This window comes from Thamnophis elegans, chromosome 5 (genome assembly GCF_009769535.1).
Source record: "Thamnophis elegans isolate rThaEle1 chromosome 5, rThaEle1.pri, whole genome shotgun sequence".
NCBI lineage: Eukaryota > Metazoa > Chordata > Lepidosauria > Squamata > Colubridae > Thamnophis > Thamnophis elegans.
This window is the reverse complement of record NC_045545.1, coordinates 25056883-25128971: the sequence shown is the minus strand read 5'-3', so window position 1 is coordinate 25128971 and position 72089 is coordinate 25056883. Positions and strand designations below refer to the sequence as shown.

Here is a 72089-nt window from a genome sequence, read left to right as displayed (position 1 = left end):
ATAACAGGTATAAGTAGGAAGATGGACATGAACAAAGGAAATGAATATGAATAAATGGGGACAGTAGGACAGGGATGGTAGGCAAGCTGGTGCACTTATGCACGCCCCCTACACACCTCTTAGGTAAGGGGTGAGGTCCACGCTGGACAGTTTAAGGTTAAAGTTGCGGTGGTTTGAAGATGTAACAAAAGAGTCGGGTAATGCATTCCAGGAATTGACCACTCTGTTGCTGAAGTCATATTTTCTGCAATCAAGTTTGTATCTATTGTTTGCTCGCGTATTATTGCGGTTGAAGCTGAAGTAGTCATTGACAGGTAGGAAGTTGTAGCAGACAATTTTGTGTACTACGCTTAAGTCAGATCACAGGCAGCGTAGTTCTAATTTCTGCTTCTTTCCTGAAGGCCTGAATAAAACAAACAGGAAGGAAATTCGCCACACTTGATGCCTCGCCATTATCTTCTGGGGTCCATCACATAATTACTGGGGTGTCAAACTGGCCCATAGGCTGGATGCGTCACATGCAGGCCACGCCTCCTCCCCAGCTCCGCAAAGGGGAAAAATTACTTCTTCAGCTTCAACCACAATAATACACAGGCAAACAATCGATACAAACTCAAGGTAAACCACTTCAAACTCGATTGCAGAAAATACGAATTCAGCAACAGAGTGGTCAACGCCTGGAATGCTCCGTGACCCATCAAAACCGCGGTCCACTAAAGCGCGCCCGATTAAAGCGCGTACCTGATGTCATCAACAGCGCGACAAATAAAATTAAAAATAAATTAAATTAAAATTAAAATAAAATTAAAGCAAGCCGATTCACATAAAGGTAAGGGTTAGGTTTAGGGTTAGGCTTAGGTTAAGGGTTAGGGTTAGGGTTACGTTAAGCGTTAGGGTTAGGTTTAGGGTTAGGTTAAGGGTTAGCGTTAGGTTTAGCGTTAGGTTAAGGGTTAGGTTTAGGGTTAGGTTTAGGGTTAGGTTAAGGGTTAGGCTTAGGGTTAGGTTTGGGGGGGTTAGGTTTATATTTACGTGTTAATTTTAAGTTTACCGCTCACAGCGTGCTGTTTTCGTCGCGCTGTGATGATGTCACATACGCGCTTTCATCAAGCGCGCTTTATTCTACCGCGGTTTTGTGGTGGAACCGGAATGCTCTACCCGACTCCGTTGTTACAGCCATAAATTCTCACAGCTTCAACCTCAAACTGTCTATCATGGACCTCACCCCATTCTTAAGAGTTCCGTACAGGGGGCATGCATAAGCGCGCCAGCATGCCTATCGTCTCTGTCTTACTGTCCTCATTTATTTGTATTTACTTCCTTTGTTCATGTTTATGTTCATACCAATATTTGTTATCTTGTACATGTTTGACAAACAAATAAAATAAATAAATAAGTTACAAAATGTCAGGTGATGGCAAGGTGATGCTATGAGTTTGACACCTGTGACATAGTAGAACTGTCGTTCCACTACCCAGTTTTGTATTTTAAGAAATGTCTCCTTTTTTCCCGTGCCAATTTTATATTTAAAGGAATGAAACTCTTTTGCAGCATTCCTGTACAAATAAAGCAAGAAATACAGCATATCTGTTATGCTGATGACTGGCAATCGGTGTTTCTGTCCTTTATTTTGCTGAGACAGAAATAAGTTACTTCACCCTGCAGGGGAAAAAATCTGCTCTTAATGTCATTTCTTCCTTGGACATTCACCGATAATAGAAAATGCTGACTCATATTGTGGAATTTATAGGGAACTTTGTAGCTTGATGCAATGTCTATCATAAGCCGGATCTACCTGGAATGTCAGTTGAGCAAACAGTCAATATCCAGAGCTAAATCTATATGCAGACAAAGGCTCCTCGCAAATGTTTGGGGGTTTGTTTAGTTTAGTTGTTGTATCTTCACACTTACTCCAATTGATGAAGGGATAAGGGGTTAAGAAAAACCCCACAAAAGTCACAAATCTCTTCCTCCTAAGAAAATTGCACATAACATGTAAAGACTGGGTTCAACCATGGTTTATGCCAGGAGTCTCCAACCTTGGTCACTTGAAGACTTGTGGACTTCAACTCCCAGAATTCCTCAGCCAACTGGCTGAGGAATTCTGGGAGTTAAAATCTTCAAGTGGCCAAGGTAGGAGACCCCTGGTTTACACAATTGGCCGAGTTCACACATTATATTAAGGTAGAGTCTGGCAACCTTTAAGACTGCCTTGAACTTTTGGAGCAGGCAGACAGACAGACAGAATTGAACAGGGCAACATCACATATTTGGGAGATTTATGTGAGGAACTTAAGAAAGTCTTTATGTACATAGTTCAAACTCTGATACAATTATGCATTTCAAAGCTCCCATCATAATTTCAATCTCTTTCCCACCTAAATTTAGAAAGGAACTGTGCAGGTGGTTTTTGCCACTCAAAAGTCAGAGTGAACTATGAGGGTCCTGAAAATGGAAGGGGCACATTATGGCACTCAGGCTGTTTAATTGCCCATCCCTCCATTAGGGTACAAAGGCTGATTTCCAACCACAATGTTTGGCTCGCACAACACTCCAAAGCAAACCAAGCCACAGCACAATGGATTCGGAATCTGTGAACTTAAGCAAAATGCAGGTCGTCCTCAACTTATGATCACAACTGAGCCCAACATTTGTGTTGTTAAATGAGACACCTGTCAAATGAGTTTTGCTCCCATTTTATGATCTCTCTTGCCATCATTGTTAAGGAAATCACTGCACTTGATAAGTTAGTAACATGGCTGTTAAGTGAATCTGGCTTCCCCATTGATTTTACTTGTCAAAAGGTTGCAAATGGGGATCACATGACCCTGGGACACAGCAACGGTCATACCTATGAAACAATTGCCAAGCGTTTGAATTTAGATTACATGTTCATGGGGCTGCTACAAAGGTCATAAGTGTGAAAAATCATCATACGTCACTTTTTTCAGTGCCATTGTAACTTTAAACGGTCACTAAATGAACTGTTGTAAGTCAAGGACTAGTTGTGTGCCTTCGCACACTTTTAAGGTTAAACTTTTGGAGATCTAAAAACTGGACTAAAATGTAATCTATTTTCCCCTTCATTGAAGAACTGAACTAATCAAAATTTGCAAGTGGCTAATATTGCTCTGTCCTTATCTCCAGCAGCCTTTTTTTTTCAATGTGAGAAAACGGACCTTGCTTTTCAAGACAGCTTTGGTGACATCAACAGCTCTATGGCTTCTCCCTTCCTGTTGCAACACAAGTACAAAGTTTCTCATCATAGCTTTCGCCTGAGTCTTTACATCAATTTACGAGAATACTAGAAATTCAGGATGTGACTCTGTAAAAAACAAAACACCCAAAATGGTGCTAAAAGACATCTGAGCCATTCTCATAAATTGGCCTCTCAGATTTGGGTTGTAAAAATAATCTGGTTAACTACGATCAGACGATTCTAATTTCCACCCTAAATCTGGTGATCATCTGGAGTTTTGAGAACCCAATTCTGATAGACCCATGATGGCGATTCTATGGCATGAGTGCCAGAAGTAGCACACAGAGCCATCTCTCCAGGCACTCTAGCCGTCGCCCATTGCTCTTCTGGGTGCTCTTCCAGCTGGACTTCGCAGGAGCACCGGAAACTGGAAGAGTAGCTCCCTAGCGGATATGTGCGCACCAGGAAGCTGAGCTTCCGGTTTCCAGCACACACATGCACACTGGCCAGCTGGTCTTTGTGTGCACATGCATGCCAGAAACCGGAAGGCCAGGTGACTGGTGCACATGTGCACGCTGGAAACTGGAAGCTCAGCGCTGCGGAACTGCTCTTCTGGTTTCTGGTGCTCCCGCACATGCGCGCCCCATTTTGGCACTCGGTGCCGAAAAGGTTCACCAATACTGTGTAAGACCTACCAAAGAGTAAATTAAAGGAATTTGGGATCAGTTGGCCAGGGCTCACCTAAAATTGGGAAAGCTTAAAAAGAAATCTGTCTCTCCATCATCTTATTCCTTATTGTAATGTTGGCATTTATCCTTGCTTCAATAAGGAAAGCTTTGAAGTGATGAGGATGAGCCTCTTCCTAATTATAGTTTACAGAAGAATGTGAAGAGCAGGAGAGCGAGAAACAAAGTCTTTCCTTTTTGTGTTTTCTCAACATTCCTCATCTTTTTTCTCACCACTAAAAGAAGTAAGATGGAACTGCTGCATGGCACAGCATCTTTTGATGCGTGATATTGGGATTCTTCTCTCTGGACCATTTGACATCTCCAAAGGCTCATACAAAAATTATTCAGATGTAGGAAATCTGCTGGCAACATTTTTTTGAGTTGTGCTGTCTAGCAGCTGAAGATTTTTCTCCCAGAAATGAATCTATCTTTGGTAACTCTCAGAAAAAGAAGTTTTCATGCCATATTCCTTCTTGTACATCCAAAGATGTGAACCTACACACAAAGCAGTAGACTGCAGCAACTTGGAGATAAACTGTAAGCATCTTTCACTGCTGTTGGCCATAAAAAAGGCGAAACTCTACATGCAATATGTGGTGTTCTCATCTAGCTGATGAATGGATGGTCGTAACAAACAATACCATCCATGTGATCTATTTACTTGTTTGACAAGTTACACAAAGTCACTGAAGTTGTTATAATAGGGGGAAATTACCATGACACCATCCTCTTGCTCATAACTGAATGGAATAGTGAATAATAAAATATGAAGATGCCATCATAACAAAAACTCTCAAGGCGGGAAGGTTCTCACCAGTGGAAGAACACTTTCCTAAGCCCTATGGAGCTCCAGCATTTCACATGGGAATCTAGACTTACAATAATGATTGAGGACTGGGTCCAAGATGGACATAAACCAGACACATTAACATACAGTGTACTAGAGCACTGTTTTCCGAGGAGCATAAAAACTATCCCTTTAAGTGTCTTAATCTTAGCTGACAATACAATAATGAAAACAAATGAATTGATTTTATCTTTTTTTTTTTGTTCTGGAAAAGTTTGAAACTGAGGGTTGTAGCCCCTTCAGATAAATACAATACTTGTGAAAGAAAGGATTGCAGCTAAAAAAATTATAAATGGATCCACTTATAGTAAGCATTCTTTGAAATATTGAAAAATATGGCTGCTGATTCTTTAAAATTCCATCTTAGAGATGCTATCCTCTCAAAAAGTTGAAATATCAACTTTTCAGGGAACATATCCTCAAAAAGGCAATGCGTAAAGAGATCAGGAGTTCTCCATCTGAAATCCCAGGGGCAAGTTCAGCCCTTAGTCTCCTTCTATGTAGCTGGTGGTCCACCCTGCTGAAAATGGATGATGTGATTCCAGCTATGTTGGTGAGAAACAATAAAACCATATAATGTATGCTTTAAAATAAGCTTTAACATCGTTCAGAAAATAAAGTAAGATCCATAATTCCCTCCAAAATCAGCTTCTGCTAGAAAATCTCCTATTTTGCATCACTCACCACTCATAAAAGGTTAGGTGTAATTCCTGCTATCAACATTTGCCCAATCTTGGTTTAAATGCTGGTTCAAGCAAATTAAAAATTTTGGTCATTATAAGCATGTAGTGAAATACTAGACAAAAGATATCTTGCGATCACTGCAATCTTAAATCTGAAAAAAATATTTTAAATAATTGATAATGTTCCTTATGTGAAATCAAATCTAAAAATACCCTAGGAAATCAACTACAACCTAAGTGTATATGCTTAAATTTGTCACATTCAGTGATGAGTTATATAGAGGACTGCTCGCCGCTCAGTGACATGCGGTGAGGTTTATGGCTGGTGAGGCACTGACACAGTGGTGGGTTTCACATTTTTTTAAACTTATGGACTTCAACTCCCAGAATTCCACAGCCAGGCATGTTAAGTTCCGATTTAAAGCGACAGCATTTGTTTTTCTCCTTTGCAAAAAAGTTTCCTTCATTCTTTTTCTTCTCCCTCCCCCTTCCTCCCTCCCTCCCTCCCCCCTCTCTCAAACAGACACATGCACACACAGAGAAATTGGATTGCACTATCTCTCCTACCCCCCTCCCTCTCTCACTCACTCTCTCTCAAACAAATACAAACACTGAAGTTGGATTGGAGCCGATCTGAACCTTTGATTGCAGGCGGAGCCACGTTGCCTTTTCAAACTTGTAATCAGTGAAGCTGGGCTTATATAGTTTTATCCAGCTGTGTGTGTGTGTGTGTGTGTGTGTGTGTGTGTGTGTTCGAAAGGGCAACATGGCTCTGCCTGCAATCAAACTACACTTGGGGAGGGATCTACACTTGAGGATGAAGTTTGAATAAACACGACGTGCCTCATCTACGCCAGGAATTTTTAGGCTTTTAACCCTTGCTTAACTCCACTCGAGTGATCATAAAATGCCTAAAGTCAGACTAGATGAGGCACGTCGTTCTCCTGCCTCCTCCTGTAGAGGGCGTTTTTAGAGGCTTTTTTAAACAGTTAAGCAGTGTCATCTACGGTGAATCTGGCAGCAACTAGTTCAGCCTGACCTCAGCTCTTGCTTTTTTCTTTTTACATTTTTTTCTTTTCATGATGACAGTGGTGAGGCTCTGCCTCCCCTGCCTCCCCTGACTGCATGTCCCCGTCACCGCTATCTCTAATTTGAAAATTAAATAGTCAGAAGTATTCAAATACCATACAGTATTTTCTAAATTTAGAAATAAAGGGGCATTAAGAGATTGAAGTAGCCTTATTTTGTAATTTGTTTGCTTACATGGTTTCTAGTCTGTCCTAATATTAAACTTTTGCAGAATTAAAAAAAATTATAATTCCCCCAAGTTTAAAAATCCCTGAAATTGTGACCATATAAATTTGTGCTATAAAACTAACATTACTTTTGACAACAATAAAAACTTAATCCTCTAACTATTCCTGTATTCCAAAATCTATTTTTTCTCTATTTTTAAGGAAAAGTCCCGAGATTATACAGTATATAATTGAATTCATAATTCTTGATTGATTTTTGGAAACCTGTGACATACTCCTTTCTAAAGTTAGGTGTGTTTGGTTACTATATTCTTTTTAACCCGCACCTTTAACGAGGTATTAATATAGTCACATTGGCCCCCACTGCAATAGTATTGAGCTTTAACACTCACCAATATTTTATCATTCTCCAAACTTTTTCTGAATTTTCATATGCCCTCGTTCCTTCTCTTTAACCAGGATTCTTAGAAGCAGCAGAACATTTGGCTCCTGCCAGTGCAATTATGAAACTGGAAAACACAATGAAGACGCCATATGAGGTCCAAAAGGGAAGGAACGGATTTAATTAGAAGGCGTTTTTTTTTCAAATGTTGAATAGTATGAATGAGGCTCATATTTCACCACAGCAACACATTTTTTTAAAAATATGTGAAATTGATGCCTCAGATTTCTGTAGTAATTCAGACAAAACTGTATACCTTTACTTAGAAGTAAGTTTCACTGTGCAGGATTTATTTCTGAATAAACTTGTGTACGGTTGCAGTCTTCATTTGCAGTTCTGGGCATAGCTATCTAGTGGAGAAAGCTCCACAGAATGTATGAGTCATACTTTTGAAGAAGTCTGTCTGGCTTTGAAGTATAAAGATGTGAACATGTAACAGATAGACAGAAAAGACAGAATAACAGAGTTGGAAGGGATCTTGGGGGTCTTCTAGTCCAACCTCCTGCTCAGGCAAGAAACCCTATAACATTTCAAATAAATGATTGTCCAAACTCTTCTTAAAAACCTTCAGTGTTGGAACATTCACAACTTCTGGAGGCAAGTTTAGATTATATTTGGGAGTAGTTTATGTAATTTAGACTACATTTGGGAACACACTTAAATGATTGAATACATATAATTTTAGTTAAAAACCAGACAGGCTCAAATGAAATACAGCTTTTTAAGACATTCAATAAATTCTCCAAGACATGCAGCTTGTACATCCAAGAAAGAAATCAAAATATTCCAGAAGACGTGAGCACGGCGATGATTTCTATTTGTTGAATGTTGACATGGAAGGAGAAATGGAATGGGAGAGTTGTTTACTTTAAGAGCTAACATCTTCTAGAAGGATCTTCAGCCTTTTGGAATCAGTGAACACACATCGAATATTGAAAGCACGTGATGGGTCTGTTATAAGCACAGGGCTGCAGCCATATTTCTTTGCGTATTAATTATCTTTTAAATGACCTAGCAATATTTTTGGAAATACATTTATGCTTCAGACTGATGCTTTGCTTTGCAGTAAGCTGTCTCCTAGTAACTTTGTTTTGATTGGTAAAATTTGGTAAGCAATGTTTGATAGGCAATAGCCAACCTATCATCAGCTTTTGCATACATAGCAACCCAGAATTTTCACTCTTTACCCATCAGAAGTTACCAGAGGTGGAGAGCCAAGGATTCCCATAATTTGCGCTCTCTTTGACTTTAAACAGAGACAACGATGGTAGAGGTGCCATGCAGAGCAAATCACATGGGCTATATTTGAGATACAAACCAGGCTGTGGGAAGTGACTAGGTGTAGAGGCAGCATTCATTAAAGTCCATGTGGCAGTCATAGCAATTCAAGCCCCAACCCTTTTGTATGTGCATGCCTGCAAAGCAGAGGGACTTTGATTATCTGCCATCTTGACTTCGTTTGCTCACAGGTCAGATATCCCACCAGAGGCAGCTTCAAGCCTCTTATCGTGTGGGGGCTCCCACTTGTTTGAGGCAAATAACCGCAGCAAAAGGGGTGCTACTTGTGCCTTGCACAATGTTCACATCCTCAATTGATTGCAATTTTTATTTATTAAACTGTTATGCCACCCATTCACTGGTACAGTGACTCTGGGTGGCTTACAATACGATAAAAAGTACAGAAGGTTAATGCAAGGCAATTAAAATGTACCACCCAAATTCTGTGAGAAAAGTGGTAAAAAATGAAATCATACCATATCCCAACCTTTGTTTTAGCTGTCCACATGATGGTTGTATCTAATATTGGGGAATACTGCATGGATATAGTATTAGGTGGATGGGAGGGAGGGGAGAGGGGGAAGGAGGGGGGAGAGAGAGAGAGAAAGAGAGACAGGCAGAGACAGACACATCCCTTAACGCACACTTTCTCTGCCATTCAGAATTATTCTTTAAAAAGAAAACACAATGTCAGTTATAAAGAAACAGGAATCTCAGCATCATGTTCCTTCATTGTTGTTTTGGATTGTGAAATAAACTCAAACTTCACTCTGTCATGGATTTAAACCAATAGATTTGCAAGGATTGGCAGAGAATATGCCTTTTTGTTATGAAACCTAAAATCTGTAATGTTGGCCTTTGAAGTGGACCGAGGAAGAACGAGGCAGGAGGCTCCTGAGGTAAGCTAACAGTGTTTATTCAAACTGAACCGAACAGTAGACAGGCTAGCGGTAGATCGGGACTCCGCCCTGCTTGACAGCTATTTATACGGAGCTGTCAAGCAGGAAGGCCAATAGGCGCGCGTCTGACAGCCTGCGCTCAGCCAGCTGCGCCTTAGCCAATCAGGCACAGCCTAGCTGTTGCTGGCTGTCAGTCGTACGCGCGAGGACTAACAGCCTTGTCTCATAAAAGCAGATTTAAACTAATTTGCAGGCAATTTTGTAGGTGTACATTCATACAACAGCTCTCCACCAGCTCCTAGCCTACATTTATTTGACACAGACCATTGCCTTCCTTTTTCCAATCCAGAAGTGATGGGTTGTCATAATTGTTTTCCTTTGTTCAGCTCTACATTGTGACTCTAGATAACTGTCATATATACCAATTAACTTCCATGTAACTGACACATTCAGTACAAAATTTATACTAAACTAACAATACAGTCTTCTGGCTTTCCATTCTGCTTCAGAAGTAGCTATTTTCTTTTCTATTCTATTTGATACCCCGAAATGCGTCCAAAATATCAACATTTGATTCTCAAGATAAGGTACCCTGGCCTTCACAGAAATGGCTGCTTACAGCCAGGTAATCATTAGATCCACTTGTCCTGTGTTTAGACCCTGATAGTGTTCTTATTTGCACGGATCAGAGGTGGTATTCAGCCAGTTCTGACAGGTTCTGGAGAACCGGTAGAGGAAATTTTGAGTAGTTTGGAGAACCGGCAAATAGGCTGCCTCCCAGCCTGCCAGCTGATCTTCTTTTGTTGCCCTGAACAGGAGAACGGAGCTGGAAAGCAAGTTAGTGGGTGGGGAGGGAATGGGGATTTTGCAGTAACCTTCTTCGGGCACAGCCACAAAGTCATGCCATAGCCACAATGCATTGCCCACAGAACCATACCACCACTGGTATGGATATGAGTGACATTATTTAACCCCTGTGAACCAGCTTTCCCTTTAGTGATGCACTAAAATTATGATAAAACTGCAGTTTCCAGAAATCCTAAGAAGCTTGGCCTTCACAACTGGGAATTTTTGGAGTTGCATAACACATTTTCAGAGTCCCTGCTGAAAACTGATGCATGCAACAGCAATGTGGACATCATACTGAACCAGCAGCAGATAAACAAGAATGTGAATGTAATTTATCAGCTTTTGGTTGGTGTGTTATGTGAACTTAGCCACTTTGCTTTGGAAATCAGAGCTCGCACAAAAAATTGTGATGACACAAACTATAACTTGGTGTCATGTACACAAAAACAACCAATATCCAACAACTGAAAGTATGCATTGATTGGGTTGACACAGCCATGCTAGTTATTATAGTGGAGGTAATTTAAAAATTGAATCTGCAGCACTTAGCTCTGGATGACAAATTTTTACACCTACAAGTCATTGCTTGATATTGTTCTCATATATGAGGAATGTGCATGCATAAAACAAAAACCCAATTAACATGGCATGATTGGACCCACCCTTTTTCTTCAGAATTCTTGTCCTTGGATTCAACTTGCCAGAGTCATAAAGGTGACTTGCACCAGACTTATTTACGTAAATAAAAATAGCTGAAGAAAAAAAAGGGGTTGTTAGGGGTAGCCTTAGCCTCTTGAAAGAGTAGGAGAAAAATATGTGGAAACAATAAAAGGTATTATTGAGTTTGAACATGCTAGACTAAAATGTGGATGACTTTCTGGTTCGGTATAGATAAGAACATAGGCAATTAGTTAAGGTCCAGCAAGTTTTAGTTAACTGTGAAACTGACACATCACACAAGTACAGCCACTGTAGCTACATGAAAATTGGGTAATCCATGGCAAAGCACCACTGATCCTGTTCTGCCATTGATCCAGGCATTCCTCCAGAGAATCCCTAATGTTCTTGCCCAATAGGGATTCTTTTGAGGCATTCTTTCCCGTCAAGGACTGAACAGGTTATTAACTCCCCCAAATTAAAATAATGGTTTTCTTCAATGGATTTAAGGTACACAGCTAGCCTAAAGGTAGACAATGAAGCAAGTTGCTTGAGATATCAAATGGTTGTCTTCTAAGCTTCCAGACAACTGGAAGGGACACGGTGGCTCAGTGGCTAAGACGCTGAGCTTGTCAATCAGAAAGGTCGACAGTTTAGTGGTTCAAATCTCTAGTGCCGCGTAATGGAGTGAGCTCCTGTTACTTGTCCCAGTTTCTGCCAACTTAGCAGTTTGAAAGCATGTAAAAATGCAAGTAGAAAAATAGGGACCACTTGTCAGCGTTCCAAATATCATGTAGAATTAAATCAGACTCCAAGGCAAAACGATCCTTAAAATTCCAATTTAATAAATCAGACATCTTGGCATTGTGCTATGAAATCCCAATACTGGAAATGACATCAGAATTCCACCCAATTAAAAGTTCATGATCTTGTCCCCATACCCACAATCCATCACATGGTCCAATCTTCTTCTTCCATGTTGAAATCCACACCCAGCTGCTTCCGGTCAGGTGTCAAAGTACGGAGACAAAGGATGACCTTGGCTTCTAGTAAAGAATGAAAACAATACATTCCATAATCCTACTCCTTCTATTCCCCCCTCCCATCGACTATACTAATGAAACAGCATAATGAAATAAGAGAAAGTGTGGCAGGCCAAAATTCTAAAAGGAATATAATTGCTGGCCTGACACCACCTTTGGTGGGAAGGTAAGAGCATTCCATGAGCCTTCGGCGTTTAGTCAGGCCGGCCACATGACCACGGAGATGTCTTCGGATAGCGCTGGCTCTTTGGCTTTGAAACGAAGATGAGCACCCACCGTAGAGTCAGGAACAACTAGCACTTATGTGTGAGGAGAACCTCTACCTTTACGTAAACTTCCAGAAGGTCAAGCCAATCATGCATTCTAGGAGGTACAGGAATGCCACATCAGTTTGAAGACAGGGCTGGCTGCCATTAAAAGGTTACAGAATCAGCAGCACAGGCCTTATAGAAATTTTGAACCTTTTGAAAAAAATCCAATCAGGTTTTCTAAGAGGTCTGATTTCTAGTAGTGTTTCTAACACAGCCTTGAGATCTGCAAGTGATCTAATTAGAATCGAAGTGAGAATCTGGCAAGCTATTTTATTAGCTTGACTGAGGATCCATCTGGCTCCAACCGGACTGCTTTTCTTTCTAATAACTGACAATCCTAGGCTGCAATGGTGGAACACCATTACAAACATGTTGACATCATTTGGCCTCACTCCAGGATATGAGCTATTTTCAGGGTTTGGTATTGCCAAAAAGGTAAACAAGCAGTGACTAGCAAAACAATTTAAGCCATTTTTTACTAGTTGCCAAAGACAGAGAATCATTTACTTGGCCGCCACAAATTATGCTTTTTTTGCAGCTGGAACCTGGCATACTCCTGCAATTGCCATAAGAGTAGATATTTAATTATGTAGTCTAAGAGCCTGCAGTTGCCCTTTATTAATTTTATTATATGCAATTGTTCTGACCTAAGATCACATTAATGTTGTTTTGGCTTTGGTCATTGGCATTAATAATCTTGGCATGTATGCTATCTAATCTATGATGTCTTTAGGAGCTCAATAGCAAGGGTAACAATAAACAAAATAAACTGCAACAACAAGAAGTGGCATCTTTAATTCAGTGGGTGTCTTTGAACATGACAATTGAACAAGGGAGACTGAGCTCACTCAACAGCCTGGATTCACACAGCCGAATGAATCACAGGTAAACCGCAAGGGCTGGGGTTGGCGCAACCCACGAGACCAAAACATGGTTGGGTAGTTTGTGGTTGGGTAGATCTTAAGCCACTAAGTAAAAACACTCAGGTTGAGTTCTGCTCTGCACCTGGTGTTTCCCCAAACACAAACATATACCAGAAGACATCTGCCTCTGCCTTCCAGAACTTTTTGACTTCCCTCTTCCGTCCACTGCATTAACCAAGTCCAATCCTGATTACTTCGCGAGTCTAGGCAAAAGCAGCCAGCTGTTGCCAGCTGTTTCGCCTAGTGCTGCGGGGACTCCACCATTAGGCAGACAGCCCAGCAGCGTCACCTACTCCCCGAGGGAGATAAACTTCTCCGCAGCCGATGGGCTTCCCCTCTGACTTGTAGAGCTTGCTTATTACCAATTATTTATTGTAAACGATTATCTGCAGAGCATTTGGCTGCAAAGAGAAGCTTACCGTCAATCCCTCCCTTTCGATCGCTCCCCCCCCCCGCCACCTTTTCAAAACAAAGCGGGGAGGGGGAACGCGCACCAACAGGAAAAACAGCTGAAGCAGGCAGGCGGGAAGGAGGAGGGGAACCAGCCGCCCGCCGCTCTCCCACAGCAAAGCGCCGCCCCTTTGCAACCGCAACGCCCAATCAGCATTAAGCGAAGGCAGAGAAAGTTACTGACAGCTCTCTTGCCTTTCTCTCGACTGGAAATCGCGGGCGAGTGGGAGGGGGGGGTCAAGCGGAGGAGCACGCGCCACCACCTTATTTGCATGGCCCAATAGAGCGGCGGTATGCAAATGAAGCGCCAGACGGTTGGCTAGGGGTTGGCAGGATAACTCCGGCCCAAGGGATCCTTTGTCCCTCATTCCAGCTGGGCGGTGGAGAGCAACCGAAGGCGGCCGGCGTCGCGGGACTAGATCGAGAGAGGCGCCAGGCTGCAAGCGGCTTGGAGCGAAGGAGGCTCGGGCAAAAGTGCAGAGGGGCGTGCGGCACAGTATAGGGAGAGCGGCGGCAGCCGAAAGCCGAGGATTGGCTTGCGGGAGAGAGAGGGAGAGACAGGTCCGTCGCTTTGCGGGAAAGCAGACGGAGAAGAGGCGCCCTCCAGGACGTCTACAAGGCGAGAGGAGGAGGAGGAACGGGGCAGAACGCCCGATCCCCGCGACCTCTTCCCGTCCTTCTCTACTGGAACCTGCAGCTGCAACATGACCCTGGAAGATCTGGCTGGGGAGCATCAGGCTTTTGGAAGGTACGTGAAGGATGAGCGGCCGGTGCCCTTTGGCCGTCCGAAAGGAAGGCTGCTCTCCTGCAGAGGCGTTCAGTTGCACGGTGGAAAATCGAGACGGGGGGTGGGGGACGCGGAGCTGCAGCGGAGATCGCCCCGCTCCCGTTGCTCCGCCGGCCGGCGACCGCGGCTGCCACCTCACAGCTGGGCAGGGATGGGGGGGGGAGGGGGAAGCCGGACAGGCGCGGTGGGGACGCTTGGAGGCGATCGGGGAAGAGGCGGTGCGGGGAAAGGGAGATTTGCGCCTGTGTGGGAATAGAAACTAGTGGAGACAGCGTTTGTGTGTGTGTGAGGAGAGGGCGGCATGGCCTTTTCTGACAGGACCCAGGAATAAGGCGAACAAGTTTAGACAGCGGCCGCTCCAATAGGCAGAAATGATCACACACACGCCTTGATCTCCTCCCTGCTTTTTAGGAGCGGTTCGGTTCCACTTGACGGGACTTTTCTGATGGATCTTGAGTTGTGCACCATAGGCTGGGGGGGTGAGGGGCTGGAAAGAAGTGGCCCCCTTACGCGTCTTGTTATGGCGATCTTGGATGACATTTTGGCTGGAGTTTGAGTTTTGAAACTTTTTTTTTTATTCCTTTCCTTGGGCTGCCAGCATGGAGAAGGTGGGGGATGCCCTGGAAGAAGTCCTGAGCAAAGCCCTGACTCAGAGAAGCATCACCGTTGGGGTGTATGAGGCTGCCAAACTACTCAATGTGTAAGTGGAGATTGAGGTGCTGGTGCCTGACTGTCTTGATTGGGAGCCACAACTACTCCCAGGTCCTCCCTTCATGGTGCTACTGGTTGATTGATCTACCTCAGGAAACATCAGGGCGGGGATGATGATCTGTCGGAAGCAAGCTCCTGAGCATGCATTATGCAGGCAGGGGAAAAAATAATCCTGAGTTTCTTGCCAAACACAAATGTGCTGATCATATTTAAGCTCCGCACTTGCAATTATTTTATTCCTCTCCCCTATTTACCCACAGTGCAAGAGTTCTAAAGCCAAGTGACAGTTAAGCTGATGGAAACTGCTGACAGGGGTTTTGCTTATGTGCCCTTTGCTTTGATGCTAAAGTCACTAGACTGCCTTTTTCCCCACTCTAAGCTGGAACTGTGGATGCTGAGCATTTAAAAATGCAGTTCCTGTCATCTGAAGTTCAAGTCCATATAAGACAATGTCTCAGCTTCTGCTTATACCCAGACAGAATTATTTCCCATGTTTGTAATATGCTCCGTGACTTCAGTTCCTGTTTTGTCTCAGTTCCTCATTATAAAATGCACCTATTATTGTTTGTCAGGCTGTGAATAATGCAATCTGTATTGTTTTACCCCTGCAGGGATCCAGATAATGTGGTGCTTTGCCTGTTAGCAGCAGATGAGGAAGACAACCAGGATGTTGCTTTACAAATTCACTTCACTCTGATTCAAGCTTTTTGTTGTGAAAATGACATCAATATACTTCGAGTGAGCAATCCAAGCCGCCTTGGAGAGCTTCTGCTCTTAGGGGCAAGTGGAGGGCTTGAACAGCCTGCAGACTTGCACTGTGTGCTAGTAACCGTAAGTTTTGTTTTTCTTAAGAGATGGGAGTATAAAATCTACTGGGACAGGATAATCTCTGTTGCTTCTTCATAGCCTGCCACTTAGCTATAATTGTAGTCAAAGTAAAAGCCTGAATTTCCAGCATTCTTACCTTACTGCATCTGGTTGTAAGTGAGAATTTGCATGGGCCTTTGTTTTAATTAGCCTTTTCCTCTGCACAAATTGTATCACCTCTTTCTTTGCTTATTGAGCACTTGAAAGCAAAGACCTGTACAAACATGTTTCATCCTGTTGACAACAGGATTGTACAACCTTATGAGTCACCTTCCTACAGTAACTCCCTGCCTATATTTGTCTTTCCTCATTACTAATTAGCTGAGAGGTCATTATTAGATAATTCACTTGGCTGTGATTAAAAGACTGGTCACTGTTACTTAGCAGTAATTTGTTTGTGGCCTTGATGTAATTTGGAGACTGCTAAATTATTCATAACTTCAGAAGTCATACTTTAAGAAGTAGGTTTACAATATTTATTTATTTATTTATTTTTACATTCAAGTTACAATAATAGCAATAGCAATAGCAATAGCAGTAGACTTATATACCGCTTCATAGGCCTTTCAGGCCTCTCTAAGCGGTTTACAGAGAGTCAGCATATTGCCCCCAACAATCTGGGTCCTCATTTTACCCACCTCGGAAGGATGGAAGGCTGAGTCAACCCTGAGCCGGTGAGATTTGAACCGCTGACCTGCTGATCTAGCAGTAGCCTGCAGTGCTGCATTTAACCACTGCGCCACCTTGGCTCTAAGGGAATAAGGGAATATAATATAAGGGAATTCAGTCAATATTTCTGTTGGTCAATCCATTATTTAACATGAACTGCAAATATAGTTTATACAGTTACTTGGCTGTTCATGCAAAGACAAATGATTTTTCGTCATTGTGAAGTGTGTGCATAATGCTTAGCTTGTGAATAAAATATTGATTGCTTATTTTTTTATCCAAACTATACTGCAGACAGTTTTTTTTTAAATCTACTTTTTATATTAGAGAGCTCTTTTGCTAGTTATTGGAGCGGGGGGGGGGACTCTATTAAGGTGAACTCGTGGATATTTTAAATAAAAATTGAAAACAGCTGTTTTTATACAAATCAGTTGAAAGTATTAAACTGAACTTACCCCCAGTAATAAATGTTGCATTGCAATCTTATCTAGAGCATTTTGTCTCTTTTATATATAGGTCCTTTTATTGTCAGCAGCATTTTACTTTGTGCTGACAGTGAACATTTTCTGTCTCATTTTCTCTTGCAGAATCCACATGCTTCTCAATGGAAGGATCCAGCCCTAAGTCAGCTGATCTGCTTTTGCCGTGAAAGCCGCTACATGGATCAGTGGGTCCCCGTTATTAATCTGCCTGAACGGTGACAGCAGGCAAATAAAGCTGAACTGAATAGAGAAAAATTTGCACTGAAGTTTCAAGATACTTTAGTTATTTGCTCAGGAAGTAATTTCCCAGCCTGACACAAGGATTACAGTAATTGAGGTCAAGTCAGCGGGCTGAGGTTGAACTGCACATTGTGTGAAACTGAAGGATATTTGACAGCACTGTTGGCCAATGATGGACGCAAAGCAGAAGCCATGTTGAGGGAGCAATAGAAACTCCAGAGGAAGTTAAGAGTTCTGCAAGACGGTTGTGAAATCAAGTGTGGCAGAGTTCCTTTCAGAAGCCACCAAGTGGGCTTAGTTGGCATTGTCAGAAAGGAAACTCCTAGTTTCTGTTTTAAATACCTTTCACGTTTGAGACCAAAAAGGGTTCGTTTACTCTAGCAACTATTCTCTTTGGTTTCAAAATGCCCATTGTTTTTCTTTTAAGAAATATTAAATTATTTTGCGAGACCAGTGAAAGATTTATTTATGCACCACTTGTATTAAAATGGTTGAACTGCTGCCTTTTAATGTTTGAAATTGGACTGTGTTCACTAAAATAAAACATTTAAAAACCACCAGGAAATAATTGTTTTTTGCATTTTGGCTAGAGGCAATACAAAGCATTAGTGTTGGTGAAACAATTCCTGGATCACGATTGTGACTGTCATACAGCATGGCATTCAGAAGGGCCCTAACTTTTAAAGTTTTTTCACAATACTTCGGAAGTTGTAGCAGCATAACATCTCTGAATATGAGAACATGCTGTGATTTATAAACCACTCTTATAAAATAGAACAGAATTTCTCCCCCCAAACTTAATAATAATAAAAATAGGCAAATGGTGAATTGTGGTTTGTCTTGTGGTTTGCATTCAAAAGATGGAGCAGGTAACATGGGAAAACTTAACAAAAATAATAATTAAAAGTGTTGTGGTTCTGCAAAGGTATTAGCATTAAACACCTGAAAGTAAGAATAGCTAAGCTACTCTTCTCACCCACATGCTTGCCAGCCAAACATGCACTCTCTTGAGGAAGGATGGGTTCTACTAAATGACACTTTTGCCCTGAATATCTGGGTAAAAAGGCAAATGAATCATCAGTAGAAGAAAGATGTATGGCAGTAAATGCATCTGCCCTAGAAAAGGTCTAAAAAAACAGCTGAATTGTAATTGAAACAAAAAAATGTTCTGCAAATGCCTCTTACTTTGTCTCATTACAAAGTATTGCAAGCGAAATGCTCCGAGTGCAGGGGGACTTGAAATCCCTCCAGACTGTATTGCTATTATTCTTTAAAGACCCTTGGAGTATATTTTATAATTGGACATAACAGGTATTAATTTTTACCTCGCCTTTATTTTATAAGTAACCCAAGGTGACAAACATAGTACTCGTTTTTCCTATTTTTCTCAAGAAAATCATTGGCCAAAGATCACCCAGCTAACTTTCATGCCACGGTGGGAGTAGAACTCACAATCTCGTTTCTAGCCTGGTGCCTTAACCACTACATAAAATTGGCTCATTGAACAATTCTCATTAAAGCATGGAACTATTCACAGAAACAAATGTCATGGGTTAGGCATATCTGTTCTATTAGGTAAGAGGCAGCTTGTGATAAGGTAGAAAGTTCCCCAATAGCAATTTATAGTGAACTATTTCATAATCTGTTATTTTTCTAGATCAGAGGCTGCCTAACGGCTGGATCAATTAACTAATATATGCCTCTTGTAAGAAAATGCATTAGTCTCTTCTTTATAGAATTCTTCATAATGAAATGTGCTTCAGAAATAATGTTTAATATATCAACAATAGTGAGGCCATGTTGTGTTTTAGGATCCCCAGCACCAGTAGCCACTCCCATTCTAATATTTTGAAATGTGTTGGACCTCAATTTCAAAGAATAGCTGTGCCACAGCAGGAGATTCAGGAAATCCAGGTAAAGACACCTTGAGACATCCAGAAGCAGCTGAATTGTTCCATTCTATTCTCAAGCTGTAAGACTAGGGAATCTCACTCATAAATTGCTTAATTATTTGTCTAGCCCAGGTCCCAGTGCTACACCATGCAAAAAAGCAAAGCTGCATAAACATCTGAAGTAGGTAAAAGGAAAATAATTATGAATTAGTTTGGGATGCAGGGCATCATTTGTAGCATAATTGTTCAGTAAATAGAAACAAGTCCAAAAAAAATCCACAATACAGGAAAATAGATAATGGGAAATAAAAGCATATCACACCTCAGTGATGAGTGGCATCCGCTAATCCGCTTTCTTAGAGAGCAAGAAATTAAAAACACCAAATATGAAGCAAATAACAAAGTGTTAATAAGAAATGAAAGCATACTATTACTTGAAATATGACACTGTCCCTTGAAACCTCAAATAGCTGCTTTGCCGGCAATTTTAAGTGTCAGCCATACAAAATAATACCTACAATTATGACTGACTTGGCTTTAAAAATATTTTCCGCTTTCCTTTTAAAATACATAGAAAGAAGTTATTAAAACATGTAAGTTTTTTTAAAGTTGTTTTTGAAAAGATGAGAGTAAGGGAAAGCATTATTGCCTAAAAAGTGTTGCTATGGGAGCTTGCACCTGACTGAATGAAATAAACGGAGACTATTCAGCAGCAAAACCAGATGGCTGAAACCAGATGGGCCAGTAACCTGCACAAAGTTAAAGATCTATGATTAACCACAGTTTCATCAGCAATTAATGTGTGTATACAGCAACAAAACTTGAAAGTAGGTTGCTAAATCATCACTTGATATTGTTGGAATGAAAATCTGAAAAAATATCAGTCCTTACCATCTTGTGCTGCCTGTACAATTCTATATAAATTAGATATTTGGGAGGAAAGAGCGCCTTTGTTTACTGACGTCTTAAGTGTGTGATGTGGTATTGATCCACAAGATTTCAAGACTGTATTTACTTGGTCAGTCTTTCTCAATTTGGTACTTTTCTGCTGTATTGGACTACAGCTACCATCTTGATATTAAAAGGTAATGGGAGCTGTTATACGACCCATGTGTGACGTGACGGTTGTGGAGGTTGCATTGCAGACAAACAAAACCATCAGAGAAAACAAACTGCAATTTTCCCAACTGGATGCCCTGAAAGGATCCATCATCCCCAGCCACTATAATTACTTTATGGACCCTTCCTCATGTAGGAATATTGAGCAGAAATTCTATTCCAGTGGTGTAACAGGTTAGTGGGGCATAAGCTCACTCTTACTCAGCAGCCTATGTCAGCACACCCACACAGAAATTATCACAGGCAGGAAGATGCCATTGCTCAACACAGACAAGCTTCCAAAATGTACCATTTAGGGCAATGAAAACTTTCTTTAGTGAATATCTGGTATTCCATTCTAAAATGGCCCAACTATAAATCATGTCTTTCTTAGTGGTCCAACCTTACATTATAGAGTTCAGTAGCCTCAGATAAGTGCATGAAATTGGATGGAAGGTAATATTTAAAGGAGCTGCCAAGAACAGCAATCAACAGAATTGGGTGTCTGAAATGAGAAGTGAGACTAATCCTTGTTCACTGATCTCTAAGCAGAATCTAGTCAAAGGAAGAATTTGTTGGATCTCATGTTTTGACAGGGCAGGTGAACATCTAACATGCAGTTTACCCCAGTCACAGATCCACAGCAAAAACTACCTACCAAATAGAAAGGCAGATATTCTGAGCGGTGGAGGGCTATATGGATCTTATCCTGTCCTTTATTTTTTCTTTCCTCGTAAGTATAGCAAACCTCAGCATACCAAATGCAACATCGCCTAGCAAGGAGGGCAGGGAGTGGAGATTTGCTACCAGTCCTATGATATTATGAGGATTATCACCACATTGTTGAATAGAATCTGACTATGGCAAAAGCTATTCTTGCTATTCATAATTATCTTTTCAGGATAGAGCATGCAGAATCAAAGGTGAAATATGTTCACTATTCTTGAAGCTAAAAGGTCGACATGCTTTGCAAACCATTTGCAAAGAAAGAATGTGCAGATGTCTTTGCAGTTCAGTGTTCCTCCGAAACGGTTCAGTGAAGTCAGGCTGTAAAAGTAGAGGTCACCCGTTGGCTTTCCAACTGATGCCTTAAAACAATATCAATAGCAGCAGAATGTGATTGCAGTTACATGCCTGGCTCAAATCGATTTGTCATGTCTTTATTAACTGATGCAACTAATGTGATGTATTATTTCTAACACACTTAAATTCAGTGCACTGCAATGATAGGCAGAAAACAATATGAAAAGAAATGATATTTAATTAAAGTATTTTATATCCATGATACTAAATATATTAGCTGTGAAAAGGAATCTTTACAGTTTTTAATCTTTCTAATGTTTGCAAGAAACCACCTTCCAAGAGCAATCACATTGTATAGAGAGGTACAATGAAAGCAAACAATTACAGATTGTTTATGAAAGATAAAACAAAACTATTAAAGTAATTTCATGCATTCTTTTTTACTTCAAAGGCAAATCATGGTATTATTCTTTTCAATGCAACATTACAGTAATGTGAGAGCAAGAAAAAAACAGAGAAGATTGTCTGTAAGAAATAAAGTTGTTTACTATTATATTTAAAAGGGATAAATAAAAACACAGCATGTTTCTAGACAGTATTATTTTTCTGCCGTGATGTTTCAAAGAAAACACCAAGGTGGAGGTTAGTGGTACAATGACTAAAAACTCCTTATTAAGTTTCATACTCTTAATTTCAAACTTCACAATAGTGTAGAAGTTATTATTTTAAATTAAGTGTTCATTTCCCCCCTATTCTGTTAATCACATTAACCTAAGCACCACTGCAGCAAGTCCCATTGAAGTGAATCCAAGGCAATAGATATAAAGGCAATGTTCTCAATTTTTTGTTGAGGTATCACCATTGCACACATGCAATGTGTGTATGTTTCAACTCTCAATATATTAAAAAAAAAGTTATGAAAAGCTGGTGAGGGGTGAGGAGGCATCTAGCAACAACTTAAACTTGGAGAGAAATAACTCAAAGCAGCTCGTTACATTTTGGTTCTGAATTTATTGTTGCTTTGATTGAAAACTGCTACATCTCAATCAATACAAGAAACCGAACAAGGGTGAGGTTGACAGCCCATGAGCCTTTCAAGGGGAAGTCAAAATGCATTCGTAAATGGAAGTTGGCACAACATTTTACTTGGCTCAAATGAAAACATCTGCAGTTTACAACACCGTGTTTTCAATAATTATCTCCGGTTTGTAAAATACACATGAATGATAAAAATTTAAAGCACTGCTGGTGAAAATATTGGTTTGGATCCAAAGCACCACAACATAAACCAAATTGCTGCTTGCATCGCTCTGCAAATACAAGGAAAGCAGTTTCTAGACTACTTTAAGATGCAAGTTCATAGCATTTCCTATGCTTCTCTGGCACATGTAGAGAACGGTCTTTGCTTATATCGTACAAGACTATACATGCTTACTCAGAAATAAGCCCCATTATAATGAATAGTGGTTTACCCTTAATAAACCATGAGAGACTGTAGCCTCTGAATGGTCTCTTATGTATGTCCCGTCAGCACGGCTCACTTGTGAAAGGGGGCTTTCTCCCTTGCAAGCATGTATTGGATTCTTGGATTCTTGCTTTTCCTTTTTCCTGGGAATATATTAGGGTAAGGCTAAAACATTGCTTTTTGGGATATAGTATATCTTATCCCACATATGGAAGGGCATATTTGGATCCAACCTATTTTGGCCTGGTGCTATAACACTACAACAAGGCGAATACATAAGTACTGTCAGATTTTAACAACAAAAGATCACATTCTAGAAGAAGGCAATGGCAAACCATTTCTATATTGCTGCTCCAAAGCTAGATGGATGTGTCTGTGAAGTTATCAAGAGCTGAGGCCAACTTGAAAAAGACTAAAGTAGCATGATTAGCAATGCAAAAAGAACAAAAAGTCCAGAAAGCAGGCCCAATATTAAGGTGTCAAAACTCAAGGCTTAATTTGGAAAAATGTGAACTGAGAGATGAGTAGAAGAAATTAGAAAAAAAACTAATGGCACCCATCAATTGCAAGGCAACATCTAAAGATGTCCTTCTTTCTTTTGGTAATGCCTCCTCTATCCAGTTTATGTTCAGTCAAGTCAGGCAAGAGGACTATTAAGCAGGATGCTTTTTCAAATGCCTGATCACTAAGTGCTAATCTTAGTTTTGACTCAACGTGTAACAAGTCAAACATCATTTATTAGATACTCAATCACTGAGGGTATTTAAGTAAGTTACAGAGGTTCATCTATCATAAATCTGATTTTAAAATTTAAGGATATGGACCTTTTAATCTTACATGAAGTAGAACTTAAATGAGAAGCAGGGAACAATCATAATCAGTTTAAAATGCCTCGCTAGCAAGAGTAACTGAATGTGTCCAAATTCATTCATTAAAGCATATGGAGCAGCATTTGCTGGTGATAGTGTAGTGTTTGCAACATGGAAAATGCTTTTGTTTGCATATCAGTATATATATATATCAGCACAAATACAACTATATATATGAAAATATAAAATTGGTGAATGTGCTGAGAATTTTTAAAATTGCATTCATCTGATGAGTAGAATAGGTCTAAAAAGAGCAGCATTCTAATTGTTTAAAAAAATACTGATATTTGGGATAGGATTTGTAGGAAACAGGTTGGGTTGGTGATGGGTGAGAAAACGTCCAGCATTAACTTCTGCTTTTACAAGTAATATAATGTTCAGGTGCCCATTTACCAGTGGCAATACCAATTTATTCATTACAAATAATTATATCGACTCTCTTAGAGTTGACAGGCCTGCCAATGCAGTCTCTCCTCATTTATAGGCTTATTGCAATGAGCATCAACTCTGACAATTGAGAGCTTCAATACTTTATGGCCATCATGCATGAGCTTAGGTACATGATCTGTACATTCTTAACTCACCAGAGGACCATCTACCGGTGCGAATTAACCACTTCCATATAGCAAAGTCAAACGTAGGTTGACCTTTTCCTCTGGATTTTACTTCCTATGTTAAGATCATAACACAAGCCTAACTACTGTCTGGTTCACTTCATTTAACAGAAATGCAAGTTAACCCATGTTGTTGCCATGGACTAACGTTGCAAGAATCATCCTTTATAAAGAAGATTTATATAGCTGACAAATCAACTGCTGCCCAATTATCTTAAAACAAACCAAAAAATAGGTCATCTGTGTTAATTTGGGGACACGGACTTAAGACTTGATATCAGAAAAGACACTGTTTAAAATTATGATAGCAACTATGATGGCACCAAATTCCAGGTAATCTAATTTAATGAATTGTACGTTGATTATGTGATGGCCAGAGTGATATAAAATAAGCAAAATCAATGCAAAATTGTGGATATGTTATCAGTTCCGTACTATTTTTAGGAAGTTATTTTAGTTTTTAAAATGTGTTAAATTTATGTTTTGGGAACATGAAGGCGAAAAGAAACACAATATCAACACAGCAGCATGCAGAATTAATACAGTTCTCCACAAGAGCTTGATTATAATGCAGTGAAAAGCACCAGTAAATTGGGTGGGGGACTTTGGCTTACCAGCTCTGCAGCTAGCTTCTCAATACAGTTACGGTGAAACCAAGTATGCGTTAAGCTGTCACCAAGCAGATACAAACACTATGGAAGTCTAGGTCTTAACAAGAAGAAATATTTGAGGGGCTGTCCCTTGGCTGGTTGAAAATGAATGTTTGGGGTTGGCTTTGCATTCTATGCTGAAGTTTCTATGAGGGAAATCTAATCATGCATCCGAGGGCCTCTACCTATGGAACAACAACAAAAAGCTACAAGTAATCCACCTTCGAAACACAGAGCTATGGCAGATCACAATAATACTATAAAAATTAAAAGGCCAAACAAATAGAATACAGATACATACCCCTGGCTTAAAATGTATCAGTGTTGCTTCTTTCTATTCAGTATCTCATTATCGCATGAATGGTACCCAAATTCTTTAATAATGTTAACATATACAAGGGATTAGCTGCTGCCGCTGAGAATTGCTATAATCCTTCAAGCATTTATTTAGCACAACCATTGATTTTAATAGGTCTTGTGCAGAAGCAGTAGCACCATAGATTTCACTCAGAGTCTCTCTTCCTACTTAGTGATTGTTTGATATTTATGAAATGTAAATTGGGGGATCAAACTGAAAAAAGGCTGAAAGCTTCCAAAAACCAGTTCATTAGAAACTGTGTAGGAAAGGCAAAGGACAGAACTCCTCTTAAAAGACAAAAAGAAAAGGAGGATAAATTTTTAGACACCATTATCGCAATCAATCTGAATGTAGTGTAGTCTACATTTCAGCGGAAATAAAAGATAACTTAAAGGCGACAGGCGTCACTTTTCAAAGCTATGTTGAGAACCAGAATGTACAAATGTGTAGGTTTTTAAGACATTGTTGAAAGCTTAAGATATACTAAATAGTGAAAGCATTAAGTGCAGAAATTCTATCAATAAATGCAGCAATGAACTCTGAAGAGTGCACTTAAAGAATGCACTTTGGAATGTGTCTATACATCTAAACGAACATATGCATACACCCTAGATATAGACTCCATTTACATATACAAGGTACACACTGGTATCAAATCAAATGCAAAAGAAAGCTTGATTAGCATTCTAGGCTTGTCTACCTCACTACTCTGTAAATGAAGCTCAGGCAACTTTGGTCTTGATAGTTCAATCCTTGGATCTGTGAACACTCACTACATTTTAAAATCAAGCCCAGCCCAGCCCAGCCCAGCCCAGCCCAGCCCGGCAAAGCCAAGAGAATCCATGCCTAACAACATTTGTAGAACCCTTCCATTTTTGCAAGAAGTAACTTTTAGAACCGTGTGCCTGGCATTGAGGATGGGAGAAACAAACATTCAAGGAAACTTAAAAGTTCATTCATACACAAGGTGGAAATAAGTTGCTGTTTTATGCAATGGCTACCAGGTGACCTTCAGGTTACTTCTCTAAAATTGGCTAGGTTGGTTTTGCAGGGGAAGGTTTAGAAGGCATTTTGCTGCTTTGCCTATAGAATAATGCAGGTTTTTTTATCCTTGAAGGGATTTTCTGAAGCAGGTATGCCCATTAGTAAAGGATCCTTCCTGGCATGTTCCTCACAATAGCACATTAGATCTGCTGATGCCTTTGACACCTGCAGAGGAAAAAAGAGGCAGAATTATAAATTTTCCAAAAAGCTTCTTTTAATAAAGTGAATTTTAAGATACACTCATTGAATATGTGCAAGTGTACACAAAAAACACTTTGCAGTCTTTTAGCTTTTGTTTATGAAGGAGGCTTTAGTGGTAAATAAACAAATTGCAAAATGAGAAGCCGAATGTATGTAAACCTTTAGGTTTATGCTTTTTTTATTTGTCATCATGTCCCACGGGGTGGTTGTAGGATTAAATTGTTAAGAAGCTTGATATGAGATTAAAAGTAGATATGCATAACTTTTCATTTTCTGTTCTTCACATATGCATCTTAAAAAGTCTGGGAATGCCTATGGCACTCTTATCTTCTACAAAGAAAGCACAGCACTGGTGCTTTATGCGACCATGCTGATCAAGATACAACAGAGACAGAATCTAGTACATCTTGACAGCGGCTTTCTACAAATGGCTAGAGAATCACAGAACAAGAATTGGACGAGTCTATTCAGACCTTTGGATCAACCTCTTCCTCAATGCAGAAATCACAATTAAAGCATCCCAGGTAGAGGGTTGTCCTTCTCCTTCAACATTCAAAACAAGGGAGCCTATTACCTCTTTGAATAACTGGTTCCACTGTCAAACTGCTTACAATTTGAACACCCTTGCTAACATTCAATCAGAATCTATCTTTCTAGGATTTAAATCTATATTTCCATGGCTGCACTCTGGGATAGGGATGGACAGGCCTTGACCTTCTATGTGACCTCCCTTCAGGAATTTGAAGAATGCTATTATAGGTTCTCTCAAGCATTGTTTCTGAAGGTTAAACGTCTCCGGCCCCTTCAAACTCTCTTCTTGAGATTTGGTTTCCTGTTCTCTGAAATCATTCTTGGTTCTCTAAACCCAAATCTGTAAGACATGGGGACCAACTTAAAATTGGATCTGAGCAAAGCAAAACAATGATTACTACTTTCTGTAATTTATAAATTATACTTTTATTAACTGTATTTGCCTGTTTTCGTAGCATGCTGACTTGTTTTTAATTTGTAACCAACTACTATTCCATTTTCTTTACAAATACAGATAGTCCTTGACTTATGACCATAATGGAACTTGCCCATTATGGTGGTAAGTCATGAAAGTAGTAAAGCAGGTCATTTCAGTTAAGCAAACATTACAGTCATAAAGCGAGTTCATTGGTTGCTATGGGCTGTTTTTGTCAAAAATCATAAGTAAAACCCGGTTATCTGACTGCAAGTCACTGCAAACGACTGCAAGTGTGGGCCAGTTAGAGAACTCCCAACATATGGTCACATGATCATTGGGATGTGTTTGTGTGGCCACTGACACTTTGGAATTGTGCTGTAAGTACCTTTGAAGGAATCTATCAGAATTTTGAATGGTTGCTAAGTGATGTGCATAATTTGAGGACTACGTTTACTTTTACTAAGCCAAGTATCCCACAGCCTATACCTTTATGCAATTTATATGTGTTTACTAAATTATTGTTCCTTCAATTTTTGGTCACCTGCAGATTTGTTAAGTATGCCCTTTACGTTTTCACCCATGTCATTACTGAAAATACCGAAGAATAGAAGATCCAGGATTGATTCCTTCCTCTAATTGGATCAGGAACAAACAATAAACATGCCTGCAAAATTGTGTTTTGAACCAGTTATGTATCGATTTAATTATCATGCCATCCAACCTATACTTAACCAGCTTGCTAATCAGCTTGCCAAATGCTTTTAATGATGTCAAAATATATTACAGCTATAATTATAAACTGGACCAGAATTTCCATCACTAAGTAATGCAGATGTAAAGTGCAAGATCACAAGGTCATACTATTTAGCAGTGGCAATCCCATTGCCATTATTAAGGGGAAATGTGAGTTGTTAAGTGAGGCCCTCTTTGCAATTTCCTAACAAACCAAGTCAATTGGGCAGCTAGCAGGAAGTTGCTAGTCTCAGATGGCTTGCAAGCAGGCAGGGAAACAGGTAAATGGCTGATGTTGGGTGGGAGAGAGAGTGAGGGGGGTGCATGGATGGTCAGGGAGAGGCAGCTGAAGCATGTCAAGTTTTGGGAGTTGCTGCTTTTGAGGGGGAGGGAGAGGCTGCATGAGAGTTTGCGAATGGTCGAGGCACCATGCAAATGCAGTGAGACTTGGGAAGGATGTGTGGGAGGGAGAGACTTACCAGAGCAACTTGTGACTTGCTGGCTTCCCTATTGACTTTGTTTGTGGGAAGCTGCCAGGAAAGGATGGTGATCACATAAGCATAGGACACTGTAACTTTTGTAAGTACAAGTCAGTTCCCAAGTGTCCAATTGTGATTATGTGACTGTATGGGTGGGGGGACAATTGGAACTTAAAAGGACTGGTTGTTACCATCACTCATTCAGGCAGTGTTCACAACTTCAAAAGTTCACTAAATTAGTGATCATTAAGCAAGAACTACCTGTATGTCTACACAGTGGTGGGTTTCAAATAATTTAGCAACTGGTTCTCTGCCCTAATGATTTCTTCCAACAACCAGTTCACCAAAGTGCTCAGAAAGTTAACAACCGGTTTTCCCGAAGTGGTGCGAACTGGTTGAATCCCACCACTGTGTTTATAGGAAGAATATGCAGTATCTTCCATGCATGAACTGTTTCCTGCATAGGGCAGCTGGCTCTCAATGGTCTGTACTCAAACCAACCCATGCATGCTTCACATGTTTTGATGTATACAAAAGGGCCTCAAAAGATCAAAAGGCAGACAGGCCAGCACACAAGCCATGCAGAGGAAGTACAAATGTATCAACATTTCCCAATTTGTCTTATAAAAGTCACTCTGTGATCCCTCCTACTTTTGTTTTGGTTGAAACCCAACGATCAAAGTATTCTGGATGTTGTTTTTGCCAAAGCATGGCTCACCGAACCAGTTTGGCACAACTTCCATAATGGAAGAGTGTATATCAGGTTTACAAACTATATTTTTCATTTCATGCACATCCTTAGCCTACAGCATTCCCACAATCTATTATGGAATTTGCTTGATCAAAAAAGAGATTATCCTCTGTCTACAAAGACTCACTCTTGACAAATCCCTGCTGATTTTTTTTTAATTGTTGTTTTCAAGGTGCTGACAAGTGCTTATAATTATTCTAGAATCTCTGCAGGCAGACTGATTGGTATATAATTTGCTGGACTTTTTGCTTTCTGTGTTTTCTGATTTCTGATTTTGAAAAATGTGTGAGAATTTTGACTATATCATCAGTTAGTTCCTCTCTACCTTGCAATTAATCTGATATTAGAGATTTAAACTTATTAAATATGAATTCTCTGATAACGTTTTTTTTAAATTTAAGGTTCATTTATGCCGCCTGCTCTTCACAATTCCAAGTGGACCACATACACATATATACATATATATGTGTATGTATATGTGTGCATACTGTATGTGTAATATGTATGTACACACTCGTCACACGTATACTGGAGAAGACTGCATCAAAATAGAATTTGAGTAATTAACTTTTTCTCAGCATTCTGCTGACACTGAATATATACTAATATTTTTCTTTTTCTTTTGAATATACCTAATAGGCCTTTTTGTTCTTCTTGGGATTCTTTCCTTTGATTTCTTATTCTAACATTTCACTTTCCTGATACTAGCTCTACAATTCCAATTCACTGTCTGTATTATTCCTTTGTATTTATCCTTTTTATTCTTTCCCAATCCAAAAACAGGTTGGAGAGAAATTGTGTAAGAGTCTTGGGACTCTGTTTCTCTGGAAGTCAGCAGGATAACTTTTTGAAAGCTGAACAGAACAAGATCAAAATTACATTATGTCTTATGTGACTGACCAACATAATCTCCAAATGTGTGTCTATTACATGTATCTAACTGTATTGGGCCTTGAAGTTTCATTAAACAAAAGATATTAGACTCCCAATGCCATATTCCAATCACTTCAAGGCAATTCTTAAACTTATTTGATTTTTTTAAAAAGCATTTGAAAACATAAGAGGAGAGACAGAGAACACACTTTAAATAATAAACACATAGTTCATAGCAAGAAAATATATTATGCTTAACCTTTATCCTTTCTATAGATGCTTCTATTCTCAACTGCTGAACAGTTCTTCTTGCTTGAGCTATGTTGTTTGTGGTGCCAGACGTTTTGCCAGACATTCTCGGTGAACTCTTCCAAGCACTGTTAAGAAAAGACAATGGGTTGCTTTGCTGGCAAAAAAAATCATAATTAATCAACAACAGGAACAAAGGTTCAGAATATTCCATGTCTTCCAATGTAACAGTAACTAAGCTTTCACAACAGAAGAAGAAAATAACTTTGCAATAGTAAAGTTGATAAAATATTGGGAGCAATGAGTTTATAAATGTAGAATTTTATTTTATTTTAAAGCATACTAAGACTGCCAGTTCGTAACCATGAATCAACTTTTTCCCCAAACGTTTTATACATGGAAACAAGCAGTAGAATTATTGTTTTCAAAAGACATTATGTGTATTCACAAAAAAAGTAATAAGATACACGAAAATGTATTTTTCTTATTGAATGTTATATAGTCTGCAACACCTTTGATGTTCAAAGCACTTGTCTAGTCTTCTGCAGCTGGTCCCTTTAGAATTTGGGTTCTAAGTATTCAAGGTTTATGCCCATCAGATCACCTGCTAAATATATTTGGTCTACCATAGGTAGATAAGTGTGTGTGTGTGTGTTTGTGTGTGCGTTTGTGCATGCATGAGGGAGGGAGAAGGAGATAGAGAAACCTACCTCACAGAGTTGTTATGAGGAAAATAGGAGGAGTAGAGGTAGTCTTTGCCTTACAACAATTTGTTTAGTGACTGTTCAAAGTTACAACGACACTTAAACAAGTGACTTATGACCATTTTTCAGTTATGACCTTTCTTGCATCCCCATGATCATGTGATCAAAATTCAGATGCTTGGCAACTAGTTCATATTTAAAACCATTGTGTGTCCCAAAATCATGTGATTTTGTGACCTTCTGGCAAGCAAAGTCAATGCGGAAGCCAGATTCATTTAACAACCGGGTTATTAACTTATCAACTGCAGTGAGTCACATTACAACTGAGGCAAGAAAGGTCGTAAAATGGCACAAGACTCACTTAACAAATATCTCACTTAACAACAAAAATTTTGGGGTTAACTGTGGTCGTAAGTTGAGGACTACCTATATTATGTAGGTTTGACACAAACACACACACACACACATACACACACACACACACACATACACCAAGTACACAACTATGAAGAGGAATGGATCAAAATCACCACAGGCTTTTAATCCATAGTGGCCTGTGAGATACAGCAACTCTGTCTGCTAAGAGGCAGACAATCTGCAGTGTCCCAAATGTATCCTCTAGAGTAGGGCGGCTCGCAGGGCGGATGCATCATGTGCAGGCCTCGCCCATTCCAGTTCTGTGAATGGGGAAACATTGCAAAACGTCACATGACGACAACATGACGTGGTAAGTTTGACACCCGTGCTCTAGAGCTAAAACATTTAGCAGGCTTATGCACTTTTCTTCTTTCTCACATACTTGGGATGAAGGTGGCCTATTATACTCCTCTTCCCCACCCACCCCCGCCAAATCTTCCTAAACTAGTCAACTTTCAGTACTTCAACGTTAGTAATTCTTACTGAAGTTTTTTCAAAGTTAAGGTGATAATTCATGAAAGTTAATTCTCTGGACTCCCAAAAGAGACCTTTATTCAAATTGCATAGGGCAATAATGTGCTTCAATATATTACCTGTATCTTATTTCTTCTAAAAATGTGTACCTCCAAAATGTGAAATAATGCAAGGTTATAAACCCAGATCTTCTTGAAATTACCCAATCAAAGCAACATCGAGCATATTTAAGAAGATCATGTTCACTTTCTTTTCCTGATCCAAATGACATTGCTTATCATGCTTGGCACTGATTGCCTTCTACATCCAGGCATGAGTGTTCAGAGCTGAGTCACAGGCCGTAATATCCTATTGTTGGATCCCTTCCAATGATCTGCAGACTCTGATCATCATGTTCAGCCAACGAATGACCCTTGTAGCACAAGATGGTTTCGCTGGAACGGCTTTTTAACCTCTGGGAAGCCACGTGAGTTACTGAAATACCACTCCTGACTAGTTTTCAAGATTATGCCTGAATACTGCCAAAACTGGAATGCTTTGCTCATAGTTTTGAGAATAGGCATTCTATTGCAGCCAATTCTGTAAAAGAGAACTACGACCATTATGTATAAATTAGCAGAAAAAAACAGAATGAAACTATAATATAATCTGATTCTGGTCATAAAAACACCAGTACGATAGCAATACTGTAGACAATGCTGCTAAAGCATAAAACAAAACAATTAAATCATCAGTCTGAACTTCAGATCCAACTACTGGATATATTAATGATTTTCAAAAATGCCTGCTCTCAAAAGTCCTTGATGCCCTATTTAAAATAGTGCAATCTACAACACATATACCTTAAAAATTACAAAGCAGCCTTCAGAGATAGAGACTTCCAAAGCTACATCTATCTATAGAGTCAGTTCATACTATCATTAATGAGTTTAATAAACTGACAAGTAAAGCCCAATAAAATTACTAACACAAACAATATTGATTGGTACACACAGCAATCAATTTGAGTTCTATGAAAAACATTGCTTTTAATAAAAGAAAAACAAACTCAAAGCTAAATATTAATAGAGAAGCCAGTTGATAACAATGTCCCTGCATGAGCAAACCAAAATCAATTCCTTCTGTATTTAATTCTAAGGTCTCAATCTTTCAATAGCTAGTGGGTTAAATCAGAGATCCCCAACCCTCAGTCCGTAGACTGACACCAGTCCACAGCATGTCAGAAACCAGTCCATGCGAACAAGCAAAGCCCCAATCATGGGATGCAGGCAGCATGCAAAACCACGCCTCGTCCAGTCTGCAGAAAATCCTCTCTCCACAGAACCGGTCCCCAGTGCCCAAAAGATTAGAGGCCACTGGGTTAAATAAGTGCTCCTTCTTTCTTCCCCCTTGATAGAAGGGGTCACATGTTGTCCTGGGCTTCAGTACTATCGCAGTTGTTCAGCCATTCAGGGCCTACATTAATCAATATATTAATATATTTAAAAACAAGTTTGAATATAGTGGTTAAGATACCAGGTTAGAAACTGGGAGACTATGAGTTCCACTACCCATTTACAGTAATTTTTAATAGTTTCTAGTTCTCACAGCTCAGAACCTATATAGACAATAATCCAAACAAATTAAACTCCCATTTTCAATCAGCAAGTTGAATAAGGTTGGGTTCCAATTTACATTTTATTTTTTTAAAATGCCATATGATTCCTAAGCCTATGAGCAAGATTTTAGAGGATGGTTAGAAATCTAAATATCAGCTACATTAACATCAGGCTTCCTCACTGGCTATAAAATAACTTTATTAATTTATTGCTTCTACTGGTTCATCTCTGGTCAGTGATTTTGGTAGCATTAAAGTCACTGTATCCATAATATTCACTAAAAATGTGAACAAAAGCAAAAATATTTCAGGTAAGTAGACTGCCAGTGAAATTTATCAAAAGAGAATCTAGTCTGAAGTCACCCTAAGCTGGGAGTAAAAAAACAAAACAAAACAGCCTTCTGCAATGTAGGTACATATCCAGTGATTCAGATCCCAGGAAAATGTGTGCCAATTGTAGATTACATCATCAGTCAAGCATCCTGCCAGGCATTTCGGTTCTTTGTCTAGCAAATAAATCTTTGGTGGTATGATATGATAGAAGCAGAAATGCAACAAATGACAGGAATTTATTTCCAGGGCAAGACTGACTTTCAATCCCTTTTTCTTTTTTTGGTTAGGGAGCAAAGCATAAAATCTTAGTCACTTAACATGCTTATTTTAGAGAAACAATAAAGGTACTTCTTGCCTCAAAGGACAAAATCAACATCTTAATGAAACTGCCCTGGCAACAACAATGCAAGCAGGAGCATTAGGCTAGTCATAGACTGACACAGACCAGGGATGGTGCTTATCATGCTTGTAGGACAAGCAATTACCTGGTCTTCAGAAAGAACCTTTCTGCAGGTTAAATTTCATATCCTTTTACAAAAACAGGCTAAAACGGGTTGACAGTGCAGCTGAGATTCTTATGATAAATAATACTAGCTATACACGCATGGGGATGGTTGGCCATTTTTGTTCTTGTACGTATTACTTGTGAAGATATCAGAATGATGTATAGATTTGATGTAGAAATCTTTGTTTAATCACTACTTGGTGTATCAGAAAATTTGCTTGAGAATCATTTTACAAGGGTAATTTGCTGGCAAATTTGGTGAGTTAAAAAACACACTACAGCTAGTTCTCGACTTACAACTACAATCGAGCCAGGAATCTTGGTCATGGAGCAAAGTGGTCGTTAAGTGAGATGTCAAGTGACTTTGCTCAACAGCTACAATCCTGGCATTCCTAGTAGTGCTCATTAAGCTACTGTGTAGGTCGTTGAACAGATAAAAGTCCCAAAGTAAGGAACACAGGATTCCTTAGGGTAACTGGGCGGGTCCACTCAGGAGCTGAAAATCCTCCCTGCTGAAATCCAAACAAGATTTTCAGCTCTTGAGGGAGGGACCCTCGTGTGCAGCCTGCGCCAGGTGTTCCTCACTCTCCTGAAGCACCTCGGGCTCCTTAACCTTTTTCCCATGTTTTATTTATTTTATTTATATAACACATAAAAATTCAATTTCCATCAAACTTTGTTGTCTGGGTACAACTGTTTTTATGCAATTATAATCAAAATGTTTATAATAGTATTCATCACAATAACATTAATACTATAATAACAATAATATTTAACTTATCTACTTTAACAAATCTCCATTTTAACATTTATCCTTTTTATGTCCTCACATTTCTAACTTTTGTTTCTGGGCTCTTTAACTTATCGTGCTGCCTCTCTGCTCTCTGCTGGGATTTCAGGTTTCTCTCATCTATAAAGACTGGCTGAAGGTGCTGCCTGCCAAAGGATGTCCGTTCCCCTACAGCAGGTATACTAATGGAGCTCAAATCATCAGGATCTGAACTCAATTTCTCCGCCTCACTAAAGCAGCTTAACTTCTCTTTACAGGCAGATCTTTTAGCCGACCCCTAGAGGCAAGATGGAGTCCTCTCAGCAGATGGCAGCAGGTTGTCATCTTCCCTGCTGGCCTCCCCATTGACTTTCTGGGGAAGTGGCAGAGAAGATTGCAAATAGCAATCACATGATGGTGGGTGGTCAGTAACCGGTCATAAGTGAAAATAGGTTGCCAAGTACCCAGACCATGATCACATGACCATAGGGGGACAGCACGGCATTTTATGACAACCAGAAGTGTTATACAGGCCGTAAAGCACCCTTTTTGAGGGCATTGCAATACGCAATCACTTCTAAGTTTATGTTTTATTGCATTTATAGTAAATGTCTTCTGGAATAAAGGCAGGGTACAAAATAACTGCCTCTCCATTTTTATACTCCCAGTAACCTTGAGACTTATATCAGATTGAGAAACAGCAATTGCTTAAAAGTCATTTAGGGAGCTTCCTGTTGAATAATTATTGAAACTTCTAATTTCTCCAACCGAGCACAACTACTCTTGTAAAAGGTGCCAGATTGCTTAAGATCTACAGCAAGTGACACAAAATAGGCTAATATATGATGCATTAATGCAAATCTGTAATATAAATAAACGAATGAAGCACTGAATGGCTTGTTTGCGGTAGGGAGACAGATCCTTATTGGCCAAAGAGAGCTTGCCGGGCTTGGCAGTGGGAAGGAACTGGCAGTTCACAAAGGGCAGGAGAAGGTCCTTGCCTAACAATGATATGATCCTTACCTAATGCAGAGGTTCCCTACCTCTGGGCTTCTATCGTTTTGTGGCCTGTTAGGAACTGGGCCACACAAGTGGTGGGTGAGCAAGCAAAGCTTCATCTAGGCATGCACAGAATTAAATTGCGCATGAAACCCCTCTGCCCAGTCCATGCAAGAATTGTCTTCCATGAAACTGGTCCCTGGTGCCAGAAAGATTGGGGACCACTGACCTAACAAACACAAACTGGATCTACTGGAACTGCTGTTAATAACCAATGTGGCCACATGCTATTTCATTTAACATCCGCATTTTGCACCAGTTGAAGCTTCTGAATGTTTTTCAAGGGGAGCCCAAGTAGAGCACATTGCAGTTATCCAAATGAAAGATCAGGAGGGCACAAGTAGAACTTATGGTTCCACCACAAATCCGCGAAGCCCTTCTGCGCGGAGACATAAGCGCGAAGACTAAATCGCGCCGTTCTAAGCGCTAGGGAAAAACGCGACCCTACCGCGATGACATAATCGCGGAGGGCAAAATCGCGCATTCCCAAGTACTCACTACCCTAACCCTAAACCTAACCCTAAACCTAACCCTAACGCTAAACCTAACGCTAAACCTAACCCTAACCCTAACCCTAAACCTAACCCTAACCCTAAAACAAACCCCTAAACCTAATCCTAATGCTTACCTTAAATGAAGTCGGCTTTCTGCCGCGGCGCCGTTTTAAAGCGCCCTTATGTTGCCGCGCTGTTGTCACGGTGGTGATGACGCGCGGTGATGACGTTGCGGCTTTAGCGCCACAATTTTATCGCCGCGATTTTGACCAGCACGGTTTTGCCGTGCCACAGAACTTATGAGTAAAATTTACAAACAGAACTTTCTAGTCCAGGCATGTGTGCAGCAGGTGCACAACCAAAAAGTGTGCAAAGGCCCTCATAGCCATGGCTGCCATTTCCAGCAGAAGCCATTGAGTCCAGATTGTGTACTGGATTCATGTAGGACAGTGCCATTCCATCCAGGAAGCACCTTGTCACCAAAAGGCCCAAATACTCAAGAGCCACTCAGTCTAGCATAGTTATTGAACAACATATGATATATTCTCTACAAAATACAAAAAAGAGGAAAGTATTAAAATGTATAAGTTTGAGATGTACTGAAGTAAAGTCTTCATAATTTCCAAGAAGTATGGATAACAATCAGGAATTATGGGAGCTGAAGGCTATCACATTGCTTAGCTTGAATGCTTCTGTGCATGCCAAATCTTTGATTACCTCAGAATCAGAATTGCAGACAGTTTACAGAGTTAACAAAATCCCCAACAAGCTATAATAGGATCGCATTTCCTATTGTGAATTCAATAAATACAACTCTGGCTACCGGATAGCTTATTCAAGAACATATGCATGATCACTATGGTCTTCAAAAGACTGTTTACCAGAATTTACGCTGCCCACTGCCAGAATCCTCCTTGATTCCTCAAGGGCAGCCTCTAAATTGACATATTTACAGCTCTACCAGTAACTCTACAAGGCCTGCAATAGGTAGGAGCATGATCAACATAACCAGACAATGACAACAGCTGTTTTTTTCAAAAGGTAAGTAGGAAATAAGTCAGAAAATTAAGACATATTCTCTTTTGGGGTGGGGGAGAGATTTGCGGGGAGGGGGGGGAGAAAGGGAAAAGGGTGATTGGCTTTCCCATCCACAATGATGACTTCTGCACTTGATCCAAACAAGACGGAGCACTTTTAAATTCAATGCATGCCCTTCTCGCTGAACAAAAGCTAATTCAGCAGTGGTTAATTTTAGCTCCATCGTGACCCTTGTGTTTTTGTCTTTGTGTGATGGAAACAATGGGACCTATTGCTGGGACTACTTTTTTCCCCGTAATTGTAGCATCAGCCTTTCCATAAAAGGCAACTGACAAGGCCTTTCTCATCTTGCATGACTCAGCAGGATTTGGTGATTTCAAACTTACTCACTGCTGTGATACTGATCTACTGTAATGAAATCACACAGCCAAAGTGATTCTTTCTCTAGAGCAGTGTTTCTCAACCTTGGCAACTTGAAGATGTCTGGACTTCAACTCCCAGAATTCCCCAGCCAGCGAATGCTGGCTGGGGAATTCTGGGAGTTGAAGTCCGGACATCTTCAAGTTGCCAAGGTTGAGAAACACTGCTCTAGAGAAATGTTACCCCTGCTTATAGCATATTTTTTGAAAATTACATCACTCTTTCTATTAGCTGTAGTTAAACCTGGACCAACTTTCCACACTTAGGCATCAAAGGCGGCAAGCTACTTCTCACTCACTTGCTAATATATTTTCTCTCAGCTTTAAAAAAAATCTTGAAGCTTTTGCTAAAATAGGCATTCTGCAGCTCTTATATAGTATTTGTAAAAGTTGTCTCTGAAAAGGTTTATTAAGATAGAAGGCGGAACATGCCAGTTTTTTATTGGAAGTAATATTAATTATATTTAATGTAAATAGTGCTACTTGGGCTCTTTTCCAATTAGCTGCATGAGGGAGACATATTACCAAGGTAATTTTTCATAACATTTACCAGATGGAGAAATTGTCAATATGTTTTGGTATAGAATTTTATTCCACATTTCAACAAGATGGAGGGAGGGGGGAGATCATTCATGTAAAAAAGGTTTTCCTCAACCTGAAAATTATACATCCTGATTTTAAAAGCACTAGCTCCAGTTTGAAGTTAAGAAGGGTTGAGAATGTTAACAACAATATATGGAGCTGGTGTTTGATTGTTCTTGGTTATTTCAAGTCAAGGACTCCCAGTCCCACCCAATTAGGTCAGGAAGATCATCTTGTTCAAAAAAGAAATCCACAATACTTTCAAAGCTTTCCAGAATTAACTCTTGTAAACTTGTGACAAGCAAACAGGGACCATTCTAAAAAAAAAATCCGGGGAATTATTTTATCCCACGGAAACCTCTGAAGTCAAGAATAAATTTGGGAACTCCTACTGAATCCTTCTAGTTTATAATTCACAAGATGGCCTTCCTCCCCAACTATGAATTAAATAAAAACAAACGGAAGAGAAGTGGAAACAATCAGTTACCCAAATGTGAAGGAAAACAGTGTTGTTGAATTCATGCTGTTCATAAACCATAGCAATTGCAGACTTTAAAAAAGACTATTACATTCCAAAACAAAACTCTGTACCTGCCAAAGTGTTAAGTTCTATTTGAGATCCATGACTCTTATATTTTCTTACCCCTTATTTATCTTGACAAAAAAAGGAAAGCCCGTGTCTAGTTATAGTCATATCATCTCTCATTTTTGTGAATTCCACCTTACAATTTAAGTTCACAAAAAAGTTGCTTTTGGAAAGGATTACTAAAATGACATAAAGCAGTGATTTCGAACTTGAGCCTGTTTGCATTGTATATAATATAGATATGCATTTTGCAAACTATACTAATTCAACTTCTTAATTGCTTGAAAAAGTAATACGGTGGATTCCGTCTTGCTGAAGGCTTTCAAATGATATCAAGGAAAGTTCAGAGGATTCCTATACTGAATGGGAAGTTGGGATATATAATTCCTACAGTATCTTTTATCTAACACATTCTGTGATGCAATGTTGTTTATTTAGTTAGTCATTTGCTTACTTTATTTGAGTTTGGTGTTGTTTGATTCGAAACAGTCTCTGGGCAGCTCACGGTATATAAAAGTAGAAATACAATAACATAAATAAAAGTGCAGCAATGGAAATAAACAAAATGGCAAATCTGGGCAACTAACATCAAGAGATGTGCAGTTTAAGACAAAGCAGTGGTGAAATTCAATTGTTTTAATGCCAGTTCTGTGGGAGTGACAGGGGAAAGAATGCTGCAAAATCTCCATTCCCAACCACTTCATGGGAAGGATACTGCAAAATCAGCATCCTCTCCCCACTCTTGGGGGAAGGATATTGCAAAATCTCCATTACCACCACACTCTGGAGCTAGCCAGAGGTGGTATTTGCCGGTTCTCCAAGCTACTCAAAATTTCCGCTACCGGTTTTCCAGAACCTGTCAGACACCTGCTGAATTTCACCCCTGAGACAAAGGTATCTAACAAGGGGTTTCATCCACCTTAGCCTAAGCTCTGGAAGAACAGCCAGGCATTTAAGGCTTTCCAGAATGTCATCCAAGGGGGAGCCATCCAGACTGCCTGAAAGATCAATGTAATTTGCTGGTACTTGCAACCAACTTGACTATTCTTATGTAATGTCTGAAACAGTCCTTCTCTTATTAAAATCAATTCACTATGTATCCCATCTAATTTCAATTTAACCTGAAATGTTGGAAATGCTGTTATGAACATGGTTTTAAATCTGAATATAGTATTTTAAAACACTATAGAATAGGTGGAAATATTGTCTTAAGTGAAAGGTCCCTTCAGCTAAACATGGTATTTATTGTTAATTTTTTAAAGCTCTTTCTGACTTCATTAAAAGTTTCTGCACTACTTGATCTGACCGTTAAATCTTCTCTTTCCAGTCTTGGTTCCAAATGTACCTTTGAGCCAGAGTTAATAGTCCAATAGCAGTGCCCAGTTCACATTCTTCTGCAAATGGATTTTAATAAACAGTTTTCACCAAGAGTGGAATGTAGATTGAAACCTTAATTTATGGTTGACTATTTTTACTAGTAGATTAATATATAACTTATTTCTCTTAAGCACCAAATACCAGGGATATGATGGCTTAATTCAGGTAGAAATTGGTTCATCTGCCAAATCATCTTTGTATTTTAAAGTGGATGCTGCTTTTATATATAAAATATATATATATCATAATTTTAATATGTAAAAACACAACAGGAAATTTATTTTTTATGAAAGTTGTGTTTATTGTAAAATTACCAACAAACATAATAATAAAGGAATTAGCTATACTTCAGCAACAAAAATATTTAAGAAAAGCACTGACCATAATCAAAATTATGAGATTCTTGGTGCTTTCTGAGCTTGGCTGTTTTCTTGCAGACGTTTCATTACCAAAATAGGTAATATCATCAGTGCTAAAAGGAAGTGGGGCTTGCTCTCATTTATACACTAGTGCCGTGATGGCAAACCGTGATGCCACAGGTCGCACACAGAGCCCTCTCTGCCGGCACGTGAGCCGTCGCCCCAGCTCAGTTCCACCACGCATGTTTGTGCGCCTCCACCAGACAGCTGATTTTCAGGTCTCCTGGTCCCAGGAGGCCGCAGGAAGTACTAGGCCCAAAATGGAACGTGGGGGCTTGTGGTGCATGCCCCCACCCGCGGCCCATTTTTGCTCCCAGGTGGCTGCAGGGAAGACTACTAGACCCAAAATAAGGTGGGGGTGTTGTATGTGTGGGGAGCATGCACATTGCATTATGGGTGCGGGCATATGTACACACTGGTGCGCACACTTTCAACACACAACAACAAACAGGTTAGCCATCACTGCACTAGTGTCTTGCCCTATCAGTGTTGGTGGGAGTAGTTTTCCTTGATTAGGCTGTTGTTTATTGTTAGCTTGTTTGTCTGAGTTGGTAGTTCCTTGTTTTGGGTATTGTTGATTTTGTGATTATTGTCCTAGTGTAAATCTTGGTGTTAATCTCTGCTCATCTGGGTGTTGATTGCCGGTGAGGAGATGTTTTGCTTTTTTTGTTTTGGCTTTTTGATTCTCTCTTTTGAATGGTATCTAGATGCTGTTTATCTCTATGTGTCTTTTGATCACTGATTTGTCTGAATGCTAGACTTCCAGGAATTCTCTATAGTGTTTTTGGACTTGGCTTAGTCTAGGATGCTCACAGTTGAAACTATGGTTAAGCCTGTTCGTGTGTTGTGAAATTAAGGAATTTTCATCATGTCTTCTGACTGCTAGGTGGTGTTCATGGATCTCTTCTGCTAGTCTGCTGCCTGTTTGTCCTACATAATGGTAGTTACAGTCCTTATTCTGTATGTTATAGATGACTTGTTTTTTTTCTTCTGGGGCTGCTGGGTCTTCTGGTTTACCTAGGATGTTTTGAAAGCTTTTGTTGGCTTGTGTGCTATGGTGACGGCATGCGGTTGCAATAATTGTTTGGTAGTTTTTGAGATTTTTTAATATATAGCAGTACTATCCTTTTCAATGGTTGGGTTGGTTGTGTTACATTGGGTTGAGTGCTCAGGCACTTTTTGATAAAGTTGCATGGATATTAATTGTGTTGGAAGATGTTATATAGACGATGTGTTTCCTTTTTCTAATGTTCAGGGATGCTGCACTGAGTTTGTACAGGTCTAAAAAATGTTCTCACACATTTTTTGTTGTTGTAGGAGATTGGGTTGTTATTTGGTAGGGAAGCACTTGGTTGGTGTGGGTGGTTTTATGATAGACTTATGTTTTTAATTTGCCAACAATACCTGAAGATATCCAGGAAAGGTAAGGTGTTATTGTTTTCTTCTTCCCTTGTGATTTTATTCCTTTGAAGATGTTGTTGATAGTTTTGTATGTGTTCTCTAGTTGTTCCTTTTTTTATTATGACAAAGGTATCCTTCAAGTACCAGATCCATGAGAGTACTATAGATTCTAGGTGTTGCATTATGGTCTGAGTCCTGAAAGCAAGGATCCCATGGGTATTCTTTTGATTTGTTGAAATATTTGTCTATCAAACTGAAAATATGTGATCAGACAATGCTTGATGAGACCCATGATTCTGGGCATTTCAGTCTTAGTGTATTTGATTAGGTCGGTTGTGCTGTGTAGTAGTGCTGTCACAGATTCTTTGCTGATTGTGGTTCTACGGATGTAAAGACATCAAATAAGACTATGGTTTCATTTCCATCTATTGTCAGGACTTTGATTCTTTGTAGTGGGGATTTGATGGAATATTTGATACCAACTGTGAGGTGTCCAAACTTTTTTTGTCATATTTCTTTAGAAATAGTGTAGGTTGGGTCTCCTGGTAGCGATACGATTGCATGGAGAGATATATCTGGTTGGCTTGTTTGGGGGCATCCATAGAAGCATGGGGGACAGGTCCACAGCTCAAAGAGCACCAAGGGACCCCACAGTTCAACCCTAAGGTACAAACATTTTCTCCTACTGATAATCAGTTTTTTTGTCCAGAAAAGCTACTCTTCTTAAATGGTCTACTAATAAGTCAAGGCATGGAAAAAAAACCCTCAAAGACAGAACAAAGCAGTTCTTCTGGTGAAAGGCATTTGTGAAAGGCATTTTACTCTTTAACTGGCAACATATTTAAAAAGATGCTGCCTTTGCTATTCCTGCTTAATATTCGATCAATGAAGAATGTGGAACATCAGGTAGTAAAAGCAATATATCGGGCAGGGGAGAGTACATACCACTGAGAGAGGATGAGTGGTGAGCTATCTTCTCTTTTATGACCTGAGATGGGGGGGGAGGTTAGTTGCATTTTTATTATATTTACTACTTTGGCCCAGAAAGCTAGAAAAAACTGTATTTTTATAAACAGGAGAGTTATTTGGTTACGAAGTTCCAAGATATTTTAGTCAAATTAAATGTAATAGGCAACACTTTGTATGGAGATAGAAATAAATAGTGACTATTTCAATTATTTTTTTTAAAAAACCCACCTTGTTCAATCAAATTAGCCTTAGGCAACTTTGGACCAAAATTTCAAGACACATTCAAGGTCAGCATCATATATAAACTATCTTCTGAAATTCAGTCTAGTAAAGCACAAATGGACAAGACACAGCTGGCAGCCCAACAGGAGCTAATGGAATACAGCATGTCAGCATTCAAAAATAAGAAATAAAAATCAATGACAGATCAAACAGCATGTCCGGATTGCAAAACTGCATTTTAAGAATAATTGCAAACCATCCAATACAGCTGATCCACTACCCATAGCTAGGCAACCAGAAGCCCTCTGCTGATTTACAGATTCAGTTTGCACAATACATCAATCTATGATGTAGTCTGATTTAGTTGAATTCTGAATCCGGGCCATGACCACGCTGTAGTTATAGTAGAAATGTATTAGCTATAATCTGGAGGTTGGGTTCAGTTAACTGATTGTACCATTTGACCTCTCATTCAAACCAGACTAATAGCTAGCTTATTCAACAGAATGTAAGAACAGCTGTAGCAAAGCCATAGTTGCAGCCTTGTTGCTCTCACTTTTAACCCTAACTCTAATCTTAACCCCTAACATTAATCCTAATTCTCATCCTAAGGGTTGCACAAATTATGATTTGGTAATACAACTAGATGAGAGTTTCATTCGTGTGTGTGTGAGCGCGCGCGTGTGCGTGCATGTGCACACACCCCTTCCAGATGCAACTCTTGGGAGCGAAATTATTTTTCTCTTTCTTGTGACTTCTCTAAGTTGGCTTTTTCTTTCTCTTTGTCTTTGTAACCATATGGCTTTCCTGAAACAGTTCAAGAAGCTCGAGAGATTCTCATTTTGCACAGATAGTAGCAAAAAAAGGATAAGCAAGGCATGAAAACATTGCTTCTATTCTCCATTTCAATTTTCAGACCCTTAGGAGTGTTTCCTTGTGCAAAAAGCAAGCCTAGTTCCAACTTGTAAAAAGATTATAAGGCTCCAATATTCTCCAAATGTCTTCTAGCAAAGCTGAATGCTGAGTTTAATCAAAATATAAAGCTGTAACTTCTAATATTTCTGCTTTCTTGCTCATAAGCAGTTGCTGGTTCAAATTGTTCAATCACTATCAATTGGCTCTCCCTGAAAAAGCCATATTTTGTAACAAGAATTTAATGTATGGATTGAGACTTATACAATCATGACATTGTACCATCATAATACAATCCTTATTAATTATTGGTTAGTCTAGAGGTTTTCTTGCAAAAACAGCAAAAGAGATATAAACGAGACCAGCATTAATGGCTGGTCAATAAGCAGCAGGATTTTGTTGTTTAAGTTCTTAGCTAAATGACTGACCTTTCAAAACTTTGTTTTTAACCACTACTTGAAAACAACTTTAAAAACTTCACCAATAAGCTTATTGTTTTAGGTATATTCTTCAAGTTTAATTGCTAACCAGTCTTATTCATGATCAAATAGTGTTTATACTTTCCAAGTTGCTGTTTATTGTTCTCAAAAGTTGTTGATTTCCTCCCTGAGCTCGTGATCTCTGACTAACTGGAGTTGGAGCCAAAATAACATATAATTGGGCCCTGCAATGAACTAATTTTTTGAATCCATCTTCATTGGTGGATTCAGTATTTCCTGCAGCATTTTCACAGCCTGGTGAACTCTTTAAGCAATTCCCCCTGAAGCTTTGAGTCTGAAAATCTACAGACTAGACTAGACTAGACTAGGGAATGCTCTTGTCTTTAACAAATTTAGCAATGTTATTTAGAATGTTAATTGCCACAAATAGAAAACAAATGAGATGCAACTATAGGTAGTCCTTGACTTACAATCATGATTGAATTCAAAATTTCCATTGCTAAGTAAGAGAGTTAAGTGAGTTTTGCCTCGTTTTACAACCTTTCTTGCCCTAGTTGTTAAGTGAATTATTGAAGTTGTTGAGTTAATAACATGGTTGTTAAGTAAATCTGGCATCCCATTGACTCTGCTTGTCAGAAGATTGCAAAAGGCAATCATATCATCCTGGGATACTGCAATCTTCATAAATATATGCCAGTTGTCCAGCATCCAAATTTTAATCACCTGACCATGGGGATGCTGCAATGGTCATTAAGTGTGAAAAATGGTCATAAGTCACTTTTTTCAGTGCCTATAACTTCAAACAGTCACTAAATGAACTGTTGTAATTTGAAGACTAACTGTATCAGATGTACCTAAATAGCTCAATGGCAGTGAACAAAGCCACTATCACGAAAGAAAAAATGGCTTCCAAGTTCCAGTGGGACGTTTTCAGATCATTGCCACAGCAAACACATTTTGATGGCATGAAATTCCAGCCCAACTCTATTATGTTGACATAACTGATCCACCATTTGTCCACTTTCCATGTTGAACGCTAGCTAATTTAATTTATTTATTGAATGTTTAGACTATCTCAACCATCCAATCAACTCCAGGCAACAGTCTGTTGAAAAAGGCTGTTTTAAATGTTTTCTTAAATGAGAACAAAACTCAGAGCTGTCCAAAGCTCAAGGGGGAATATTATCCCACAAGGCAAGAATAGCCAAAACAACATAATTTTAATAGTGGAATATGGAACGTGCCTATTCTACTAGATGTAATAAATAAGACGGCGTAAGTGGAGAGATGTGGCCCTGCAGATAACCAGTCCTTGAGCTATGAAGGTTTTACAGATGATAACCTGCACTTTGAATTCCATCCAGGAGCCAAGTGGGAGCTAGTACAGCACTTGAAGCAGGAATTCCCCAAGTGAATTGAGATGCAATTGCACTACATATAGTCCTTGATCTACAACTATAATGGAACCCAGTTGCAAGTCAAGGACTAACAGTAATGTATTCTGAATCAGCTGTAGCCTCCTAGCCTATTGTGCAAAGACAAACTGATGTGGACCCACGCTGCATGAGTGATTGTAAATAGGGCCTTCAATCCTACACCACTTCCTCAAGGATCTTTGAAGGTGCAGCTCCACCACCACCTCTGCAATCGTCCCTAAAAATGAGAGGTTAGAAATTATCCAACACTGCTTTCAACAGTGGCTTCTTGAAGAGGAGGCCCCATCTCTTAGATGAATTCATCATCTCTTCCCAAGAAGCTTCAACCACCAGGAAGGATCTAATACACATCCTGTGCACTTCTGAGACTCACAAACTGAAATTCCCCCAGTAGCAGAAAAGTCCCTGGCTCAGACGAGTCAAACCTGAGTCAAAATTGGAATGACTCTGAGTCACTTAATTTATGCCTGGATTTTCCCTTCTTCCCTCCCATGCAAATGTAATGAAGAGTGTAAATCTGCAAAAAGATTTGTACTATTGTTCTATACTGTTTTTGAACAATGACTAGAAAAAGTCAGGTGATTATAAATATGTTTTTCATATTATTTTCCAGAGTTTTTCATTTTGCTGTAATTGATTTGCCTGATGAATGAGCTTTACCTAATGATGTAATGTAGGAGGAAGGAAGAGAAATACAGTTCTGAGGCTTTCTTTCAAAGCGGAAATGATGAAATAATCTGGTTGGAACAGTAAATTATTTGCTCTAATCAGTGATAACAATCTGTGTGAAATTCATCTACTTTTTAAATTGAAGGCCTAAAGGAAGCCAATGATTAAACACAGGAAAGACTTGGTGTACCTTCCTTTTATCTTGGATCCCTTCTTCGTACTTCAGTCCAAATTAAAATATTTTATAATATCCAGTTTTGCAACTTAGGAAAGATATTGATACCATTACAAACTGCTACCCCTCACCTAACAATTAGCATTTAAAATATCACGCAGAAGCAGAAATTATCTTTTCCTCTGCATCTCCTGGAGGTATAATTATGGATTCTTACAGAAGCAGTAGCTATGAGGCCTATTATGACAAGAATGTCAAGAATATGCTACTACACTATCACTGTTATTGAAGCCTTTAGTTCAGAATGAATAATTAATGGCTCAGAGCAGAGATATGGTAAAATCCTGTAAATAAATGAACATATTGCAATAAGTGCAATGAACCATTGCAAGCAGGCTAACCAAGTGTTGCTACATTTCAAGAAGAAAATGTTCTAGAGAACAAATCTGTGTCAATTCTACTAGATGCATCATTGCTATCTCCTATTTCTATATTTTACTTCTACCATCTTTTTAAAATGCATTTATGAAGTGCGGCTATGCTATTCAAGATATGTCAAAAGCAGAAATCCTAGAGTCCCCTGGAATTGGGCAACCAATAAAAGTAAAATAATTTTATTTATTTGTTGGCTTGTTAAATGTATATGCCACTCATCTCAATATTACAATGACTGGGTGGTTTACAGAATGATAGAAAGGTAAAAATAATAATAATACAAAATGATTAAAATTAACATGATTAAATAAGAAACTAAAAACCAAGACAAAGTGGCCTCGGGTTGGGGATCTTTTCTACCCTCTCAGCCACCTCCAATATAGCAGGGCCCAACTGGGACCCAGGTCAGTGACAGTCCCATGTTTTCAGGCCATTTCATAAGCCCAAGAATGTCTCTTACTTTCAATGGGAGAATATTCCAAAGGATGGGGTCCAGCAGAAAAGGCTCTTCTCCTGGACTCCGCCAGCTGGAATTCTTTGAAGAAATTCTTCGGTTGATAGGATTTGAAGTACAGGTAGTCCTTGACTTACAACCACAATTGAGCCCCTAATTTTTGTTGAAACATTTGTTAAGTGCTCCATTTTACAACCTTTCTGGCCCTAGTTAAGTGGAACACTACAGTTGTTAAATTAATAACACAATTGTTAAGCGAATCTAGCTTTCCCACTGCCTTTGCTTGTCAAAAGGTGATCACATGACCCCTGGACACTGCAACCATCATAAATGCAAGTGCAGTTCCCAAGCATCAGAATTTTGATCATGTGACCAGGGGGGTGCTGCAACGGTCCTAAGTGTAAAAAAATAGGTCATAAGTCACTTCTTCAGTGCTGTTGTAACTTCAAACAGTCACTAAATGAGCTGTTGTAAGTCAAAGACTTCCTGTAGGACTGTTCCACTCAAGTGAGTGGAATAAGCCAACATGGCAAAAGCCTGGACCTTTAAAAAACTTTAAAGATAATGACCAACACCTTGAATTAGACCCGGAAGCAAACTGGCAATCAGTCTAGCTCACACAACAGCGGTGTTACATGTGCCTCCCAAGGGGTCTCCAGAACTGTCCACACCTCTGCGTTCTGTACCAGGTGTAATTTCTGAATATCTTGCAAAAGTAGCTCCATGTAGAACGTGTTACAGTAAAATAACCAAGGGATGACCAGGGTTTGAGTGATAACACGCAGGGCCTCACGATCCTGGAAATTTACATTTAATCAATTAATCGAAAGGCACTGTCTTGTCATCTCCTTCTTGTCTTGGAAATGCTTTAACTCATAGAAGGAACGCATCCCCATCACCTTGAGAGCCCAGAAACAGTTATGCAATTGTGAACAGGTTCACTGAACAGCGCAAATGTACCTCATTAAGAATGAAGCTCATTTATTCAACAGCACAGGATAATTTATTCATAATCTAACACACACAAACTATCAGTTTAAGATAAAACAAACAAACAAATAAATAAGCAAACCACACCAGCTTTAGTGGACAGACTAATTTCCTTCACGCTATCCTGTGTTTTTAAGTCCCCTTTATTCTTTCATCAGCAGCCTGCAGCTTTCCACAGATGCCTCTGCAATGCCATAACTGAATTCCAGGGATGGATAAACAGTGACAGTAGCAGAACACGCTATGGGATCAAGTTCAGTCTGCTCTACAGTTATCCCAACTATGTAAATGTGGCACATTTGGTCCTTAAAGTACTCTAGATAGTTAGCAGTATTGTAGATATGAAAATGCTAAATATAATTATCCACACCACCACCAAAAAAAAAAAAAGATTTGGTAAATACTGACTGACAAATCCGATGTATTTTCTTCACCCTTCCTGATCCCTTTCTCTCCTATCCTTTCTTTATAAGAACAGGTTTTTTTATTTTTAATTACCGTATTTTTCAGAGTATAAGACACACCTTGTTCCACCCAAAGAGGGTGAATGTCTGGGTGCATCTTATACACTGAATACAGCATTTTTGGCCTACTGAAACCCCGCCCCCTTTGCAAAAATGGATGTGCAGGGGGTTTGGGACCCTTGTGAAGTGCTCCTGGAGGCTGGGGAGGGCAATAATGAGCAAAAAGTGGGTTGATTTTGCTCATCCCCCTCCCGCCCCCAGGAGCACTCAACAAGCCTCCCAAAGCCTCTGCATGTCCTGGGTTTTTTTTGCAAGAAAACAAGATGTGCAGAGGGTTTGGGAGGTCTGCAGAGTGCAATTTTTTTTTTAAAAAAAAAGCCTCTTCAAAATCATGGTGCGTCTTATACTCCGGTGCATCTTATAGTCCGAAAAATACGGTATTTCTGAAGACCACTGGGCCAATGTCCAGTGTTTCTAAGAGTTGCCAACACAACTTTAAATTGATTCCATTAGGTCAAATGTTTTTATAATGTTCTGAATACTGTTGTACAACTGCTTGTATGTATGTATGCATTTATTTATTTATGTTTATAGGGCTTATAAGTCATTCCAATTCTTTCAAGGCAAACAATTATCCAAGCTCTTAATTTTGGATTAAAAGAGACAGATAAGTAATCACATTTAAAAATTAAACATATATATTATAAGCAAACATATAAAAAGCATCAACTAGCACTTGGAATGTAATAAACTTAATTCATTGTCCAAAGCAAAATCCCTAGATTCTGGATCAAAATCACTAGATATAGTATGAGATTCACAATGTGAATTCATCTATCTTGCTAAGTTTGTTTCATCGGTTTATGAACTAAACCACAATAGGCCAGGTGCTACAGTAAGTTAAGATACAACGTTATTTACAAACCACACTACTTGGGTTAACATAACATCGAACAACTTTCCATATAGTTAATATACTGATGAACCAAACCAATCTGGATTCAGCGCAAGAATAATTTTCTGGGGTTTTAGAAACAAATTATATATCTTCCTTTAATAAGAATACTGAATTATTTGTATCAGATAGTTTAAATACCAATAAATGCAATTCCTATATGATCAGAAACATTACAGTCCAACACAACAATGTATTGGCTTTCTGGTTATTATCCAACACTTAAATATTCCCTCGGATTACAAAAGCACAGTATTCCTCGACTTACGATAACAATTGATCCCAACATTTCTGTTGCCAAGCGAGACAGTTGTTAAATGAATTCCTGCAGTTGTTAAGTTAGTAACATGATGGAAAAGTGAATCTGACTTCCCCATCGACTTTGCTTATCAAAAGGTCGAAAGGTAATCACATGACCTAGGACACTGCAGCCATCATAAATATGAACCAGTTGTCAAGCATCAAGATTTTTGATTATGTGACCATAGGGATGCCGCAACAGTGTGAAGTGTGAAAAATGATCATTAAGTTCCTTTTTTCAGTGCCATCATAACTTCTATTGGTCACTAAATGAACTGCTGTAAGTCAGGAACTACCTGTATGAACACTTCTAGCTGGCCCCTTTAAAAAATGTTACCATCACTAAAGAGAGGGACAGGTATATAAATACTACAGTGGTTATGATTTTTTCAGTACTGGAACGTAAACTACATTGTAGTATATTATTTATTTAAGCACAGTTATGCTGTTTCAGGTGTCAAATTCTCTAATTTCAAAATGATGAATATAACTTTTCCTGTTAAGACCATTTGTAAAACTCCCTTGACTTATAGTTAACAACAGAATCTAAGCAGAGGCGTTTTTGTTTTTATAGGGTTTTTTATATGCACAGCTCTGTGAAACCACAAAAATTTATCCAGTCCTACAGCAAACATTGCAAAGGTATAATTTACGTCTTCTGAGCTTTGAGATGAAGATAGCAACACATTTTTGGAAGAATGTGCAGTTATATTCTATACTAGTTCTTAAAAGCTCTGAAAAGACAGGCTTTACAGAGGCTCAAGAGAAAAGTGATTAAAAAGGCAGAAAAAGCAGCTATTGGCTTACATAGATGTTAAAAAGATAAGACCATAGAAAGTTATCTGGATTTGAAATAAATTATGACACAAGCTTTCTGTGTTTACAGAACAATCCTTGACTTGAAAGGCACACAAAGATGTCACAATAATATTGTAGGATTTTGTAATTTTCTGGTGAGACTAGTAGTTTTGAAATTCTACTCAAGAATTTGAACAGGAAATACCGTATTTTTCAGAGTATAAGATGCACCGGAGTATAAGACACACCAAGGTTTTGAAGAGGCAAATTTAAAAAAGAAGTAGGTAGGTATGTAGGTAGACAGAGGGATAGAGAGGGAGAGAAAGAGAGAGAAATACAGTAGGTAGGTAGGGAGAGAGAGAGAGAGTAGTTATGTAGGTAGGTAAGTAGGTAGATAAAGGGATAGATAGAGAGAGATAGAGAAAATACAGTAGGTAGGTAGGGGAGAGACAGTGTGTGTAGGTAGAGAGAAATACAGTAGATAGGTAGGGAGAGTGAGAGAGTAGGTTGGTTGGTAGGTAGAGGGATAGAGAAAGAGAAACAGAGAGAGAGACAGAAATACAGTATGTAGATAGGGAGGGAGGGAGAGTAGGTAGTACGTAGGTAGATAGAGGGGGGGAGAAATACAGTAGATAGGTAGGGAGAGAGAGAGTAGGGAGGGAGGGAGAGAGGGAGAGAGGGAGAGAGAGAGAGAGAAATACAGTAGGTAGGTAGGGAGAGAGAGAGAGTAGGTAGGTTGGTAGATGTTTTCAGGTGTATTTATCCATGTGCTGGAGAAGGAAATCGCTGACAATCTGCAACACCTAAGACTTTGTTTCTGCTGGCCCAGCACTTGATCAATGTAATTCTCATCAATCAGTTAAAGAGCTTTCCAAAAGAGAAAAAAGTTTTTGCACTCTGCAAACTTTCCAAAAATGGACCGTCCCCCCCCCCTTGCAGGGGCTTGCAGAGTGCTCCTGAGGGAGGGCAAAAACGAGCAAAAAAACGGCCTGTTTTTTTTCAAAAACGGGCCCTTTCCCCCCCCAAAAAAATTGCATGCATAGCCTTATGGAGGCTTATAGAGTGCTGCTGGGAGCTGTGGGGGGGGGAATGGCCTATTTTTGCTCATTTCTGCCTTCCCAGCCCCCAGGAGCTCTCTGAAAGCCTCCATAAAGGTATACACAGCCATTTTGGTGAAGGGGCAGGGCTTTGGGAGGCAAAAAATGGTGAATTCAGTGTATAAGACGCACCCAGATTTTCTACCTCTTTTTTGAGCAAAAAAGGTGTGTCTGATACTCCGAAAAATAGGGTAATACAAATGATTCTGTACTGATCCCACAGAGTACTCACTCACAAACTGACGATAGATCAGAAGGTAAATAAAGGCTAGGTTCATGTACTGCATTAAACTCTGGCTTGTTTAAATCATGATTTGTGGAATAAGCGATACTAACCCTGTTAAAAAATGAACATACCCATAGTTGCTTGATTCACAGGTCATGCTAATTCAAAAGCTAAGAAACTGTGTAATGGTATAGTGTCAAATATGAATCTGACCACCTTCTTGTTTTTGCTATTCACCCAGGGATCAAGAGCTGCTGGAAATGTGCGAGCATCACTTCTCAGGATAAGCACCAAGCAAGAGGAACAATAACCTGCTCCCTTTTGTCATCTGAACAAGGAACTGCTGCAAGAAGCTGACTTCCCCCTTTCCTGACAGAAAGCATATCCTCTGTTTCAGTTACTAGTATACTATGGGAGTGAAGAAAAGATTGGAAGTAAACCCAGGCTTTGCCAGAAGAACAAGAAGGTAAGCCTAGACTTCATGTGGGATGTGAATAATAATAATAATAATAATAATAATAATAATAACAACAACAACAACAACAACAATAATACGTCCTAGGCCCCTGGGTGGGGCCCGACTAGTAACCAATGCCAAATCCAGCGAAACAACTGGCCGCTGTGATACAATTGTATAATAATAATAATAATAACAATAACAACAACAACAACAACAATAGACATTGCAATACCTTGTGATGCACGAATTGAAGATAAACAGTAAGAAAAAATTACAAAGTACCGGGACTTGCAAATTGAAGTTGAGTGACTGTGGAAAAAGAAATCATGTGTTGTCCCGATTGTAATTGGAGCCCTTGGAGCAAAACCCAAAGGGCTACTTCGCTATTTGAAAATTCTAAATTTACTTGACTTGAACATTCTGATTCTACAAAAAACCACCCTACCTGGAACAGCTTATATCCTCCGACATTACCTTAACAATTCTTAGGTCCTTGGTTAGAACTCGACCTGTTGAGCTACCAGCCCCAAAGGCTGTGAATCTCACCAAAGATTAACCATGCAATAACAATAACAATAACAACAACAACCCTGGGTTGTGTCCCCACCATGGGCATGAAAGCTGGCTGGGTGACTTTGGGCCAGTCATTTTCTCTCAGCCCAGCCCACCTTACTGGGTTGTTGTTGCAGAGAAAATAGGAGCAGGGAGGAGTATTATATATCTTCATTGCCTTGAGTTACTTACAAAGTAATAAAGGCAGGATAAAAATCTAATAAATGAATAATAAATAATAAAATAGCCAATAGCAGTTTGATACTAAGTTTCATGAGTTGGAATTCAGGAAGCTCTTGGGAAGGCAAATAAAAAAAGGGGCTACACAAGATCCACAGTGTATGTTTTATCTTGGAAAACTAACCCCCTCCCCTGGTTTCCTTCCATTCTTTTTCGTTTGCATTGGTTTCAATTTTTAAACTAAATGCATCAAATTAATAGAGGTAGTCCTCGACTTACAATTGCTCATTTAGAGACCAGTTCAAAGTTACAATGTCACTGATAAAAGTGACTTATGACCGTTTTTCACACTTAAGACCTTTGCAGTATCCCCATGTTCATGGGATCAAAATTCAGATGCTTGGCAGCTGACTCATACTTATGACTGTTGCTGTGTCCCATGTGAGCCCCTTTTGTGACCTTTTGACAAGCAACATCAATTGGGAAGACAGATTCACCTAACAGCTGTGCTACTAACTTATCAACTGTGGTGATTCAATTAACAACTGTGGCAAGAAAGATTGGAAAAAGGGCCAAAATTCACTTAATAAATGTCTCACTTAACAACATAAATTTTGGACTCAGTGGTGGTTGTAAGTTGAGGGCTACCTGAAACAATATATTAAATGAAATTGAAAACTGAATAAACAGCAAATCTCTTCAAAGATGGGGAAGCTAAATGAATGGAAGGTAGAAACACAGGCCTGCCCTGTAAAAGCTCTTGTAATTAATGAGCTAATGAATGTCCCAGGTCACTCACGGAGCTGGTCTTCAGATTCCTGTTGTGCTAAGTTATATATCTGACATTTCCAGATAAGTCATTTAAGGATACAGAAACACACTGCATTGTGTGCTGAGGACAGCTGGCACTCTATGAGCAAACCTAATGCGTATTTTTAATATTTATGTTAATGTTTACTACTTAACCACTACTGAAAACAACGTGGACCAGTTTCATCTAATGATTAGAGTGTTTAATTGCAACCAGGAATGCCTAGATTCCAGTTCTACCTGACTTCAAACTTCAACGAATGATTCCAGCCTAGACATTATTTTTCAGCCTAACCTTCTTCACAGGGTTGTTGTGAACACAGAATGCAGACTAGTCTCATCTGCATCGCGTTGAGTTTCCTAAATAGCCATTTTCCCACAGAAATTAATTTTTCTCCAGCATTCTTTGGTGAAGACTTGAAACTAGAAAAGGACAGGTTCATACAACACAATTAGCATCCTTCTCCCTTCAATTCAACACTCTCCCAATACAAATTCTGGTTTCAAATGAATTATTAGTTTTTAACCTTAGTAAATAGAACACTTTATAGGTAGAAAAATTATGCAAGTTTCATTAGGCCTGGTAGAAGCCTGACCTCTAGTGGACAAAGGTAAAGAAATTCAGCTCAGTATATTCAAAATATACACTCTATTGCCAAAAGTATTTGCTCACCCATCCACATAATCAGAATCAGTTGTGAGTGAATACTTTTGGCAATATAGTGTATTTTAGATTTAAAGACAATCTATTTTGCTAGTTATAAATAATGGATTGCTTATTACACACACACACACACACACACACACACACACACACACACACACAGAGCAAAATTTGGGCTCAAGATAATAAATTACCATTTATATTTTGATATTTTTGCCCAAAACGTACTTTCAAATGCCTACCTGCCAACACAGACAACACACCAGGGGTAGAGAGAAAGAGTGCTAAAAGTCCAGTATAAGGTAATTTTTTCTCCCATTCCTCAAGAAGGCTCAGAATGGATATGACTAGAACTGGAAGTACAGTAAACAAACTGCTTTTGATCTCCTTTTGTCACCTCCAGAAACTGTACAACTGAGCGATGATGTGAGTCCTCGACTTATGACCAAATTGAGTCCAAATTTACAGTTGTGAGTCGTTGCAGTTGTTAAAAGGTCACCACAGATTACCATGTGACCAGACCCAATTTTACAACATTTTTAGCAGTGATTGTTAGCGGGTTCAATTTTCCCCTACTGGCATTTTTGCTGGAAAATGAAAGTAAATGCTAGCAGCCAACAAAATGCTTTGAAAATCAGGGTCATGTGACTGCAGGACACTGCAAATGGCGTAAAGAGAAACTAGTTGTCAAGAGTCCAAAATGCAATCAAGTGAACATGTGTGTACAGCTATCATAATTTCAAAATTGGGTCAGAAGCATCTTCTGGGGGGAGTGGGGTCCATTGTAACATCAGTTATTAAATAACACGGTTTAAGTTGATGCCTATCTATATCATAGTTTTCTGTATTTTACGTTGTTAGTGTTATATTTCTAAAGCAATTTTAACTGTTCCAAACCCCTCAAAGCCCCACCTCCAGGAAATAAAAAGTCCTGGTGTGCTCACTCTAGTCACATTATCTCATTGCTGCTATGTCCCTTGCGGTTCTTGATTCTCTAAAGATTGTTTTAAAAAAGAAACATTCCCCTCTATTGCCTAATGTTATCAGCTTAATATCCCTGGCTGGTTATCCTTCTACCAAACCTTCCATTGGCTTTTACAACAGAGCAGTAAGAAAACTGAGATCAGTGGTAACATCTAGGAAGGATCCATCATTGATAATATGGAAACACCTTAATCATGATAACATTAAATATATGAATGTAAATTTAGAACCGCAGTAAAATGTAGAAATAAGAGCTATTAATAACTTCCAGGTGATATACGGTATTAAACTATATACTATTATATATATATATATATATATATATATATATATATATATATATATATATATATATATATATATATATATATATATATATATTACACTTAATTTCTAAACAGCCAGCTTTTTTTATGCAAACATTTTATTACTAGTCCAATCTGGAGAAACAAGGCAGTTTGTGATAACTTTTAAATCAATAGATCAAAAAATCAAGCCCAACAAAGCAGTCCGACGAAAAATCCCACAAACTGATCTCCAAGTATACTAATAATTCCTGAACTTGAAAATAAGGATGCTATTTTTTTTTGGGGGGGGGGGGGGAGGGAATACCTTCAAAGAACAGGAACACTTGGGCTTTTGTAGCACCAAATATCAGGTAATCTAGCTGCCAATCCTTTTTCCGCCACAAATAGTGTACTTGGTCTGTGGCAAATCTGTAAAACAAAAGATCAGGAATTAAATATATAGATAATGAAAGAAAAAGAAAGAGTCTGTAGAGGGAAACATACCTCTTTTTGCAGCAGTAAAAATGCTATAAAGACTTTTCTTTTAAAATGTATCTGGTTATTAATAACGTGATAATTTAATGAAAATACATGCTTTCTTTAAAATGTTTATGAGCCAACAATGCCATATAATATTCAGTAAGCAAGTGGACCACTGGCTGAACTCAAACACCCTCCATTGCATAAGGCAATTTTTACATCATATTTTTTTGGGAACTCAGCCACTGTGGTTTGTAAATCAGAATGTTCTCAATGGCATCAATCACGTATTTGTTGACACAGAAAAATGCAACTTTTGACAGTATACTGAATGTTCAGCATGGCCTGTAAATCCTACATTGGCTTTTTTCCACTTTCTCTTCTAGAAAAACAAATCTTATATTAAAATAAACAGCCTGAAAGACAAAGCACCATTCAAACCTTTGGTATGAAATTACTGTATTTTTTCATTATAAGATGCTCCGGACCATAAGTTGTACCTAGCTTTTGGGGAGGAAAACAAGAAAAAAAGAATCTGCTTCTGCCTCCCAGCATCCATCAGTAGTCATCTGCCTAGCATCCTTGCAGCAAACAGCAAACAGCCTGGTCAGCTTCAGCACATTATCATAGCCTGATTTAGCACGAGCAGCTGATTGGTGATTGGATCAGCCTCTTGCAATACCACCAATCAGCTGTTCCAAGGTGCGGAGATCGCTGCCACCTATCACTGCCTCTGCGTGTCCCATTTTTGGCCTCGACGTACCCTATTTTTTGTTTCCACATGTCCCATTTTCAGCCTCCGTGCATCCATTTTTGGCTTCTGGGCATCCCATTTTCAGCCCATTGTAGGCAGCAGGGATTATTATAGGCAGCAGCGATCAGCAGTGGCGGCGACAATCCCTGCTGCCTGGAATTGGCCGAAAATGGGATGCATGTAGTCCGAAAATGGGGCACGTGGAGGCTGAAACAGGACACACAGAGACCGAAAATGGAGTGTGCGGAGGCAGAAGGGCGGGGCTTTGGCAACATTTGCTCTATAAGATGCACAGACATTTCCACCCACTTTTTTTGGAGGGGAATGTGCACCTTATAGGCCAAAAAAATACGGTATTCTGTTCAAAATTTCTACTGTCCCTCTTTACACACACATAAATAGATGTAAATTTCATTGAATTAAATGTGGGGTTATTGCCAGTTCAGTCAATATTCAATTTCAGCCCTGGCTTGCTTTCTGTTTCCTTACAATAAAAAATCAGTTTCAAACATATTTAATAGTATTGAGATGATTGCTTTGACTTTTACTACAAAATTCTATCATGAACATGAAATTAAATCTAAATAACTTGCCAGGAGGCTAAAACTGTTGTCGGTCAAAATTAAAAAAAAAACATAATTTTGTGACACCCCTCAAAAAGGAGTTTTCTAAAAACAATTTTTCAAAGCATTTAATTCTATGAAAATGATCCACAAAAATCTGATATGATAACAGATTTGAACCTTCAACCTCCACCTCACATCCTACAGGCTGACTTTTCAGCTCATGGGGTCTTGAGCAAAGCTCTCTCCCCTGTCCATCCTACCAGCCCTCCTACTCCTACTTTACTTTGTCCTTATGTTTCTGCTATCTGTGGGGAATTAAGGAATGGGAAATGCCTCGATAAAATAGGAAGCTGATCTTGCTGCAGTTCCTACCAGAGCATTAGAAGGATGGCTTTACCTTTCTATTCCTCCTTACCATGAAAAAGGTGTATATGAGCAAAACTGCCAGGGCTACTAGGCGATGCTCTCTGCACTCCCTCACTTGTGGATATTGGCACAGATCCTGGTTCATGTGAGTTTGACTTGACACCCTCTTTTCCCTGATGGAAAAAATAATATGCCTGTTGAAGCACTATTTCTCCATATGGAGACATATTCCAGAAGAATACAGTAGGACACTTTAAAGAAGAAGGGATTAATGCATATCATTCTGCTTCAATAGTTAACCAAAGGGTCTAGAATAGATCAAGCTACTTGACCAAATTCATTTCCTTATACTTAACACTTTACTTATACATAACACTTTTTGTTCCAATTTACACAGTTCAGTGAGCCAGAAAATAGTATGAATAAGAAGGTCTCTCAATGGTTATTGTCATTTTACACAAAGCGGTGGAATAAGCTGGTTCCGTACAACAAAAGAAAGTAGTAGTCAATGAAACAAAAAAAGTGGTTAATACATGTAGGGAATGTGTATTTTCCTCCCCATATTTAATATATTACACAAGGGAAGTTGATTTTGGTAGAATTGTACAGGAATGATGACATGTCAGCCTGATTCAAGGGAAGGTCAGATGAATATGCACCTCTTGGGGAATGGAAAAATTGCTAATGAATGCTATGCCCGATCTATTCAGTGATCTGGGCTCTATAGAAAATACCTTTTAAGAGGAGCTCATGAAGAGCCCATGCAATAAACAGTTCGATGGTGTCACTTTGGCATATGAGCCAGAATTCCATGAACATAGTTGTGTTGGAGATATGTTGACTATTTAAACCAGGGGTGTCTAATCTTAGCAACTTTAAGGTTTAGCTCTTTAACACTTACGTCCACAAGTCTTAAAATTGCTATGGTTGGACAACCTGATTTAAACAAAGCAAAAATTATGTTGTATTAAACATATCTGCAATCTTTTCACACACAACTGAGAGAATTTCCTCTTGACTGCAAGATCAAATGTCCTTAATGTAACAGGCTATTTCTGATCCCCAAACTGTACTCTCTTACTGATATCACAAGCTTTCCTCACAGCACCATATTCACACAACCTACTAACTACCAGGAAGAAATGAAAAAGGTTCACCATAAGCTTGAATGTGGCCCAATTGATTGGTAATCAGAACTTGAGCTAGATGCCTGCTTCAAATTTAAAATATCCTACTATTGTATGAGTGTTTGACCACAGCCTGATTCAGGTATTTATAGAAGAACAAGCAGAACCTGAGGACAGAGTCAAGAGAGGAATCAGCCTGGAATCATTACATTCCCATAAGCGGTCCAAATTCAGCCCTTCTTGAATTCCATTAGTTTAAAGGTAAAGGTTCCCCTCGCACATATGTGTTAGCTGTTCCTGATTCTAGGGAGTGGTGTTCATCTCCATTTCAAAGCCGAAGAACCAACGTTGTCCGAAGACATTGCCGTGGTCATGTGGCTGGTATGACTAAACACTGAAGGCACACGGAGCACTGTTACCTTCCCACCAAAGGGGGTTCCTGTTTTCCTACTTGCATTTTTATGCAAAATACCAAAAACAGGTATTTTGCCGACATTGTAACTCTATAGATAATCAAACCACTAAATTAACATGGTTTGGGATTATGTGGAATATGAGAGCAACCTGAGTTTAGGAAAGATAGCACAGATGTATGTCTGTTAATTTTATATCACATCTTTCTTTCAGAGATAGGAGTGTTAACATACTGTATTTTTTGGAGTATAAGACGCATCTTTTTCTCTCAAAAAAGAGGCTGAAAATCTGGGTGCGTCGTATACACTGAATACAGCATATTTTGCCTCCCAAAACCCAGCCCCCTTCACCAAAATGGCCATGCAGAGCCTTTAGAAGGCTTTCAGAGGGCTCCTGGGGGCTGGGGAAGGCAGAAATGAGTGAAAAACGGGCTGTTTTTTGCTCAATTTTGCCCCCCCCTCCAGCGCCCAGGAGTACTCTATAAACCTCCTAAAGGCTATGCATGCAAATATTTTGACCAAAAATGGGCCTGTTTTTGTGAAAAACTGGCCATTTTTGCTCATTTTGAGGGGGCACCCCCCAGGAGCACTCTGCAAGTGCCTTTTTGGGGGGTAACACGGGCCCATTTTTGCAAAAAAAAGGGCTGTTTTTGGAAAGTTTGCAGAGTGCAAAAATGTTTTTTTTATTTGCCGCTTCAAAACCTTGGTATGTCTTATACTCCGGTGCGTCTTACACTCCGAAAAATATGGTATATTAATGAGATGTACAAAACCAATTTCTAGGCTGTAATTAAATTGGCTTTTTGTCCATTTATATGATTCTCTTTTTAGTAGTAGTATTAGTAGTATTACTATAACTGTAAGTTACCTTGAATTTCATGTGGAGAATTTTAGTGTTTGAGACATTAAAGATGATGAGGAGCAAGAGGAGCTGTTGCTAAGTAACAGAATACGTTTCATAAGCCAGAAAACTCTTCACCGAGCATCTTTGGTTGCAACAAACTAGCCTAAGGCTCAAAAAAGCTGAAGTAGTCTCTGATCAGAAACAATAGGTGGCTCTCAACCCTATTTTCTCTGCCCCTTCCAAAGAAACGTGACATTGTGCTGCTTAGACTTGCTGGAAAATTACAAAAAGGTGTAGCCCATTATTATTTTTTGGCCTATTTCTAGTGGCAATAAATGAAACAAAGAAAAGACTATGTTAAACCTCAGACAATCATGCCACATTTATGTTTTTAAAAATGCCAGTACTTCCTTCAACACTGGAAAAATGGGCTGAAAGCCAATCTTCTCTGGTGATAACATTAATCACTATCACTCACTGTAGTCACTGATTCGTTCTTTAAGCATAGCAATCAAGAGAGTTAATGCTCACATCTGGACTAAATGGAGCAGTGTAAGTCAGAGTTGTACATCTTTGTTTTCCGGGGAAAGATTTATGATTTTGTGACAAAGGCCTTTTCTAAGAGCTTGAATTAGCTTTTTATTCAAAATTATGATAGTGCTGAACGAGGGCTATTTATGAGGCCATCACAGCACTCCACCCTCACATGATCACGGTTGAGGCACTTGGCAACCAGCCTGAACTTACAACAGTTGAAGCGTCCTGCTGTCATGTTATCACGGTTTACAACCTCCCCTGCTGACTTCCCACAAGCAAAGTCAAAGGAGAAGCTGACAGGGAAGATTTAAGTTGCTCTTGCTCCTGTCAAAAGTATGATGTCCCGGAGATATTGGATCCTGTAGTGCGCACTGCAGCACCTCCCTGCCTGCACTCCATAGTACAGAGGTCTCCAACCTTGGCAACGTTAAGACTTGTGGACTTCAACTCCCAGAAGCTGGCTGAGGAATTCTGGGAGTTGAACTCCATAAGTCTTAACATTGCCAAGATTGGAGACCCTTGTCATAGTGCATTTCCACTTGGCCATGCCTAGCCATTGAGTCCTCTGTCTGGCCATGCTCACACAAGCCACTGCACCTACCTGCTCTCCACCTATCTGCACTCCAGGGTACTTTCAACACTCAATGCACCATTGCACAGCATCACAGGATTCCCTTACACAAGCATGTTCACACTGTGTCACAGCAATCTTCCCTGCCCAACTATGCTTGCACGAGGCCACAGTACCCATGCAAGTGTTTTGGCATTGGGTTTTCTTTGGGGGGGGGGGGCGGCGATATGATTGGTCTTGTTAATCTTTGAATGAGGACTGCATCCTAGTATGCAAAGGAACCAGTCATCTAAAGGTAATTATGCAGCAGAGGATACAAAAGTAATCGGCTTGTACAATCGCTCTGGAGGGGTTGTGGGCTTTGGCAGACAAAAATGTCCTGTCATATTGTGGCGGCTGGACTTTAGTCATTATGCATTTGTTTGCTTTTAACAATATTTATAACCAACCTCAATTCTGATCCTCTGGGTGAGGTAAAATGAAGAAAAGGTATTGGAAACAGATAAAAGTAATAGATTCTTAAAAATGCGAACAAGAACAAAGCTGCTATATCATGCTGCTGCTTGGTCTTATTTTTGAAACATCTGTTGAGCAGTGACCACCCATACCTCTGGGACAGGGTGTTCTTTAAAATAAAGGCTACCACCGTCATCTGGCCCATGATCCACAAACCTCAGAAGTAGAGAGGACTTCCAGAGACCTATTCTAAATACCTAGACCTAAATACCTAGGTGGAACTAATTTGATTTTGGCAAGTATCTAAATATATCCTGGTGCTGCATTGTAAAAGGCTTTAAAAGTGATAGTACTTAATTGATATATTGGTACTGTACTTCAATTTGACCCAGCAGCCTGTTGGCAACCAGGGCAGATTTTTTTTTCAAGAATAAAGAAGCACATACCACTGAAGGGGAGGTTTTAATGCCATAGGATAAATCTTTCTAAGAAGATTGGAAGATTTTCCCAATAGGGTTATATTCAAGAATTGGAATTTGATAGGAATTTGGGCAGGTTATTTCCTGATCTGTCCTGCAAAAGGAGTCAGACATTTTTTACTAGGCATATATTTTATTCATCCTAGATATATAAAATATCTGAACATTTGATCAGTGTATTTCTAAGGTCTTAAGAATGATAGGAAAAACATAATAGAAAAATAAGAGTCATTTTTGTTCCTGCATTATGTAGACCATTATGGTCTATGGTAGTGCACTTGTTTTTTATGAAGCTTAATTATCTAATTATTTAAAAATATGTTTATTGCATCTTTGAGTTTTAAGATCTGCAACAAACAATAACATGACAAACTGACAGGAAAAAAAAGCTGAGGCATGGGTCATATGCAACTCTGCATATAAACTGAAAATCAACAAAACTTTCAAGGTTTTGTGATAATTGAAAGAAGGTATATGGCAAGTAAAACGGGATTCCATTTGGACAACTTTTAAAGTCCCATTTTTGAACAATATTTTGTCTTTTTAGCATTAGCTTTTTTATGAGATGCACCACACTGCTCTCTTACATTTAGCTTGTGATCAAATAAAACCTGAATCTCCTTTTCCACCTTAAAATCAGGGTTTCCTGCTTAACTTCGTTGAAATTCATCATTTAGCTCAATGTTACAGTTTAACAAAATTGCCTGAACATTGATTTAACTTTGTGGTATTATCTACATTTTCAGTTTCACCTCATCTCAAAATATTATTAAACAACTCATAGCAAGCTTTTAAAAAAATAAAGCCTATGATGGTGCAGTCAAGATCCCAACCATCCCCAGATGGTTTTAGAAATTTTATTAAGCATACACTGACTTTATTTTATGTAGTGTTAAATTATAGTTTAAACAAACCAGAAGTACTTGGGTTCATACAGTACACAAAACCTCCAAGAAGCTGCATTTTGACTTGGCCAGATGTAAGAATTCATCCTGTGGATTCAGTTGTTTAAACCAGCTTTGTCTCTGGCTCAGGAATTCTGGGATTTGAAGTCCACAGGTTGTGAAGGGGCCATAGTTGCCCACCCCTCCACTGTACTGTACACATTTGTTAAATCTAGACCTGAACTCATAGGAGATTCAGATTTTTACATTTAATGTTATTAAAGTTTTCAGATGCAGGGCCATGGCTGCAATTAGGTTGTTTGGTAAATCCTTGATGATTTGCCAGCCATTCAAAGGCAAAAGGATCTTTTTGCAAATGAATTTCTATAGAGGGAAGGAACTCCTGTGGAATGGTTAAAATTCAAGCTTGCCATTCATTAGTATAAAATCATATATTTTCGAGTTAGTTTTTATGATCTTTTGCCTGAAACTCAAGGCAATGCACATAGAGTGCTCTTTTTTTATTTCTTTCCATTAAAATTGCCTTGTGTAGAAAGTTGGGCAGAGTGAGATTGACTGGCCTCAAGATCATCCAGTGAGTTTATGTAGTTGAGATGGACTAGAACCTTCATTCCCAGCTTCTAACCCAACACTTTAACTATTACAACACAAGGTGCAACTTCAACCTATCTGGAGGACAGGTTGGAGAAGGCTACATTATTATCTAGACATGTTAGTGGAAAACTGGATGCTGCGTTTAGTGTAGGAGCATCACTAGCATTTTGGTTTTATTGCTTATCTATGACTAGCAGTCAACAAAATACAGATGTAGCTGATACAAAGCTATTTATTTTTGTTTATATGGAAGACATGTCACGTACATGAGCTTAATCTTGTTTCCATCTTTAGTTTTTTTCTTGCTAAACCAGACTTGCAAGATTTTAAAAAGACATTTTCTGATACTGTATTTCTATTTGATTGAATGAGTGACTGGTTTTGCAGCTTATCACATCAAACTTGTGGCTATAACTTTTAGTTCGCAAAGCATCCGAATGTTTTTTGCTACATGAATGTTGTATCTTTCTACTGCTGTCTAACAAATTAATCTGCATTCATATCAGTACAGCTTTATGTACAATAATGGATTAACATTTCAGTATAATTTCAGTTATGGTGTATAATTTTTGTTGAAATGAATTGTACTTCATTTGCTATTATCTGTTGTCTGTCAGGGTTCTTTTCTTATTCAACCTTGCTTACTTCCATATGGATGGGTGGGTGATAAAATGCCCATATCTGAATTAGGGGCATTTTCTGAGAATTCACCTAGCGCATGTGAGTTTTTCTCCTAAGGAGAAAAAGAAAAAGCAGATGTTATTCTGGCTTTTCTGAAGGAAGCAACAGGAAGAGTCGAGCATAATTTTGTTTCTCTTTATAAAGAGAAAGAAAGAAAGCAGAATGCAGATCCCAAATTATTTTCTGTTCCTCAAATGACCATTGTGGGATCTTGTAATCTGAAGTTATTTATCTTATGTACTTGAAGTGGGAAAAAAACCAAAACCTTTGCTTGGCCCATCCATTGCACACTTTGAGCCTGGGGCACTTATTGATAAGCACAGTTTCTATAGGGCAGAGGCTGTGAATTACATGGAAGTTTGGAAATACTAAATACTTTAGCAATAACTTGTTTTTGAAGAATTATATTTTGCCTTGGTTCCATAGCATAATTCATTAATTTCTTATTCAGCTATGTAGGAACCTCCAATCTTGAAAAACACTCCTTGCATGTGGTAATTAATCTTTATACAATATAGCAAACTGATACAGTTCCTTTGAGACACTGGCCTGGTTCATATAATAGCCATACACTGTTTGTTTGACTTTAGTAGTGAGCATGTTATATGAATGCAATCACTGTGGTTTAGAAATCTGCTTTATACTTTGTTATGTAATTTAGTTTATAATGTAATATAATTCAGTAAATCATGATGGAACAAACTGTGGGACGTGCAAGGCAAGAATCCAGTTAGCGTGTGCCGGTAGAGCTCAACAGCAGACTACTGTATTACAAATTTTGTCTGCAGATGAAATGAGACAATATTTCTTTTCTGCTATAAATGCTGAAGCCAACCAAAGCCAAATTGTGAAATATAGTCAATCTCCACAATAATACAAAATAATCAAATTCTGCAACTCCTAAAGCTGAAATATAAGATGTATCTAGAGGTGGTACGGTAGTGGAAATTTTGAGTAGTTCCGAGAACCAGCAAATAGGCTGCCTCTGCTGCCTCCCAACTAATCTTCTTTTGTTGCCCTGAACAGGAGAACAGAGCTGGAAAGAAGGTTAATGGGGTGGGGAGGGAATGGGGTTTTTGCAGTATCCTTCCCCTGCCATGCCCACAAAGCCACACCTACAAAGCCACACCACGACCACAAAACCGCACCCACAGAATCAGTAGTAAAAAAAATTTGAAACCCACCACTGGATGTATATGTCTACTGTACAATCAAAACCATAACCAACTTTCAAATTATGAGATAAAACTAAACTATTGAGCACCCCTCACAATTCTTTCAATCTTAACTCATCACCAGGGACTACAATTAAAAGAAAAACAACTTCTGGTATTCAAATTGCAATTGATATCATTTTATTCACGTATGTGTCTATGTTTGTGTCAAAGAAGTTGAACTTGACTACTGATAATTTCATGGCTCCAGCCATTTAGTATTCTTTGCAACAGTATGGAAATTATTTACCATGGGATGATTTTTTTTAAACTTCTACTTTATCCTATAACTCTGGGATTCCCTGAAGGCAAAGACTACTGAGTTCCTCAGCCACTGACTGATGATATGACTCTGTACTGATCCAAATATTTGCAATTTGATAATGATCTGGAAGGTATCCTAGGCCAATGTCTACTAAGGTCAAGTTTAAAGCTGACCTTGCCTAAAGGTCTCCCATCCAGGAATTAACCAAGAATGCAATAAATCAATTTCAAAAAAGCATGATGGGCATGTGCAAATGTGGAAAACAATTGTTAACATTTACAATAATCTTTAAAATGGAAAATAAAAAAATGTAGCTCAGATCCTAAAAATATGACATACTCTAAATCTCTAAGGAATCAGTTTACACTGTAAAACACTTTAAGTATACATGCTGTGAGAATAGTTACATAAAATCTAAATAAATGCAGTCTGCAAAAGAAAACAACCCTAACTTCAATTCATCATGACATTATTTTTTTCTATTTGCACAGCTACTAAAAAAGTTAACAAAAAATACAGAAGTTGAAGCTAAATCTTTCTTAGAGCAAATAATCTCATGTCACCTAGAACAGTTATAATGTGCTGACAGTTATAATCATATAAAGCAAGCATAAGGAGGGATTCTAACTTAAAAGAAATTTAAATAGAGTTTGTCTTAAATAACTATTAAATAGAAGAAGCTGTTTAATCCAACTTTGTTGCATTTCACTATGCTGTCAGTCTTGTGTTTCATTTCCATAACAAACAAAATCAACTTTAAGCATGACAGAACACGTTCAACAACTCCCTAATGTTCTGCTGTCCCATTTTCTTGTGACTAGATTCCCAACATCAGGCCTCCACAAATGTATTTGCCAAGTGTCAGAACAAAAGAGAAATCCTTCTTCAATTCCGAACTTGGAAATGTGAGGAGACCTTCACACTGTACTGAATTTGCAGTAGACTTGGGGATATTAAAATACCCTCCAGAAAGGTGGAGAAGTGTGTTTTTAACTTGAAATTTCAATCGTGCTGAACTTTGGAACAGATAGAAACTCACCATCAGTGAAAGATGAACACTAAGGGAGATAGGAGAGGCCCACTTCCTTTCTCAATGTTTCTGGTCATGCAGAGCACTATGGGAATGATCAATGACAACTGTCTCTTATGGAAGTCTAGAAAGACAAGACTGTGGATTCCTGCCAATCATACTGTTACTTTAGGGAGGAAATGCAATTATTATTCAGCAGACATTTCACTAGCAATGGTGAAAGTGTAATGTTTATTACTGTTTTCAGCATACGCTCCAGAGTCACCTAACATTCAGATTGGAACAATTACTTCCTTTTTTCCTTTCTTACAACATCCTCAGTACTGGGTGGAGTCTCATTCGGCTCACTTTCACAAATTGTAGAGATTTTTTTTAATAGTACATAAAAGCAGCTTAAGACAAAGCAGACAGTGGAAGGCCCCTTGATAACTATTTTCTCCTGCTTTTTCTCCTTAGGTTGTGTACAAAATGATTTGTTCTTTCCAAAATTCTGCCATTTTGAAAAAGATTTCAAAGCAGGAATAGAAGACGTGTGTATTTTTGCCAAAATCCGGAATACAAATTATGTTTGTGATACTCAACCATTACTGAAACACCACCAATAGAAAAAAATAAGTATGCCATTAATAGTTAGATTCATCTCCAGCTACCATGCCGACTGCTGCCTTTTTCTACAACTACGAAGGTCTATAAAAATCCAGAAACTGAATTATTAGCATGAATTAGGATTATGAATGATAACACTTTACCAATGAGATAATAGCATCTGTGCACTGCTGGACATCCAGAGTAGGCAACCTCCATCCACAAAATATTGCAGCCAATGTACCAAACAGGACAAAGATGGGTCTTTTAGCCAAACAATAGTGATCCCTCATCAAGGCAAAACCAATCTGCCATATACTGATTTCCCCATTCCCAATCTGATGCTTATGATGATGGGAGTTCAATGTCCAAAAACTCTGGATAGCACCTGCATGGCAGTAATTAGTAACAGATAAAGGAAGTGTTGTCCCTCCTTCGGTGCTTTTCTGCATAAGGTATAAATACCACTTTTTGTTTTGTTTTTACCGAGGGGGGCCAACAGAACTTTTAAATTCTGTGCGATTGTCTGTGAGAAAAGTGGGCCAAATGTATCATACATTCTCACAGGCAAGCCAAACTTGCAAAACATGGGTCAATGCAACCCCTGGGCCAGAGGAACGTCGAGTTCCTCTAAACCAGTGTTTCTCAACCTTGGCAACTTGAAGATGTCCGGACTTCAACTCCCAGAATTCCCCAGCCAGCATTCGCTGGCTGGGGAATTCTGGGAGTTGAAGTCCGGACATCTTCAAGTTGCCAAGGTTGAGAAACACTGCTCTAAACCTATCCTCTGCGTTTCTGAAATAAGGGCCGATCCAGCGGTCCAGGGAAACCTGGGGAGAGGGGGGAAGCCCACTCCTTCGTGGGGAGAGCCAGTCAAGTCAAAGAGCTTGGGAAGGAGACACAGAAATTAATTCAAGATCCTTTAACTGACTCTAACAAAATGATAGGCTGAGGCTCCGGGAAACCGGTTAGGGAGGCTAAGGGCAGGCAGGGCTCATTGCCTCAGAACCTGGAGCTGCTTCCATGCCCAGGCCCGGGTCTTCGGCTTCGCAACAGTGTCTGTCTGGTCATCCCCCAGGCGCTTTGGGCACACAACCGCGCCTCCGTTCTCTAATTGACCACGGACGGCTTTGAAGTGGGGGGAGAAGAAAAAGAGGATCCCCGGACGGGCTTCTCCGCCTTCGCAAGCACAGCCGGGATCCGGGGAGCCAGCGCCAGGGACGGGTGGCCTAGCGGCCCCAAGCGCCGTTCTCGCGCCGCAGCCACGCCTCGCCCAGCGCCCCGCAGCGGCGGGAAAGAGCCAGGCGCCCCCGGTGGTGCCCAGTGCCGCCGCCGCCGCCTAAAACCACGCCGCCAGCCAGGGACGAAGGGCAGCGGCGGGCAGAGCCGAGGGACAGTCCTCACCCGCCAGCCGTCGCCGCAATGGCGAGAGGCGGAGACAAAAAAAACCCGGGGCAGGGAAGGAGGAAGAAGGCGCTGTCTCTCACCGAGACCCTCCCGCTCTTCCCCCAAAGCAGCCCCGCCGCCCCGCCGCTCACCGTCCGCGGGACCCTCCTCGACGCCCCCACACGCCTCCGCCCTCCTCGCCACTCGGGACTCCACCGTCTCTATGGGCGACCGGAGCTGGCCGACCTCTCACCCGCTCCTCCTCCTTTCCTCCTCCGCGGCTAGCTCCGCCTGGCCCCGGGCGGGGAAGGCGACAGGGCTTCCTGGACCGCCGCCGCCGCCGAGCTCCCTTCGCCCGTTCGCCCTTCCCAGCCGTGAGCGGCTTCCTCTCCGCTTGCCCGCGCCCGGCAGGTTGGCTCCGCGCCCCGTGGCGGCCAAGGGCCAGGTTGGGCTGGCGAGCCGGCCGCAGCTGTTCGGTTCAGCCCCGGCTGGCTACAACGTTGTTGTAGGGTTGTACGCGGTTGGGCGTGGAAGGTTCGCCCCGACGGGAGGCCGCGGATCCGGGTGGCGCTTCGGGTTGCAGGCAGGCTGGGAAAGATCTGGATCGCTCTATCGTTTGGCTAAGCCGAGCCGGTGGCTCCCGGGACTCCGTTGACCATGTGCCTTTAGTCGTTTTCGACTCTTAAGAAGCAGGTCGATAGATCTCTACAGGAACCCCATAGAGATTCAGGAGGGCAAGTCCTTTCTCTCCAGTTGCTCTTCGGAGAATATGAATTACGGTAACCCCTCGTACGGCATCCCAGGAAGATGCTGTTAGAAAAAATGTCAAATTTTGAACGGGGTTTTCTTGATTTTATGGGGAAACTAAAGACCGATCAGAGCCTGACCTTAGACAAGCCACTATTCTTGCAATTTTATTAAGTTTTAGAAGCAGATCCCAGCCCGAGTATAAATGAATTTGAAAGTGACTTCCAATCAAACGCGCTCATAACCAAGCAGGCTTGATTCCATTACTAATATATTTTTTCTGGAACCACGAGATGGGTGGCACGTAAATTTAATAAATAGATAAATTAAAGGTATGTGATTACTGATACAGAGTGTGCTTTGTTTGGAGTCAGCGTGCTGTATGAATACAGCCATCTGGTTTCATAAACTACATTTGGGTGACACTACACTGTAGTGTTTACATAAACTATGGTTTAACTGATGTGTGAATTATATATTATCTGTGCCAAAGGTGAATTTTTCAGGCGCTCTCCACTGCTGTTCGTCTTTTCGCCCTCTTTGTAATATCACGGCTAGCCAATAGATGGCATCATCTCTTTATGAAAAGTTGCCCTTTGAAGCACCACTTTTGACTATCACTAAAAAGACAAAAATATACTAGGCAACACTTTATTTCAGGCAGAATAAATGATCCTTAACCAAACAGAGCAGAATTTATAGCTGTGACTTAAGACTCTGCTCAGTAGATCAATTTTTGCTTATTTTTTATGGCTATAAGTTGTTGGAAGGTTGAGGCCTACACTTGTTCTTCAGAATGAGAAATGGAAATACTGAATTAGGTAGGCTTGATCAATGCCAGGAGATAAGGCACTCTCTGGATCCATCCACG

General features: G+C 39.6%; 2 protein-coding genes across 4 annotated transcripts; one reads left to right on the top strand and one right to left on the bottom strand.

Annotated features, from left to right (window-relative positions):
- The first annotated feature begins 13932 nt into the window (after positions 1-13932).
- On the top strand, positions 13933-17875 carry GADD45A (growth arrest and DNA damage inducible alpha). The gene is made up of 4 exons (XM_032218295.1): positions 13933-14310; positions 14948-15049; positions 15672-15891; positions 17184-17875. Exons 1-4 carry the CDS (start codon positions 14267-14269, stop codon positions 17295-17297), a joined length of 480 nt encoding a protein of 159 aa, XP_032074186.1. The 5' UTR covers positions 13933-14266; the 3' UTR covers positions 17298-17875.
- Positions 17876-22322: 4447 nt separating this feature from the next.
- On the bottom strand, positions 22323-71533 carry GNG12 (G protein subunit gamma 12). 3 transcript variants are annotated; one of them, XM_032217610.1, is made up of 5 exons: positions 70624-71530; positions 59434-59557; positions 57544-57647; positions 30576-30693; positions 22323-26496 (listed from the first exon to the last, which is right to left on the bottom strand). In XM_032217610.1, exons 4-5 carry the CDS (start codon positions 30669-30671, stop codon positions 26371-26373), a joined length of 222 nt encoding a protein of 73 aa, XP_032073501.1. In that variant the 5' UTR covers positions 30672-30693; positions 57544-57647; positions 59434-59557; positions 70624-71530; the 3' UTR covers positions 22323-26370. The 3 variants fall into 3 exon arrangements, with proteins under 3 accessions (XP_032073501.1, XP_032073500.1, XP_032073502.1); XM_032217609.1 differs by lacking the exon at positions 59434-59557; XM_032217611.1 differs by lacking the exons at positions 57544-57647; positions 59434-59557 and having other exon boundaries at positions 70624-71533.
- Between the last annotated feature and the right edge of the window lie 556 nt (positions 71534-72089).

What these genes read in the sequence shown, in the direction of transcription:
- GNG12 (XM_032217611.1), bottom strand. Translation starts at nt 30,671, where the DNA reads ATGTCTGGCAAAACGTCTGGCACCACAAACAACATAGCTCAAGCAAGA. An exon ending in CATCTATAGAAAGGATAAAG is followed by an intron (nt 26,497 to 30,575) that starts GTTAAGCATAAT and finishes TTTCCTCTGCAG; the next exon opens with GTGTCAAAGGCATCAGCAGA.
- GADD45A (XM_032218295.1), top strand. Translation starts at nt 14,267, where the DNA reads ATGACCCTGGAAGATCTGGCTGGGGAGCATCAGGCTTTTGGAAG. An exon ending in GAGCATCAGGCTTTTGGAAG is followed by an intron (nt 14,311 to 14,947) that starts GTACGTGAAGGA and finishes TTGGGCTGCCAG; the next exon opens with CATGGAGAAGGTGGGGGATG. An exon ending in TGCACTGTGTGCTAGTAACC is followed by an intron (nt 15,892 to 17,183) that starts GTAAGTTTTGTT and finishes TTTCTCTTGCAG; the next exon opens with AATCCACATGCTTCTCAATG.